The sequence below is a fragment of the Rosa rugosa genome, chromosome 5 (assembly GCF_958449725.1).
Source record: "Rosa rugosa chromosome 5, drRosRugo1.1, whole genome shotgun sequence".
Taxonomy (NCBI): Eukaryota; Viridiplantae; Streptophyta; class Magnoliopsida; order Rosales; family Rosaceae; genus Rosa; species Rosa rugosa.
Window position 1 is genome coordinate 38,965,133 of NC_084824.1, and position 72,089 is coordinate 39,037,221.

The window sequence follows — 72,089 nt, forward strand, 5'->3', positions numbered from 1 at the left end:
CTTCTTGCACCAGCTGTTGCCGCTGCCGGTGCTGTTCTCCAAATCACGGTGCTGTTAATTAATATTGTATCTCTAATGATGTAGGGGAAATCATGGAAGTCTTTAGGTATGGGTCCTGGGAATAGCTAGCTAGTATCCCTGCTCTTTTTGTTATCTATCTGTAATCCTTTCTGTTTGGTAATATCATGAAGTTCTATTACTAATCTGACTCTTCTGCATCAATCTCTTTTCTTTATGTGTTATCACATAAAATACCTGATACATGGTAATTCAAGCAGTGTAGGATTTCATTTATTATTATTTTTTTTTATAAAGAAACAATGTAGATTAATCTTCTATTCATAATGCGTTACAACTTTAAAAAAAAAAATGGAATCAAACAAACTAATTTCATCGCATAGAAGATGAGAAAGGGGTTATGAGACCGCAATTTGGTTACTCCTCAGTCCTTGTAACAGTCTACTTTTACTGCGAACCGTTTATTCACACGAAGTTGTAAAAACAGTTGTTGAATATTGGCCTTACCGTGTACATCATGGGATGTGATTAAGCCACGTAAAGATATTTAACACCTACGTGTTCGTCCTTTACGTACCATTGTAAAAATTTTGTAAACAACACGTGTGTGGCATGCACTATCATTCCTGGTAGAACTTACCACGTTCTAAATTACGTGCCGATTTATTTTCTGTACGTTAGCTTGATGGATTAATAGGTAATTAATTAATTGAAAAAGATAGAATGGGAGAATTGGAAAAGCAACCTTCCGTTCTTACCTGAAGAACTGGAAAGTTAGATGGTCGGTCTCTTTCTAATTGCTAAGCACTAATGACAATTATCACTTAATTAATAGGAGTTATCAAAACCAACGGATTAAAAGCCTCTTCACATCCCACATTCTTACTTGTTGCCCTATAAATACATAATCCTCTCTGCATCAAATCACAGCCCGCATCTTCATAGTTTTCATACATACCAAACATATTGTAGAATGACGAAAAAGGCTTATTGCGGCGTCATAACTGTTGCTCCGGCGAGCGAAATCAATGTCTCTGACGAAGTGCAAAGCCAGGTCAAGTCTTCGTACAACGATAAGTACTGTGGGGCATCAAGTAACTTCACCAAAAGTTTCAAGGAAGGAGAGTTCGTGGACAAGCGCAGTGGGCAGTGCGGCTACAAGCAAGAGGCCAAGTACACCTCGACGGACAAGTATGTCGACAAGACTCAGGGGTATACCACCGAGTACAAGACTCAGCTCAAGGTCACCAAGTCTGTGTACACCAAGAAGAGTGCTAATTTAGGAACCAAGTCCAGCTACAAACGTTTCAACTATTATTGATGAACCATGTTCTGATGTATATATATGTTTAGGTTCTATGTTTATCTAGGTAGCACCTTTGTTTTATGTTTTATCAACTATCATTTAAGTTTATGCATGTCTACGTTTTATATCATTCGACCGTCTTGTTTCATGTTTTATGTTCTATATTTACTGTTCTTTTTTTGTTTTTTTTTAAAGGATATTTACTGTTCTTATCATCATATGCTTGGTTGTGTGATGATTTCTAGTCTAAAAAAGTATCAATAAATTTATCTCTTTAGTATTGTACGATCTGAAAATTTGGTATGACATGTTGATGAGATGGGATCATTTCTATTGTTATCAGAAATTCAGAATGGGATTTAATAGTTTAATTTTCAAATGCATAGTTTGCAATGGTAAAATGGGTTGCTAGGGAAACCACGTAAGGAGAGACGGCCCCCGAAAGGAAAAGTGTAGAGTCCCCCAACTGTAATACAATACAAATTGTTGCATGTCTCTTATCACCTTTTATATCTGCTTCAAGAAGATCATACTTCGATCACTTTTTTTTTCTTTCAGAATAAATACTTCGATCACTTTGCGTTGAGATTGTTACGTGGTATTAATGACGTACCCATAAGTATCAAACTTGGCACTTCAAACCTGCGGTTAGACTGATATTACCTCCTGAACAATTCTTAGGTTCGCCCCTAGGGTGAACAAGCATATTCACCCCCATTGTCGATTAACTCAAATTTACTTAATGTACCTACATGTACGTTGCAAAGCATAATTAGCTATAATCAGACACACTTATCGTACCGCCAGAGATGCCAACTACCGTCAAAGGAGTAACCCACAGATAGGCAGCCAGGCGGGCCACGGCCTGAGCACAAGCGTTCCCCGGGATCAACGCTGACGCGCCGCCACGCACTCTGCCAAGACGGCATCAGAAGCTACTGGAAACTGGGGACTGAAATGCTTCAGTCCCACATCGAAAACAGAGAGAAGATCAGACCTCTCCTCACCTATAAAAGGTCCTCTCTTCTCTCTTCATTATTACGCATTAACTCTCATTTATTACTGTGCTGCCTATATATCAACTGACTTAGGCATCGGAGAAGTGAAGACCGCCCAACGCGGTCTCCCTCTGACGCCCTGTCTTTCATTTGGCAGCTAGCAGGAATTACCAAGTATACAGAGTAGCGGTCCGCCCGCCGGACCCGCGTTAAACGAAGGTTTGGCTACCGCCAGACTTTGAGCATTAACATTGGCGCCGTCTGTGGGAATCCTTGAACAAGAGGTCATCCCATCACAACTACCATGACTAGCGGTAGCGGGGGAAACGCCGATGAGCAGGCAGACCAGTCCGCCATCCCCCAACCATCCAATCCAGCGGTAGGTGTTAACCGCGCACTATTCAACACCCCAACTAACCCTGGCGGTGAAACGGATCCAGGCAGCAGCCGCCCACCAGGCCAGGACCTCGCCGCCATGTACGAGTTGGCACTGGCAGACCTTCACAAGGCAAACAGAGAACGTGAAGAGGAGCGCAGAGAGAAGACCGAGGCCCAAAAGCAGGTGGCTGCGCTGATGTCACGTTTTGATGACCTAAAAAGGACGTTGGAAAGAACCGCCAACCCGGTACAGAGCGAGCATTCGCATAGTGCAAGGCGTAGTCATCCCAACGCTGGTACATTAGGACCAGAACCAATCGTACAGATGCAGGTCCCGCTGGACCCCCCTGAATTACTAGGGATGGGACCACCGCCCATTCCCCAACTCATGCTGGAGCAGGAGGCAGAGTCGGTACCACGCACCAACCGCTCGGAAATTAGGGCAAGAACTGAGGGTGATCCGCCTGCGCCAAGGCATAGGCAGACCCAGCGGAGTACATACGCCGGACCCGCCGGCGACGCAACAGCCCAAATCCTGGAGAGGATGCTGCAGTTGGAACAAAGGTTGGTCCGGGCGGAGTCGGGCGCCGCGCCGTCAACTCAAAGTCCACTTTTCACGTCCAGACCAGGGCCCTTCACCGCTGCAATCCTGCAAGCTATCAGGCCTGCGTACGCAAAAACTCCGAAGATGTCGCATTACAACGGTACAACCGACCCCTTCGTCCACATGGACACCTTCAAGAAGGTCACCAACAACAAGGGATTTGACGACCCCACTCTGTGCCACTTGTTCAGCGAAACACTGGACGGAGAGGCAATGAATTGGTTCTTCGAGTGTCCGCCGGGATCCATTGACTCATTCAAGGCACTGTCACATACCTTCCTCTCCCGGTTCATCTTATTGTCCGCCGGACATCATAACACGAGTCAGCTGTTCAGCGTCAAACAGGGAGAGAATGAGTCACTCAAGGCATTCGTCACAAGGTGGCGAGCGGCGGCATCTCAGTGCCGCGATCTGGACAAATCGATGGCATCGGCGGCCTTCAAGCAAGGACTCCTCAAGGGGCCGTTCCTCTATCACCTCAACTACAATCACCCAAATGCAGCATATGACCATATCATGAGTGAGGCAGTCATTCACGCCCAGGCGGAATTCATTACATATGGAGAAATCCCACCGCCACCAGTAACGCCAGCAAAGGCCACACAGCCCACCTCAAGTCATCATGAGACCGTTAACAAAGCACCCGCCGCATCGCCAACTGACAAGAAAAGGGAATGGCCACAGGGCCACTACCAGAACAAGCGGCAGAAGGATCAATACCACAAGGGCAACCGCCCAACACAGGAAGATAACCGCAACAGACAAACGGAGTCTTCTCAGCGGTATGCAGTGTTCACAGTCCTCACAACCTCGTACGAGGAAATATACAATCAGTGCAATGACCAAATCCTGCCACCTCCTCCAGCAAAATACCCAAAGACGGGCAAACCCAAAAACACCGGCAGATGGTGCAAATACCATGAAGACAGCGGCCACAATACCAACAGCTGCAACGCACTGAAGACGGCAATTGAGACTTTGTAAAGTGAAGGCAAGATGGAACAGTTCAAGGTGCGCCAACCGCCACCCGTGATTGCCAACGTAGAGACGTTAGGCCGCATTAACACAATCGACGGCGGTGCTCCAATCACGGGCTTGTCTCACAGAGCCAGGAAGCGTTATGCACGCATTAATCACCCAAAGGAGGTCTGCCATATTCGTTACGAGAGATCCGCCAAGGTCCCAAAAGTGGGTTGGGAACCTATTACATTCTCTGAGGAGGAGGAGCGCGGGGTACACCTACCCCATGATGACCCCTTCTTGGTCGACGCCATTCTTGGTAGGTTCTCGGTGGGGAGGATATTAGTAGATAGCGGGTCCGCTGTCAACGTCATCTTTAACGGTTGCTATAGCCATCTCAAGCGGAATAACAAATTGCTCCAAGACCATGAGCCGCTGCTCAGCTTCTCTGGTGACATCACACAGCCGCTCGGTTCTGATTATATGCGGCTGACTATTGGCGCTAGTCCATGTATGGCGGAGGTACATACAGAATTCATAATCGTTGATTGTCTCAGCTCATATAATGCCATCCTCGGACGACCGGCGGTCAACAAGCTTAAGTGCATTATCGCCGGATACATGCTTCTCATGAAATTCCCCACACCTAACGGCACGGGCAGTGTGCGGGGAAGCCAGCAATTGGCACGCTAGTGTTATTCAACGACTGTGGCACGGTCAACACGCCGCCATGATGTCCTAACAGTGGGAAACCAGGCACCGCCACCAAATATCTTCGAGGACCCTAGGGATGAGGAGCAGAAGTATGTAAGGAAGGAGCCGGTCAACCCGGACACATCCTTGAAAGTTGTCTGCATCTCAGATGAGCACCCTGAGCGGACAGTCCGCATAGGCGCCCAACTAGATCCAGAAGTAGAGGCAGAACTCATTCAATTCCTACGTCATAACGCCTCCGTCTTTGCATGGTCCTACGCGGACATGCCAGGTATCTCCCCTGAGATTATCACTCATAAACTGACCATCAAACCCTCTTTTTATCCCATCAAGCAGAAGCGGAGGGCCTTCGATGAAGAAAAATATCGGGCAATCGGAGAAGAGGTCGCCAAACTCCAGGACATTGGATTCATCCGCCAAGTCGTCTATCCCCAGTGGATCTCAAATTTGGTGATGGTCAAAAAGCCCAGCGGCAAGTGGCGGATGTGTGTTGACTTCAAAAACCTCAACAAGGCATGCCCAAAGGACAGTTTCCCGCTACCCCGTATCGATCAGCTGGTCGATTCCACCGCCGGACATGAGCTCCTCAGCATGATGGACGCTTTCTCCGGATACAATCAGATCAAAATGCACCCCAGCGACCAAGAATGCACAACCTTCACGACCGACAAAGGCCTCTACTGCTACAATGTCATGCCTTTCGGTCTGAAGAACGCCGGTGCCACCTACCAGCGGTTGATGAACGCCATGTTCGCGGAGCATCTGGGAAAAATCATCGAGGTCTACGTGGACGACATGCTGGTTAAGAGCGTAAAGGCCGGCGGACATGTGGCAAACCTCAAGATCATAGTAACCATTCTCCTGGCCTATGGTATGCGCCTCAACCCGGAAAAATGTTTCTTTGCAGTCACCGCTAGCAAATTCCTGGGATACATTGTCAGCGAGCCGGGCATCGAGGCTAACCCAGACAAGGTCCAGGCCATCCTTGACCTGGCGGACCCAGAGTACAAGAAGCACGTCCAATGCCTCCAGGGCAAGTTAACCGCCCTTTCTCGATTCATCTCTCGACTCACTGACAAGTGTGCCCCATTCTTCAAACTCCTCAAAACAACGCACAAGAAAGTCATCGACTGGAATCCGGAATGTCAGGCGGCGTTCCAGGGCCTGAAGGAATATATGGCGACAGTCCCTCTCCTCTCCGTCCCTGTCCAAGGAGAAACCCTATTCATATATCTAGCGGTATCTGCATCAGCGGTAAGTTGCGCAATTGTTAGAAGGGAAGGCCAGGATGAGCTCCCTGTAACGTCCCGAACCCAAATTCACCCGTTTACTAGTCATTTGGACGGTAAACGACCTTTACTTTCACTTTTACTTTCGGTTTAGTACCTTTAGTGGCCCTAAAAGTTGATTTTTTGTTCGGGTCAAAATTTGGGAAAATGTTCTTCATGGAAGTTGTAGAGGACGTTAAACCGAGCGCGTGCATATGTGGTTCGTAAAAATCAGAGCTCGTATGCGATAGTTATAAGCGAAATAGTAAAGTTACTGTTTACGGTTACTGTTCATGGTAAGTTTCTATAAATAGCCAAGTTACTGTGGTAAGTTTCCATTTTTGGAAACTTACCCGGCCTTTTCTCTCTCTTCTCCCCCGACATTTTCTTCCTCTTCGGCCCGATTTCTTCTCCCTCCGGTTTCTTCCTTCTCCGGCCGACCCACGACGGAATCCGGGCACCGGCAGGTTCGCCTCCTCCTCCTTGTCACGCCTGGGGTGGTGTTTGGCGGTGGCTCGACCGGTGGAGCTCGGAATTGAGCTGTGAAGGTTACTGTAGCCGATCGGAACTTTCATCGATTTCCGGCGATTCCGGCCGTTTCCGGCCACGAAATTGGCATCGAAGGTTCGGTTTTCATCACTGATCATTTCCCCTATGGCCTTGTGTCACGATTTGTTGTGTAGAAGTTGAATTGATGAATTGAAATTTTAGGGTTCTTGAGAAATTTTTGGGCTTGTGTTCATCGGCCGAATTGGAGCTCTTTTAGGTAAAATTGGAACTTGTTGTAGTTGAATGAATGGTTGGGTGTGTTGAGTAGATGCTACTGTCCAAATTTGGTGGCCATCGGAGGTGGTGGCCGCCGGCGCGTGGGGCCCACGCGCCGCCACTGTTGGTGGCGCGTGGAGGCGTGTAGGGCAGTGTTTTAATTCCAGTTTTTAGCCCATTAAATTCTATAAATGTTGTAGAGCTTGTATGTGAAGTTTGGTGATTTTTGGAGAAACTTGGAATTAATTATGAATTTTTGAAGTTTAGGGTTTCGATTATCGAATTACGAGAATCCGACCGTCGGATATCTCTCGGTTCTGCTTTGGAACCTTTAAATTAACGAATTGGTATTAGTGGTATAATTTGGGCTGAATCCGAGGAGAATGGGAGATGTAAATTATGAGGAATTGAGCTTAGGAATTATATTAAATTGTTGAATAATTATTCACGGAATATAATCGTGTACAGGATGTCGTACCGAGCCCTGGCTCGATGAAGGAACTCGTATACGTGATCGTCGGAATAGTACTGTGAGTGGACTTCTGTTTTAAATAATGATGCATGCGTTTATTTCTTGAATTAATTCTTTATTTAATTATCGTATTACTTTTCAAGCGTATTATTTGTTTCCGGAATTTGATTATTGGTTTATCTCATGGATTGGCTTTCAATAATGATTTTCTGAGATGGATTATGATTTACCTCGGTCATGAATTTCGGATATTAATTCGTTATGCTCGGATTCGAGTTTGTGATTTATGTTGATTTCCGGAGTTTCATATTTAATTTCATTCATTGATTTGAGATTTCTGAAAGATTTTCGAAATGGGATTTCGATGGAATTATTTCTTATTTATTTTTTGAATATGAGTTTATTTTTGGTGTGGGACACGCCGTTAATTTATTGATCTTTCTTATTTATTTATCGACTTTCGGATTTTGGCATTGGGAATGCCTTGATGATGATTTTGGAATTGGTTTTGTTTCGAATTATGGAGATTATGATTTATTATTATTTCTCGCATTTTTGCTATTGATTTGAGATATTCTTGGCGTGTGGGACACGTCGTTGGAAATTCATTTGCGAGAGTTGGGGGAAGCCTTATGTATTTTGGATTTACTGGATTTTCGGTTATGTTTCCCTGTGCCATACTGAGGGGTGATTTTATCATGCTAGCATTGATTTTCCGCCTTTGTGGCGCGGTGATGGGATCACCGTAGCCCTTCCGCCTTTGTGGCGCAGGTTACTGTCTCTGTGACAGTAATTCTGTAGCCCAGTATCCTATCGCTACACTTAGTGGCGTAAGGGTATATTACGGGAGTTATGGGAGTTCTTTAGCCTGGGAGGCTATCACCCAACCAAGCCTGAGTGGCTTATTCGTATGGCTATCATCTTCCCCTACTTATACTATTTTTGACTAGCGGGGACTAGTCTGAGTTTTCTTAACCAGCGGGGCTGGACTTTTATTTTCGAGTATTGAAATTTCAATCTTTTACTCTGTCGTTGTGACTAGCGAGGCTAGTCGGTTTTCTGGAGTTCAACGTTTTTCGGATTATTTTCTTAAGTGTTCTATAAATGTTGCATGCATCCGGATTTTATATCTCGAAAAATGTGGGAAAGTATGAAGTTTTATTTTGTTTTATTCATATTAAATTATTTATTTTTGTCCACTCACGCTAACGTTTTTATGTACTTTCCCCTGGGCCCTTCGGTTTCAAATGCCCAGTTTGCAGGCGAATTAGTGGAGGTCGGGCGTACATGACATTTGAGGCATAATTGTCACCACTTCCGCATTGTAGGATCCCTTGATCATTTACTCTACTTTTTTATTTCCTTGTGAATTAGTATTGCTCTGATAACCTTTGGGATTTGTATTGTTAAGTTGAGTTTTGTGTTTTGCGAGTTGGGGAATGTTGATTTGGGGAGCAGGGTGGCTCCAGGAGCATAAGGATGGGTGATTTAGAAGTGTGAATTCTCTTTCTACAGGTTTTGGGTTGTCCATTTTAGGGGAAGTTCCGCCAAATTTTTGGTAGAATTTCTTTTAAGGTGGGCCCCGCAGGGCCACTTCGGATTTCAGGGTGAAATTCGGGGCGGGTCTTGTCAGTTGGTATCAGAGCATTAGGTTGTCAGATTCTGTAGACTCATTTCTATCTTGTTACCTTATACGCTTGATGTTACACAGTACCTCCCGAGTGATGGCCCGACTGCAGCGGTTCCCCATCGTTTACTCTTCGGTGCTGATGTACTCATTAAGTGTGTAAGGTACATGTTTAGATGGTGTTCCTTTAGGTGTTATGCCTCTTGTACGCCGACCTCCTAGGGTTTTTGTTGCGTAGCAGATTATTCGCATGTTTTGCACATTTCCCTACTGATGGTAGAGTAAGACTACTCTACAATTTCGAGTTGTGCTACGATGTATGATTCGAGGAAATGTTGGGGTTGTTTCTCCTTGATGACAATAAGTTTGTTGGGCAGGATTTAAGGTGCGTGAACGGAGTTCGATTATGTGTTTGAGTGACCGTGATGAGCGACTATAGCTTTGGGTCGTCTCCGAATACCTAGAATCAAAATGGTTTTTGAAGTGGGACTAATAGTAATAGTGGTTCTGACTTTGAACCGAGTTTCGAGGAATGTGTCACGTATACGTGGTTGATGTTGCGAGCATCATTTTGGAATGATACCTTGCAATTTACAAGGAAAACCGGATTGGAATTTTCCTCTTTGGACACCTTGGTCTGTTGACCTGACCATGACTGGTGGACATAGTTTTGTTCAAGTAAAGGAAATTGATTTTTGGCTCTTTGAGTTATGAATATGTCTTCTTAAGTTTTGGATCGTATTGAGTATGGAGATGGACTTAAGTGAGTTTTGAAGCCGTTTTGTGTTTTAAGTTTAAGCAGACGGACACTTAAAGTTTTGCAATAGAGTTTGATCTTGGTCAGTTAATAATGGAGAGGATTTGAACCAACTCTTTGTAAAGAATACTGTACGTGAGTGTGTGTCTTTGTGGGGCTGTGCTACTTGACAGTTTGATATATTTCATGGCAGAGAGTTCCCTTAGTTTACTCAGAAGTTATTTTAAGGCTTTATCAGAGTTCTAAATTTTGAGATCGGGTTGAATATATTTAACGGATTGTTTTGGAGGAATTTAGTTAATCTTTTTACCTTGGTGCCATTACTGGTGATATAGGGTTAAGCTGTTTGAGATATAATTCTCACTTTGATCGATCTTTCTACCGTATGGTAACCCTTGATTGGAAAGAATAGAAAGTTGTGGGTATGATTGAGTTTCGGTCACCATCACAGATTTATAGGTACGATGACTTGGCAAGATGTTGGAGTTGAGTTTGGAAATTATTTGTCTGAACTTGGAATTTGATTGTTGGGTGGTGGGACCACTTTCGGATCTTGGTATCGCTGGAGGTGATACGTGATGTTGGACGGGTGTCCTTCATCTTAAAAACTAGTGTTTTTGTCAGCGGAGGATGAACTATGTAGCGAAAGTTGGAAGTTGGAACCGATTAAAAGCACGAAAAGAAAGTATTGAGGTATTGAAAGGTTTCAGAAATCAAGGGCATTCGGATCGTCTTACGACGGCTGCGATCGTTTTGTCGCGCATGAGGGTACTATTAAGTGTCATTGGATATCCATTTGGGCGAGATTGTTGAACTTGGGATCAGGAAATGGTCGTAGGGACCCCACGGGGTGTCCATAGTAATTCAAGTGGAAGTACTATACGATATGGTTATGATCTTAGTTTAAATCTATAAGTTATGGTGAAGGTTGGTAGTAGTTTTCCTCGCGGGGCGACGCTAGTCAACAAGTTTAGGGATTCTGGTAGCATTCATTGACGGATTCCTCGATAAGTCCTTTGGGGACTACGGAAGAATCTCTTTCCTACTTGTGGATTTCGTTATTGCTTCGATATCTTTTTCCTTATTTCGTAAGTCGATTTTCTTTTTTTACAGTATTTGGGGTGCCTTACACTCACGTAATCGACTTTAGTTTACCCTTGAGCCTTCTACTCTCGAAATTTTGCTTTATGTTCTGGTTGCACATTTGAGATAATTGCAGATTGCTTTGAACATAGGGTTTTTCTATCACGAGCGGAGGTGAACCTTTCTTTTGGAATATTGAGTTCGGCGGGGTTGCTATGGAATCGATCAAATTAAAATGTCTGGCAAGGTTTCAGTTTGAGAATCGTTAATTTTAAGAATTGAATCTCTTTTATAGTTGGTCAACTCTTGTATCGGATTTGGAACATTTATAAGTGTTGTTGGTTACAGTGTAGTCCAGTAAAGGGGTTGATACATACAGGGTTAAGAAAACTTTCCACAATGTTGTATCTGTAATAAAGTTGTCATGAGGTTTTGTCAGCTGGTTTGAGATGTTGCTATTTGGGTTGGTGAAGTAGTTATAAGAGAGAGTTTTCCCTAACTAATTAAGAAGCTATTCTATTTTGGATTGATCAAGATTCGAGTCTAACATCTAGTAATTCAGATTGAGGTGCTCTCGGTAGTGAGAATTACTAAGGTATATGAATTAAGAATATCATTTGGGGCAATAGAGATCAACGATACTGACATAGATTCAACCAGATTTCCGGCCTATGACTATTATAGAAGTGTAGCCTCAGCTAAGAACAGTGTTAGTGCGATGCATCTCCTCCTGAATTCGAATCTTGGGTTAGAATAGATTGTGAAGTGACGGTTATTGCTTTGCACGAGGTTTCGAACGACGCGGTACTCATTGCGTGCCATTAAATAAACACTTTCATGTGAGGAATCTTAACAGTTTGGATTGAGAACGTTGACAATTAGTAGATTCCTTGAAACATATGTGATTTGGAAGAGTTTTCCACTACATTACAATTATAGGAAGTTTGTGAGGAACAACGCTAGTTAGCTAGTATAAGATACTATAGGTGTAGCTAGCAAGGTAGATATCAAATGAGTTTTCTTAGTTGACTCAGAACGTCATCTTATGGCTTGACCAATGATTTTAGTCAGGTATCAGAGTAGCGCAGCGGAAGTTTAGTGGCCCCTTAACCTACTTGATTAAGAACTTATAGGTTCATTCGAGGCTGACCTTTATTATGCTTGACAACTAAGGGACCTTTACGTGAACGATCTTCTATTAGGAATTTAAGCACAAACAAACAAGGAAGGAAGTGCTGTCCTTGTAGTTGCTAAGGAAGTTGTTGTTTTAGAATTGTCGATTAGCAACGACCATCTTGTGATTATCACAATATTGATGGTGAATGGGTTGGATTGTCACTAAGCGACTTTTGTGAGGAACTTATGAATGATATACTTTTAACAGGTGGTTTGTGACGTCATTACCAGGTATCATCTGAGCCAACCGTTGAAATGAATTTTCTTTTACACCGGAATTTATGTATGTGTGAGGTTATGGTGCTATAGGGTTCAGCAAGACAAGGGATTTGACTTCGGACGTGGATGATTTTGGATTATTAGCATGTTTTCATTGCTTTTGTAGTGGGGGATCATCAGAGTTTTGTTAGTTAGATTTGAGGTTGAAAGGGAAGTTTAATCTAAGGAAGAGTTGTTAAGTTTTAAGATTGTTGTATATTGAACCAGTTGAAGTTAACGATTTCATTCCTCACTTAATGAAGACTCTCTGTGATGTTTGGAAATAAGTCTACTCCTTAGACGGTGGAAATCAATCAGATTACAATGACTGGCCATATTTCAGCTTGAGGACTGTTCCTTTTGTGTGTTGATTCCTTTATCTTATTTAGCCAACTCTTGGACTAGATCTAAAGTTAATTTCTACATGATTTGAACAGGCTTGCACAGTTTTTTTTCATACGCTATGATCGTCATTTTTGTTTAGTCGACGAACTATCTTCTTGAAGAATGCTGTATTTCAGATTGTTATATGCGTCCTACTTCTATTTCGGCGATATGAAATTTCGAGGACGAAATTTTTATAAGGAGGGGAGATTGTAACGTCCCGAACCCAAATTCACCCGTTTACTAGTCATTTGGACGGTAAACGACCTTTACTTTCACTTTTACTTTCGGTTTAGTACCTTTAGTGGACCTAAAAGTTGATTTTTTGTTCGGGTCAAAATTTGGGAAAATGTTCTTCATGGAAGTTGTAGAGGACGTTAAACCGAGCGCGTGCATATGTGGTTCGTAAAAATCGGAGCTCGTATGCGATAGTTATAAGCGAAATAGTAAAGTTACTGTTTACAGTTACTGTTCATGGTAAGTTTCTATAAATAGCCAAGTTACTGTGGTAAGTTTCCATTTTTGGAAACTTACCCGGCCTTTTCTCTCTCTTCTCCCCCGACATTTTCTTCCTCTTCGGCCCGATTTCTTCTCCCTCCGGTTTCTTCCTTCTCCGGCCGACCCACGACGGAATCCGGGCACCGGCAGGTTCGCCTCCTCCTCCTTGTCACGCCTGGGGTGGTGTTTGGCGGTGGCTCGACCGGTGGAGCTCGGAATTGAGCTGTGAAGGTTACTGTAGCCGATCGGAACTTTCATCGATTTCCGGCGATTCCGGCCGTTTCCGGCCACGAAATTGGCATCGAAGGTTCGGTTTTCATCACTGATCATTTCCCCTATGGCCTTGTGTCACGATTTGTTGTGTAGAAGTTGAATTGATGAATTGAAATTTTAGGGTTCTTGAGAAATTTTTGGGCTTGTGTTCATCGGCCGAATTGGAGCTCTTTTAGGTAAAATTGGAACTTGTTGTAGTTGAATGAATGGTTGGGTGTGTTGAGTAGATGCTACTGTCCAAATTTGGTGGCCATCGGAGGTGGTGGCCGCCGGCGCGTGGGGCCCACGCGCCGCCACTGTTGGTGGCGCGTGGAGGCGTGTAGGGCAGTGTTTTAATTCCAGTTTTTAGCCCATTAAATTCTATAAATGTTGTAGAGCTTGTATGTGAAGTTTGGTGATTTTTGGAGAAACTTGGAATTAATTATGAATTTTTGAAGTTTAGGGTTTCGATTATCGAATTACGAGAATCCGACCGTCGGATATCTCTCGGTTCTGCTTTGGAACCTTTAAATTAACGAATTGGTATTAGTGGTATAATTTGGGCTGAATCCGAGGAGAATGGGAGATGTAAATTATGAGGAATTGAGTTTAGGAATTATATTAAATTGTTGAATAATTATTCACGGAATATAATCGTGTACAGGATGTCGTACCGAGCCCTGGCTCGATGAAGGAACTCGTATACGTGATCGTCGGAATAGTACTGTGAGTGGACTTTTGTTTTAAATAATGATGCATGCGTTTATTTCTTGAATTAATTCTTTATTTAATTATCGTATTACTTTTCAAGCGTATTATTTGTTTCCGGAATTTGATTATTGGTTTATCTCATGGATTGGCTTTCAATAATGATTTTCTGAGATGGATTATGATTTACCTCGGTCATGAATTTCGGATATTAATTCGTTATGCTCGGATTCGAGTTTGTGATTTATGTTGATTTCCGGAGTTTCATATTTAATTTCATTCATCGATTTGAGATTTCTGAAAGATTTTCGAAATGGGATTTCGATGGAATTATTTCTTATTTATTTTTTGAATATGAGTTTATTTTTGGTGTGGGACACGCCGTTAATTTATTGATCTTTCTTATTTATTTATCGACTTTCGGATTTTGGCATTGGGAATGCCTTGATGATGATTTTGGAATTGGTTTTGTTTCGAATTATGGAGATTATGATTTATTATTATTTCTCGCATTTTTGCTATTGATTTGAGATATTCTTGGCGTGTGGGACACGTCGTTGGAAATTCATTTGCGAGAGTTGGGGGAAGCCTTATGTATTTTGGATTTACTGGATTTTCGGTTATGTTTCCCTGTGCCATACTGAGGGGTGATTTTATCATGCTAGCATTGATTTTCCGCCTTTGTGGCGCGGTGATGGGATCACCGTAGCCCTTCCGCCTTTGTGGCGCAGGTTACTGTCTCTGTGACAGTAATTCTGTAGCCCAGTATCCTATCGCTACACTTAGTGGCGTAAGGGTATATTACGGGAGTTATGGGAGTTCTTTAGCCTGGGAGGCTATCACCCAACCAAGCCTGAGTGGCTTATTCGTATGGCTATCATCTTCCCCTACTTATACTATTTTTGACTAGCGGGGACTAGTCTGAGTTTTCTTAACCAGCGGGGCTGGACTTTTATTTTCGAGTATTGAAATTTCAATCTTTTACTCTGTCGTTGTGACTAGCGAGGCTAGTCGGTTTTCTGGAGTTCAACGTTTTTCGGATTATTTTCTTAAGTGTTCTATAAATGTTGCATGCATCCGGATTTTATATCTCGAAAAATGTGGGAAAGTATGAAGTTTTATTTTGTTTTATTCATATTAAATTATTTATTTTTGTCCACTCACGCTAACGTTTTTATGTACTTTCCCCTGGGCCCTTCGGTTTCAAATGCCCAGTTTGCAGGCGAATTAGTGGAGGTCGGGCGTACATGACATTTGAGGCATAATTGTCACCACTTCCGCATTGTAGGATCCCTTGATCATTTACTCTACTTTTTTATTTCCTTGTGAATTAGTATTGCTCTGATAACCTTTGGGATTTGTATTGTTAAGTTGAGTTTTGTGTTTTGCGAGTTGGGGAATGTTGATTTGGGGAGCAGGGTGGCTCCAGGAGCATAAGGATGGGTGATTTAGAAGTGTGAATTCTCTTTCTACAGGTTTTGGGTTGTCCATTTTAGGGGAAGTTCCGCCAAATTTTTGGTAGAATTTCTTTTAAGGTGGGCCCCGCAGGGCCACTTCGGATTTCAGGGTGAAATTCGGGGCGGGTCTTGTCACTCCCGGTTTTCTACGCCGGCAGAGGCATGAACGGAGCAGAAACAAGGTATCCTCCCTTGGAGCAACTGGCCCTCGCACTTATCGTTGCCGCCAGGCACCTCCGCCAGTACTTCCAGGCCCACACGATCCATGTGTTAACCAATCAACCGCTGAGGCAAGTCATGCAGAACCCTGAACACTCGGGGCGCCTCAGCAAGTGGGCCATCGAGCTCAGCGAGTTCGACATAGAATACAAACCAAGAACCGCCATGAAGGGCCAGGCAGTGGCGGACTTCATCGCTGAACTCACCGAACGCCAACCTGAACCCGGTGTAGAGATGGTACCCGGAGCGGAAGTGGTAACCGTCGGGGAGGCAAGTCCCCTCCAGTCGGATTGGAACCTACATGTGGACGGATCCGCCAGCGCCAAGGCCAGCAGCGCCGGAATCATCCTAACAGGATCGGGGGGACTGAACGCGGAGTACGCGTTGAAATTCAACTTCAAAGCTTCAAACAATGTGGCGGAGTACGAGGCCCTTATCGCCGGTTTACTCCTCGCCATTGACTCAGGGGCTGACTGCGTCAACATATTCAACGACTCTCAGTTAGTCGTTAACCAGGTCAACGACAGCTTCCAGGCCAAGGACCAACAGTTAGCAGCATACTTGGGATATGTCAAAACGTTGCTAAAAAAGTTCAACTTCCACACCATCACACAAATCCCCAGGGAAAAGAACGCCAAGGCTGATTCCCTGGCGAGACTAGCAACCGCCCAGCCACATCAAAGTCCAGCGGACACAAAGGTGGAATGCCTTGACAAGCCAAGCATCACAAAGACCCTAGTAGAGATCTTCAACATTGAAATCAACCCCAGCTGGATGGACGAAATCACGGCATACAAGCGCAGCGGTACACTACCAGAGGATAAGGTCAAGGCACGCCAAATTCAGCGGAGAGCAACCCGCTACAATATCCAGAATGGCAAGCTTTACCGCCAGGGGTTCACTCACCCCAACCTCCGCTGTTTAACCTCGGAGGAAGGAAAGCTCGTGCTGGCAGGAATTCACGGCGGGGAGTGCGGAAACCACTCGGGCGCCAGATCCCTGGCCAATCGTACAATGCGACAGGGCTACTTTTGGCCTACGCTTGGTGAGGACGCCCGGCAAGTGTCAAGATCTTGCCACAAATGCCAGCAGTTCGCCGATCTCCCACATGCGCCGGCGGAACCACTTTCAGTCATCATCGGTCCATGGGTCCACTCTACATGGGGCCTCGACTTGATGTGAAAATTCCCAACCGCCAAGGGACAGTTCAAGTACATCATTGTCGCTATCGACTACAACAGCAAGTGGATAGAGGCCGAGCCACTGACGGCCATCACTACCGCCAAAGTCATTCACTTCCTCTGGAAAAACATTTACTGCCGCTATGGTGTCCCACACACAATCATTACAGACAACGGCACACAGTTCAACAATGAGGAGCTCATTTCATTCACCGCCAATCTGGGCACCAAGATGAGCTTTGCCTCTGTCGCCCACCCCCAAACTAACTGCCAGGTCGAGGCGGCAAACAAGATCATCAAGAAGCTGCTAAAAAAGAAACTCGACACTGCCAAGGGCTTGTGGGCGGAAAAGCTTCCAGAAGTACTCTGGGCCATCAGGACGACTCCATCCTCCGCCACTGGTGAAACCCCCTTTTGTATGACGTTCGGAACTGAGGCCGTTCTGCCTGTCGAGGTAGCTCAACCCACCGCTCGGGTCGAGTGCTACCACCCAGAGACCAACGGCGATGGCATCAACCTGGACTTGGACCTCCTAGAGGAAAAACGACACAAGGCCCATTTGCAAAACCTGCAAAACAAACAACGAGTTTCGCGTTTCTACAACGCCAGAGTCAAGGCCCGGAACCTCCAACTGGGGGACTGGGTAATGAAGGAAGTCATTCCAGCACCAACAAAACTCCGCCCAACTTGGGAAGGTCCGTATAAAATAGTAGAAGTCGTTAGCCCAGGCACCTTCTACTTAATGGACAAGGATGGCGTCACTACGACCCACCCTTGGAATACCGAACACCTTCGGTATTACTACAAATAGTCGTCACTACCCAGGAGCATCTTGACTTAGCTAAATTTTTGTTCAATATTTAGCTAAGGGAAGCTACCCAACGGGTACATCCCCACTTTTGTTAACACTGACCAGTCAGTTATCAATGAAATGAGGAATTATTCAAACCATTGTTACCAAGTCTAGCACTGAGGGCAGCTGGCAATGCCAGCAATCGTCAGCGGACCTCGTCCGCTACGTTGTGCACTTGGACCAATCTTAATTCCTTTAATTTTTCATTGATTGCAAAAGAAACTCCTAAGTCAAACTCTAGCGGTATAGACATATCATCACACAACGTCAAAAATTCCATACTTCATATATTCAGGGCTGGGACTCCCCACCCAAAAATTGTTCCTTACATTAAAAAAAAAAAAAAAAACAAAAATACATATGTTTTCAGCCTCAGCGGCTACAGTCAAAACGGAGCACGTCCGGCATGTCAGGGGTTGGCCGCATCGCCTACTTCGGACTGCGACGGCTGTCCGCAGCTTCCTTGGTCAGTCCCTCGAGCGGTGGGACTTGGCGTCTCTATGGTCCCATCCGCCCGAGTCTGGTACCCGCTACCTGAGCTGCCGCCACCTGCTGGGGGACTGGGCACTGGCGGGGGTTTCTTCGTCGGCGCTGCATTTTTCGCTTGCGGCGCCTTGGGCAGGGACGCCTTGGCCCAATCAATGGCACCCTTCGCTCGCAACATCTCGACATTCGCCAGGGCGCCGGCCTTCGCCGCTTCATTCAGCGCGTTTTTATATTCCACCGACTGCTTGAAATTCTCCACAGCGGCGGCGGCGGCTCGGCTTCCATCATCCCTCAGCCGGGTCAACTCACCCTCCAATCTCTTCACTTCCCCTTGCCTGGCGGCAGACTCCCGCTGCAGGATGTCAATTTTCTTCTCCTTGGCGGTCACACGCTCTTGCAGCAAGGCCTTGTCTTGCTCCAGCTGGGAGACTTGATCATTTCGTTCTATGTCCCGCTGGATGGCGACGTCTAGCTTGCCTCGAGCGTCCGCCGCGTCACAGTCTGCCTTCATCAGGCGTCGCTCCACATCCGCCAGCCTGTCCTTGGCCTCCGCCAGCTCCCTCTCCAGCCTCTTAACCTCCTCCCGGAGCTGTCCCTCAATTCGGGGTTGCTTGGAGGCCGCCAAGAACATTTCATTCAGCCCAACCGCCAGGTGCCCAAAGGCTGAGCTAAAGGGCGACTGCTCGATCGCCGTAGGCCGCGTCATCCCTGCCAGACCGCCGAACCCTAACCGCTCGCACAAATGATAGAGAAACTCCCGCTCACTGTCGGTCATGAACTCGGTGAAGGCAGCGAACGAGTCCAGATCGCTCACGGGCATCTCTCTCTCGGCCGTCACAGGAGCCTTCGACGGGTCTTGTCAGCTCCTCTTCTACCTGTGGACCTCGAGGGTCTCGTCATCATCCTCCTCCCCGTCCGAATCACACTGGCGCCGCCTCCGCAGGATCGACCGGGTATCTCCAGTGGGCGCAGCCCTGGTCCCCTTCGGCGGTTGTCTCCCCACCGCAGTGGCGGCAGCCCCCACTGGAGCCACGACCTTTTCCCTCTGTGGCCCGCGTCGAGTGGCAACCACTCTTTCCTTCTGCGGCCCGGAAGAGGATCCCTTTTTCCCCCCGCCCGCTTGTCCATCCGCCTGCACGCTGGGCAGACCGTCGGCCCCTAGATGCGAGTGGTGCGGCATGGGCAGCGTCACCGGAACCTTGGATGCGCTCACCTCCAGCGTCTCCGGGTTCACAACTGTCATCTGGGCCGCCTCGCCTGAAGCATACATTGTCTCCAGGAAGTTGTCTATCTCCGCACGGTCCATGGCTTTGTCAAAGGCGTCACGGCTCGCTTTGTTGCCTGGCGGAGTCTCTTAGAACATGCAAACGCCCGTTAGCTTTAACCAAGTTACCAAGAGATACAATGTGGCGGAGATCTCTTACCGATAGCGCGCGTCAGCTGCTGATCGACCAACAGCTCCCAGTCGGTGAGGAGACGGAAGTCCAACAAATTGCGATTCTTCCAACAACCTTTGATGCGCGCAACCCGGCACTCTTCCTCTCGAGTCAGATTGTAGCGCAGTCCCGCTGAAAAACAACAGAAGGTGTCAGTCAAACGATTGCAACATATATACATTAAACCGCCAACTATGTTCAGCGGAGATCGACGGACAACCTCGGATTGGCTGAAACTCCGACTTAATCCTAAACGTCGGCTCCCCCTGGTTGGACTCCGCTTGATACTCCCACCCCGTCGTCGCCACGCAAAACGTCCACCGCCAGTAGGACATCGAATCCCTCAAATTTTCTATCAGCTTGGGCGCTCCCTGCCGGCGGCTCAAATTTACTTGCCCCCTACAACCTTGGCGCTTAACGTACACCAGTTCGTAGAAATGCAAAACCTCCGCCACCGTCGGCCCCTCGCACCCGGATAACCGCCACAAGGAGTTCATCGCCAGCATCAACCGCCACATGTTGGGACAGATCTGCCCAAACGCGACGCCGAACTCACACACCAGGATCTGAAGGTTGGGCACTAGCGGCAACGTCACCCCCTGGCGGAATATTGCCTCATGAACGGCGGCGAACCCCGCTGGAAGGATTGAGGCCTTCTCGTCCGCCGTCGGTTGACGAAGTTTCACCACTCCCGGCAGCCGGTATGTCCGCTTCAGCCGGTTGACCGCGGCGGCAGTCATCCGCCCTCCCGCCTCGTCGACGGGGGTCCCATCTTGGAGAACCCACGCCGACTCTGTCTCCTCCCCCGTCACGTTTCCCCCGCCAGCGGAACCACTGGCGGCACTATTACTTGCTAGCCGCTCCTCACTCCTCTCCCGCGCAGCTGCTTCCTCACCCGCCCTAGAACCCTCCGGTCGCGACGTACAGCCCATGACAACTTCCCAGGGTATGGTTTGCAGCGGCTCGATGTCTAACGGCTCTGGCAGTGAGGTTCCTGCACGGGCAGACGGACGCAACGAGTCAATAAAAACCCTATCCGCCGCACTGATTGACACGTCAGACCCGGAGTCCTCACTGCTCGAGATCTCTACGACGTTGGCCATCCCAAACCCTAAAACCCAAATCAGTTAGCCCACAGAAGGATCTAACCTATCCCTATATCAGGTATAGCACAGAAACACCACGAACACCTACCCAGAAATTACCAAAATATGAACAATCCCCCCTCAACCCAGATTCAACCATCTAGCAAAACCCTAACTGACAACTCTCTGTTAAACACCGTCACCTACCCTCAAATTTCATCTTACACCCCCGACGAACATCAAGAAACCCAGTTCAAACACCAATCCCAGACAAACACCAAACCCATAAATCGACAAAAACGCGAAACCAAAGAGAAGGATAACCAGAACACTCACCTCAGTCGTGAACTCTCTGGCATGCTGTTACTAACTGTGCCCCGACGACGGAACTTTTCGTCTCTCCGACCACGAGAACTCCACCACCGCACGGCACTCTCTCTGCAAATCTCGGCTGGACAGAGCTTGAAGACGACAAACAGTTCGAATGGATTTTCTGATCTCCCTTCTCAATACGTTCCCCCCCTTTTATGTCAACGTCAGAGGCTTTTGGGCGGTCCGCTAGAAAACGACATCACACCCCAGCCGTACACGTGTCCCCTGTCCGCACTAACCCTCCGGGTTAACCGAGGCGTCGCCTCGGTTACGAAATCCATCATTACTCGCATTAATGACGAGAAGACGGCCGGACGGAGGAGACGCGTCTCCACACGCTAACCCTCTTGTTATTTGCCACGTGTCAAGGCGTATCACGGAAGCAATCCCTGGTATGCCCTTCTCCAAGTGACGGTCTCCGCTGAGCGAAACTCCGCCAGCGGAACTTCTCACTTGTCTTCTCCAAGTGACGGTCTCCGCTGAGCGAAACTCCGTCAGCGGAACTTCTCACTTGCCCTTCTCCAAGTGACGGTCTCCGCTGAGCGAAACTCCGCCAGCGAAACTTCTCACTTGTCCTCTCCTAGCGACGTTCTCCGCTGGGCGGAACCCCGCCAGCAGAACTTTTCACTAGCTGTTATTCACGAAGTCTCCTAAAAGCGGCACTTCTCCCTTGTCATCATACAAACGGGGCACCTTCCGCTACGCACCTCTAGCGGAAACCTCTTTTATCTGGCAAGTCGCGTACTTTATTCAGCGCGGTTCCGCTCAATAAAGTAACGCCAAGCACGTCCACTGGACGCTGTTTACTGCTATGAACCAGCGGGGGGACTCCCGCCAGCGGCGGATCCCGAGGCCACGCCTCATTCTGACAAATGACCGCCACGCGGCATTACAGTCAGATTGTCCCTACGGGACACGGGGACTAGTCAACAGTCTACGACGACCCTGATCAGGTACGTTGACCCCCGTCACTCGGGTCCTAAAGATTGGGTTCGCTACCCAACACCCTCTGCTCCGTGCAGCTCCCCCTCACCAAACAAATTTTGCGACCATCCGGAGGTCCATCTTAGCCGTGGAGTGGGGGACTCCCTGGGGGGCCTAGCAGGGGCCCACCCGAAAGGGTATAAAGCGTTTGCTCAGTAATATCCATGGTTGACAACGCACTGACGCTAATTATGCTTTTGCAAAAGTCTAGCGGAAGAGAACGCTTCACACCGCCAATCAACTCCCCAACCAAGATTGCCCTCCTTGACTGGGGACTTGGGGGACTTGTACCTACATGTACGTTGCAAAGCATAATTAGCTATAATCAGACACACTCATCGTACCGCCAGAGATGCCAACTACCGTCAAAGGAGTAACCCACAGATAGGCAGCCAGGCGGGCCACGGCCTGAGCACAAGCGTTCCCCGGGATCAACGCTGACGCGCCGCCACGCACTCTGCCAAGACGGCATCAGAAGCTACTGGAAACTGGGGACTGAAGCATATCAGTCCCACATCGAAAACAGAGAGAAGATCAGACCTCTCCTCACCTATAAAAGGTCCTCTCTTCTCTCTTCATTATTACGCATTAACTCTCATTTATTACTGTGCTGCCTATATATCAACTGACTTAGGCATCGGAGAAGTGAAGACCGCCCAACGCGGTCTCCCTCTGACGCCCTGTCTTTCATTTGGCAGCTAGCAGGAATTACCAAGTATACAGAGTAGCGGTCCGCCCGCCGGACCCGCGTTAAACGAAGGTTTGGCTACCGCCAGACTTTGAGCATTAACACTTAATAAATTTATAATCCAACGATCTATATATATTTTTAAAGATCATCTCTGTAAAAAATCAATTGAATCGGAAATCATTTAATTATCTAATTGAATCAAACAAATGGACGGTTCTAACAACACTTACTGTTATGATGAACCGTTCATGTATTTCATAGAAATGAATAACTAAAAGGCCTTCAATTTGATTGATTTTTTACATAGCTAATCTTTGTATTACATTATACAACATGAATGGTTGGATTAGAAAATTATAATGTTATTATGCGTTAACCACAAAAGAGGGTGAATATGCTAATTCACCCAGGGGTGAACCTGAGAATTGTTCTTATCTCCTTTAATGAAAAGATCGATGCCTTTGGCACGTAGTATTGGGAAATTGTAACATGGTCCCGAACCATAGTACACGTGGTGGTCCAGTTGATGTTATTGGTGCATAGTACACGTGGTGGTCCGGTTGATATTATTGGCACATGTGACCCGTTTTGATTTCTGATTGGTTTCTTAAATTAATTTTTCTTTTCGATCTTTTTTCACCTTCCTGCATGATCCTCACCACATTCGAGTAATATTATTGATTGGAATCACCACATCACACAGTACTACTGGGACCATAGAATAATTCCTCCACATAATATTGGAATAATTCCTCCACATATTATTGATTGCTCTAATCTACCTTTACCAATTCCTTCGTCGCCACACTATACATTTGAATTTTGACCCTAAATCAGTTTTACCAATCAAAGAAAACTAGAAAGCTAAATAAAGGGGAGATGAAAATTGCCAAAAAGAAGAAATTCTTTGTGAAGCAAAGAAGAAATTCTTTGTGAAGCAAAGAAGAAATTCTTTGTGAAGCAAAGAATTGCCAAACCAAAATGTCTGAACCTTCTCTCTTCTCGATTGTGCTATTGCGTTGCCATTCTCTTAATTATTCATAGAGCTTATCCAATGTACGATGAACAAATGAATTATGCTATAAGATTTATCTTAATCTGCCCAAAAAAAAAGAGGAAAATAGAATTTTTGGGGATCAAGTTCATTGGTGTGATGTAATAAGAAATTGATACGTGAAAATATATAATAGCATCTAAGCAATGGGTGGAATTAATAAGATACAATCAGGTTTCTTGCCTTAGAATAAGGGTTGGGTTCAATGGCCACAAAATATGACACAAGTTTTTACCCTATTATTATGGTGGTGACATACTTCTTGTGATTGCTGGAGGCCGAAATTTTATATTAGTTTGATAGATGAACTTCTATTTCCTACAGTGAAATTTATCATAAAAATGCTTGCAAGAATGTTTCTGACATGGTAGCTAGAAGTACATGAGAGAAGTTTTCTAGGTCAGCTTTCAGGCGGTAGATATTACTGTAAACCTGTAGTTGAGAAAGACTGGAATTTTATGGCTATTGATTGGTTTAAGAACAATAAACCTTGGAACCGATTTTGGATAGGGAGTTGGAATTTTTTGGTTTGCTTGAATTTTTCTTATGGAATGATTGTTTAGAGGTTCTTTGATCCCTTTAAAAGCAACAAAAAGCCTCAATTTATAAGCTAAAGGAAGTAGAGAAAAATACTAGGTTTAGGATAAACCTATTGCACATGAAGGAGAACTGCAATACTAGATTTGAAAGCTACAAAAATAAGAACGGAAACACATTGCTGAGGGTAGTGTTTTTCATCTATATGAAGTGTGAAATTGGATTTTTTTTTTTTTTTTTGAGAAAGGAATAACTTCATTACTCAAGGCCAGAAGGCACATACATCAAATGCTGTCTCATACCTAAAACTAGATGGCACAAGCTGCCAAGCAAAAGACAAGTACCGTCACTGTTAACACATAAGCTCACTTATTGAGCCTAAAGACTAGAAACCAAAATTCTCACTACTAACCCCCTTTGAAAAGAAAACCTAGTCGCCTAGAGACCTCAATTGGTGTACAACTAAGTAGACTAAGGAGAAAATAATAGAAAACTCAGTCTCTAATCATAGGCAAGGGACCGAGAAAGCCTAAAGCTTTCCTTTGCCCTTATCTTTAGGGCTAGGATCAGCAGGACCTACTGCCGAGTAGGTGAGTTGCAGAGGGGCAGGTCCCAACTTTAGATTAGAACGTTTGCTCCTATTCTTGCTGCCAAGCGGCCTACCCAGCTTCTTCTTTAGAGTGACAAGAGGAGTATCATTGTCATCCTCAATCAGTCCCAAAGCATCAGCCTGCAGAGTTGGGATTTTACCACCTAAAATGGTCTTGAACTTCTTTGGAGAAGGGTCGCAGGCACCAATCCGATCCTGTTTCTTCGAAACTGGTTGCACAACCTGCAGTGTGTCCGCAACTTCATTTGTGTCAAGTCCATTCACAGCAACTGAGGCCAAACCAGAAGACAAGTTCGGCTCCAAAGCACACTCCGTCGCTGAAGCAGGATTCACACCATTAGCATCCGGGTCTGAACCCGTAGGCGACTCCGAAAGAGAAGAAGATGGGGAATTTGGGCGCTCAAAGCGACGAATAGTGGGCTTCTTCTTCTGCTTAGGAATAGACGAGACCACCGGGAAGGACTCGTGTTTGTTCTGAGCCGAGAAGGAGAACAAACCGCCTGAGGTTGCCGGGCCTGGAAAGTTCAAAACCCTAGGTTTCGAAATTAACGTATTTGGCTCCTCACAGGGAATCCCAGCATGCGTGACGAGTCCACACTGTGAACACCTCCCTTTCAGATGCTCAAACTGGAAGTGCAGCACCGGTTCAACGCCGACATCCAAGAAAACTTTCCGCTCAAGTAAGAACGGTTTGGAGATATCATGGATAAAGAAAATCCGAATCCCACCCTTCTTAAACTCCTTCTTGTCATAGGCTAAGAAGCCTCCCAAGAGATTGCCAATAAGGGTAAAATTCTCAGGTTCTTCATACAGGGGAGGAATCCCTGAAACCCTAACCCACACTCGGAGATGCTTGAACTGGACTTCATGCAAAGGCTTGACGCCATCATATTCTTCAAAGCACACAGGAGCACGATCAAAGGACCAAGCCCCTCCCCGGAGTATCTTGTTGCGATCACGAATCGATTCAAAGGAGAACAGGAAAACATCTCCAGCCTTTTCCTGAACCCTAAAATCCTTTTCCACCATCCAGGTGCGATGGAAAAAAGCCTTGAAAGCTTTGGGATCCACTGGTTTGCGGGTCAATTGTTTGCCAAGTAGAAAGGATTGAGATGACTTGCGCACCGGGCCACCACCGATCTTGCCCAGATCCGGAGCGTTACCACCCGTAGCAAGAGCCAGAGAAGCAGCAAAACTTGCTGTGACAGCATCAATAGAGGCCATGGAGGGAATGGAGAGAACAAGAGGAAGAAACAGTAGCGAGACGAGAAAAAGGAGGCTAGCCGCCGTAGAGAAGAGACTAGGGTGAGAGGAAAACTCTCCTAGGGTTTTAGGTGCGTGAAGGGTGATGATTCTTGATCTGTTTTGTCCCGTATCTTTTAGGTGACTCATGTATGTATAAAGACTAGAAAAGGTGAAATTGGATTAGCAGAACTTATGTAGACTTCACTACAGTGGTGCAAACCCTAGTTGCTAAGATGTCAGTTTCAAGGCCAGATGATGGAAGGAAATTTAAGTGTGTCTTATAGAGAAAAGATGCAACCCCTTTTGGATGAGTGCTTCTATTCATACCTCATAAATTGGAATGTTGACCTCCCTATTTTTTGACAACTTTTTTAAATACAATTTTTCCCTTTGAAAAAAAAGAATTAAAATCACTCCGGTCCTCTTTATATCTGCTTCTTCTTCTATTTGCAGATACAGGTGTTGGCTTGTAATGTTTGTCCAAGGTGAGAGAGATTCCAATGTTAATTATACAAGATTAAAAAATACTGATCCCAATCTCTATTTTCCTTTATCTATGATATGTCTGCCATCCACGAGGGCTTATGAGATGATGTCCAAGTTAATCAAAATGGAATAGAACGGCTTCTGCCTGTAAACTTTTAAATTTCTATTCATAAAATTTGATAAATGAAATCATTAATAGATTGTAAGTATGATAGAAGAAGAAAAAAAATCTGAAAATCATTTAAAACACTGGCGTGCAGTGTGTGTATGAGTATTATATATACTATGAGCGGCAAGATAAATGTACCATAGCCAATACGATTGCAAGGGGTTTGGCCATGCTGTTGAATATTCTAGACCATGTGACTTTTGGGTTCTCCCATGGAGATAGTTATTGTCTCTACACATTCCTATGCAAGTTTCTTGAAGGATTCATGAATATGGAAGATTCATGAAGGAGTATTCATTGGAAGAGTTGAATGGAGCATTAATGAAGACATCTAGAGGGTTCCTCCTTAGCCCATATAAGGAGAGGTCATTTTCTCATTCTAATCATCCAATCCAATCCAATCTCATCTTCATCCAAGTAGAGAGTGAAAAGTGTCCACTTCAAGTTGAGAGTGTTGTAGTTGTTAGGTAGCAAAACAAGTGAGAGAGAGAGTTTCCTTCAAGTAGTGTTATTGAAGTTGTGTATCTCTTGTACCCATCTTATCATAGTGGAAGTTCTTGTTGTTGCTGCCCCGTGGACGTAGGCACCTTGCCGAACCACGTTATATCCGGTGTTCTCTTTCCATTACTTTTTTTATTTATTTCTTTGCACATTATCCTTTTGTGGTTGGAGTTATTATTTCCATTCTATTCATTTTCCCAACAGTGGTATCAGAGCCATTGGTTCGTGGGGGGCGTTAGAATGGAAGGTTCAAGGAGTACCATGATCCGACTCAACCACTCTAATTGGATTACATGGAAGCCTAGAATGGAGGATATTCTCTATTGCAAATATTTGCATGAGCCAATCGAAGGAGAGGAGGCCAAGCCGGAAGAGACCTCGGATGCGAATTGGACGAAGATAAACCGCAAAGCCATTGGTCATATCCGCGAATGGGTGGATGATAGTGTATTCCACCATGTACGTGTCCAATGAAACCAACGCACATGAATTGTGGTTGAAGTTCGAGTCCTTGTTTGAGAAGAAGACCGCTGCCAAGAAAGCATTTCTAATCAAGGAGCTTGTAAACATGAAGTACAAAGATGGTGTTAGAGTGACTGAGCACCTCAACAACTTCCAAAGTACAATCAATCAATTGGTCACGATGGACATGAAGATTGATGATGAGTTGCAAGCCTTATAGCTATTGGGATCGTTGCCGGACAATTGGAAAACCTTCGTTGTAACTGTAAGTAATTCTGCTCCAAATGGTGTATTATCTATGGATAATGTTAAAGGTAACATGTTGAATGAAGAAACTAGAAGAAAATCTTCAAGCTCCGACAATAGCCAAGTCTTTGTGGCAGATTATAGAGGAAGGAGCAAAAGCAGAGGTCCCAAAGGCCATGGAAGGAGTGTAAGCAGATCAAGGACAAGATTCAATGGAAAGTGTCATCATTGTGGTATTTTTGGCCACATGAAGAAGAATTGCAACAGGTTGAAGAAAGATCCAAAGGAGGGTCGAGATGGCAATACTTATCAACCAAAGGATGACACAAAAAACACTGCAGCTTCCGTGTCTCATGATGAATGTGAGTTCCTTTGTCTTGAAGGTGAATGTCTACATGTTGATGATTGTCCCGGTGTTACATGGGTGGTTGATTCTGGAGCCTCTTTCCATGCTACTCCATACTTGGAGTACTTCACTACATACAAAGGTGGTGACTTTGGGATTGTGAAGATGGGCAACGATGGCTACTCCAAGATTTCAGGAATTGGAGATATTTATTTTGAGACCGAGTTGGGCAACAAGCTTATGTTAAAAGATGTTAGACATGTTCTAGGTCTACGTCTCAATTTGATGTCAACCGGTGTGCTTGATCAAGAAGGGTTTCATCATCATGGAGGTGATAAAAAATGGAGGCTTACCAAGGGATCACTAGTAGTTGCTAGAGGGAAGATGTGTTGTACCCTCTACAAGACATATGGCAAGATATGCAAAGGAGAGTTGAATGTTGTAGACGATTCTTCTCCAAGTTTATGGCACAAGCGGCTAGGCCACATAAGTGAGAAGGGATTGCAAGTTTTGGCAAAGAAGTCTCTAATTCCCTTTGCCAAAGGTACCTCACTTGACCCTTGTGATTATTGTTTATTTGGTAAGCAACATAAAGTTAGTTTCACAAGAACATTTACAAGGAAAGAAAATATATTAGACCTAGTACACTCAGATGTATGTGGCCCCATGGAAGTTGAATCACTAGGTCATAATAAATATTTTGTCACTTATATTGATGATGCTTCACGAAAGGTTTGGATTTATTTGTTGAAATCAAAAGACCAGGTGTTCCAAACTTTTAAGGAGTTCCATGCCATGGTGGAGAGGGAGACGGGAAGAACCCTCAAAAGTATCCGTAGTGACAATGGCGGAGAGTACACTTCGAACGAGTTCAAAGATTATTGTTCGAAGCATGCCATCAAACACAAGAAGACAATTCCTGGCACCCCACAACATAATGGTGTAGCAGAGAGGATGAACCGCACCATTCTAGAAAAAGTGAGAAGCATGCTGAAGACGGCCAGCCTAGCAAAGGATTTTTGGGGTGAAGCAGTGACAACCGCGTGTTACCTTATCAATCGAACACCATGTGTACCGTTGGGCTTGGAGACTCCCGAAGACGTGTGGACCGGTAAAAGCGCTTCATATTCCCACTTGAGGGTGTTTGGGTGCAAAGCATTTTCACATGTGCCAAATGAGCAAAGGTCAAAGCTAGATGACAAGGCCATGCCATGCATCTTTCTTGGGTATGGCAATGAAGAGATGGGCTATCGGTTGTGGAATCCAAAGACCAAGAAATTATTCAGAAGCAGAGATGTGGTGTTCCATGAAGGTCAAACCATTGCGGATTTTGACAAAAAGGAAGTAGAACATGCAGACCACCTCACCTACGATTCATCACCGCTTCAAGAAGAACCTAGTGACAAAGCTCAAGATATAGTAAATGAAAATGTTCCTGATATGGCAGAAGCAGAAGCAGCAGAACCTGAAGATAATGATCAGGAGGATCATGATCAGGGGGAGCCTAATCAGGGGGAGCAGCCAGAAAATGCCCAAGTACCAGTTCGAAGATCCAACAGAATGCCAAAGCCAAGTACCAAGTATCCTTCTTCACATTATATTTTGGTCACTATTGATGGAGATGATCCATATTCCAGATACATTCTATTGACAAATGATGGAGAGCCTGAATGCTTTGAGGAGGCAAAGACTCATGCAGACAGTGATAAGTGGATGTTGGCAATAAAGTCTGAGATGGAGTCCTTATTGAAGAATGGCACCTATGAGTTGGTGGAGCTTCCTAAAGGTAGAAAAGCACTCAAAAATAAATGGGTGTTTAAGTTGAAGAGAGATGAGAATGAACAGTTGACAAAGTTCAAGGCTCGCTTGGTTGTGAAAGGTTTTGGGCAGAAGGAAGGAGTAGATTTTGACGAGATCTTCTCACCAGTTGTCAAGATGACTTCTATTAGAGTTATTTTGGGCATGGCAGCTAGCATGGATCTTGAGATGGAGTAGTTAGATGTGAAAACGGCATTTCTTCATGGTGATTTGGAAGAAGAAATATACATGGAGCAACCGAAAGGTTTCGAAGTTGAGGGAAAGGAGAACATGGTTTGCAAGTTAAAGAAAAGTTTATACGGGCTTAAGCAAGCGCCAAGGCAATGGTACAAGAAATTTGACTCATTCATGATGGGTCATGGGTACAAGAGAAATGATGCAGATCCATGTGTGTATATTCAACAGTTTACTGGAGGTAACTTCATAATTTTGTTGCTCTATGTTGATAATATGCTTGAAAGGTTCAACATGAAAGAAGCTAAGCCAGTAAGCTCACCTCTAGGCAATCATTTCAAGTTAAGAAGATTATTATGCCCAACTACACAAGTGGAGAAGGACAAGATGACAGGTATCCCTTTTTCATCAGCTGTTGGTAGTCTTATGTATGCCATGGTATGCACTCGCCCAGATATTGCACATGCAGTTGGTGTTGTTAGTAGATATCTTTCTAACCCTGGCAGAGAGCATTGGGAAGCTGTTAAGTGGATACTTAAATATTTGAGGGGCACCTCAAAGTTGTGTTTGTGTTTTGGTGGATCAGGACGGATCTTGGAAGGTTTCACAGATGCAGATTTGGCAGGAGACCTTGATAATAGAAAATCCACTTCTGGATACTTATTTACATTTTCTGGGGGAGCTGTGTCATGGCAGTCCAAGTTACAGAAGTGTGTTGCCTTATCCACCACAGAATCTGAGTACATAGCAGCAAATGAAGCAGGCAAGGAAATGTTATGGCTGCAAAGGTTCGTTCAAGAGTTGGGTGTGAAGCAAGAAAATTATGTGGTGCATTGTGATAGTCAGAGTGCTATTCACTTGAGCAAAAATTCAGTGTATCACCCTCGCACTAAGCACATTGATCATCGTTATCATTGGATTCGAGATGCAGTGTCAAAGAAGTTTTTCCAGTTGAGAAAAATTCACACCAACAAGAATATTTCAGATATGTTGACTAAAGTTGTTCCCAAGCAGAAGCTGGAGTTTTGCATTAAGGCTGCTGGGATGGACTTCCATTGAGAAGTCATGGTACCCATGGTCTAGAGGGGGAGATTGTTGAATATTCTAGACCATGTGACTTTTGGGTTCTCCCATAGAGATAGTTATTGTCTCTACACATTCCTATGCAAGTTTCTTGAAGGATTCATGAATATGGAAGATTCATGAAGGAGTATTCATTGGAAGAGTTGAATGGAGCATTAATGAAGACATCTAGAGGGTTCCTCCTTAGCCTATATAAGGAGAGGTCATTTGCTCATTCTAATCATCCAATCCAATCCAATCTCATCTTCATCCAAGTAGAGAGTGAAGAGTGTCCACTTCAAGTTGAGAGCGTTGTAGTTGTTAGGTAGCAAAACAAGTGAGAGAGAGAGTTTCCTTCAAGTAGTGTTCTTGAAGTTGTGTATCTCTTGTACCCATCTTATCATAGTGGAAGTTCTTGTTGTTGCTGCCCCGTGGACGTAGGCACCTTGCCGAACCACGTTATATCCAGTGTTCTCTTTCCATTACTTTTTTTTTTTTTCTTTGCATATTATCCTTTTGTGGTTGGATTTATTATTTCCATTCTATTCATTTTCCCAACACATGCATGGTTGGCTCTGGCCTGATCCTAACAACAAATATGAAAATTTTCTTAGGTGGAAGAGAGTTGTGCTGATGAGGTAAAGTGAGAAAAACTAAGAGGGACAATATTGGAAGATTTGGGGAAAAATAAGGAGTAGAGGTCTAAATACTAATTCGGGAGGTATGAATAGAAGCTCCCCTTTTGGATTAGCTTATTTCAAGCTAGACTAGTAAAATACATGCATAAAAGGAAAATTTTGATTGATGCATTATATTTGGCGTAGAAAACTATAGATGCTGCGAGAGAAGAATATATTGTTTTATTGGAACTTGTGCTGCTGGATAACTATTTGGGTTTAGGCCTCGTTCGGTTCACGGAAAGAAAAATAATTATTTGTCTTTCCCTTGAAAAGGGAAATGAAATTTCCTAAAAACTTTCCATTCTCATGTTTGGTAACATACGGAAAGTTATCAGAAAAGTTGTTAAAAAATATGTAATTAATGCAATAAAATAATGTGTTGTGAGTAATAACCGGAAGGAAACAATGAGAGGGGAAGTGATTTCTTTGGTACATTACTTTATTATTTTATTATTTTAATTTCTATACTTCAAAATTATAAATGTTTTTAGTTACATTACTAATTTATTTTAATGAATGAAGGAATTTCAAATTTTTTTTTTTTTTGGATTGCATGCCATTTTGGGATAAGGAATAAAAACTCTAGCATGTATGCGAGTGAAATGAGGAAGAAAAGAAGTAGGAGAAGGTGAAGAAAGTGAGAAATTATGAAGAGGTGAAGGTGAGAGTTTATAAGAAAAAATTAGGGAAATGGGTGTTACAAATAGAGGTGGCAAACGGGCCGGGTTGGCCTTGCTCGGCAAGCTGGTCTATTCGTGTTTCGTGCCGTGCTCGGGCCAGCCCATTTATTATCGTCCCGGGCTCGTGCCGACCCATTTACTTAAACATTAAGCCTGGTCTGGCGCATGGCCTGAGCTCATATCGTGCCGGGCAGTGCTCGTGCCAGCCGATTATAAGGCACGATTTTAAAATTTTAATTTGAGTAAATAAAAATTGATTTTACTTAACTATTTAAAAAATTAAAATAAATAAAGTTCTATAATATTTTTCTTAATCTTAGTTTTTAAGATTAGTCTTATAATAATTTTTAATATTCCGCCATAAGAAAGAGAGAAAAAAAAAAGTAACTCAAAAATATATTGTTTTTTAGTATTTTTTTTTTTTTTGAATCACACCCAAATCGGATGCCAATATATTGCATCACAAGGCAGAATAAGCCGTTAAATACCCTTCCGCAGTAGACAAGAAGACACACTCATTACATAGTTAAAGACATAGACAGAGCGGGACTCCTCCTTTGGTACTACTCCAGAGGCGCTAGAGACATATCAAAGTGCTTAGATCCTTAAAAACTTGGGGAATTATTGAAAGTAAAAAGCTACTAACATAGGATCCCGAAGAAAAAAAATGAGAATTATTATGGGCCTAGGGCACAAACCCCAGCCCAAATCACCAAGTCCAAGAAACAGCCCAAAGAAAACAGTGGGCTCAAAGCCCAGCAAACCGGCTTAACAGGCCTGACCCATTCCTTCATACATGCAGCAGCCATACGTGCAGAACCAGCGCCGCTGCCGCCGAACTAGCTCCGCTAGAACCCAGTCGCACCGCCAGAACCACGTCGATGCTGATCTCGGATGCCGTCAACGGAGCATCTCCAACCAGCAGGAACTCCAAAACTAGAAACCAAGCAAAACCCGACAAGAGTCGCCTAAAAAGCTAGATTGAAGCATCCAAGCGAAGTCGGCGACACTGCTTGGAAGGAAAAAAGATCAGGATCCAGCCGCATTCCACCCCAATCCATCGCCCACATCACAGAAATTGAATAACCGGCCACTGTGTTTGAAAGAGAATGGCACTGAAAAACCGCCGAACTGTCTGCCAAAGCTTCAAGTAGACACAGTCCCTAGAAAGCTGCCCTGAGCCTTAGCCTTCATCACCCGTCCGGCAACAGACCACAGACGGTAGGAAGGCCAGAGGCCAGTTCAGCCTCCGCGCGCCGCCGGACAAGCACGATCGAACAAAAACGAAACTTCTGTATTTAGGGGCACGTGTAGCGCGCTGCAATTTCAATATATGAAATTGAAATGGAGCAGTCGCATTTTAATTCTCATTATCTTGTTTATATTATTTTTTAGTATATTATTGTGAGATTAATTTTTATTAATAAAGTGAAGATTTAGTATCATATTTTTTTTCTTATTCTATAATTGTATTATTGTGAGATTAGTCTTTATTAATAAAAATATATTTAATATTTAGAAAAAATACTTATGTCAAAACAAGGATATAATGTTTTATTTCACTATTTTGACAACATTAATGAATTAACATTGGTGGAATTGTCACGTGGTTTTGAATAAAGATGTCTAGTGTTCAAATCTCATCATTGTAATTTTTTAATATTTTTAAAAACAAAATGAAATTTTTGTGTTTGTAATGGGCCGGCCCATAATATATCGTGCTTGGGCCAAACCGGGCCAATGGGCCAATATTCCTCAGCCCAGCTCGACCGGTTAGAATAACGTGTTAGGGTCCTATCGAGCCACTAACTGGCTTGGGCTGAGCTGGGCCACTTTTAAACTTGTCGTGCTCGTGCCTAGCGGCCTGTTTGCCACCTCTAGTTACAAACGTAAGAAATAGGAACTGAAATTTCAAGTTTGCATTTTCAACATTTTCAATCATCCATGCATGTTGGCCTATTGGGTAGCTCTTGCTTTCAACTGTCTAAACAACGGTCTATATGTTGGTCTCTTGCTTTCAGTCCAACATATAGACCTCCAAACTTTATTTTTGGTATAGCCGTATAGGCCCAACCTACCATTGGAGATGAATTTTGGCCAACAAAGGTCTATAATTTAGACTATGAACCTCCATTGGAGATGGATTTTGCAAAACGTACAAAGGTCTATAATTTTTAACTATTTCCAATTTGGTTAAAAATTTGCATAACTTATCTACACATAAAAATTTACAAACTGAACGATCGATTTTTTAAGATATATATGATCAAAAGTGGTTTTCCATAAGCAATCCTTTAAAATGGCCAAAGAAAATAGATCTCTGACTAGCTAGAAGGATTATATATAGAGGATCTCCTTACTTTTAGAATTTGAGGATTTTTACTACTTTTCACTAGAATATGACCTAATTTAACAATTTCAATGGTTGATCCTTAATTTAAATTCTCATGCAAAAATTGTGTCTACAAAAAATTAACTAAATTCATTATCATTTCGTCATTGAAAATATGTAAACAAATGTAGTTCGTTCAATAAAATTAGAATAAACATGATGCTAATCAAATGGTTAAACGTTTTTCGATTTGGCTAGTTTTTTATAAAATTCATATGTGTATATGTAACTAAAAAATGAGTGTTTAGATTATTATTTTTGTAATTTGTTTTACAAAACTAATTCTTAGTTTTGTAATTTGTTTCATCAAAACCAAAATTGTACAACTCTTGTTGACTAAATAACTAGTTAGCTAGCTATGTAAATAGAAGTACTGTGATGCATTATTATGTGATTATTTTAGGATTTGAATCCAAAAGAAAAGCAAAAATATTAACAAACCTTTGGGAGAAACTTGGAGCCAGAATTTCTCCAACTGCAATTTAGACTGAAAACTAAGCAACATTTTCATAATTATGAAGATTTAGTTTTGGGGAGAAGATAATAACATTATTATAATTCACACAATTTACAAAATATGGAGCTAATATCAATTAATTTTCCGTCTTGCCATAATCCTCTTATGACCTAACTAGAAAATTCTTACCTCACTTAATCCCTATTCGATAAAATCCACTATTTTGATCACATTCATGTACCACATTGTAGACCATGATATCTCTAATAGAGGTGGGACCCACATGTATATGTGGGTACCTCCTCTATTAGTCGATGATGAGCTCTACAATTTGATCCATAAATGTGTTCTAGGTAGCATTACTTGATAACTACAGGTTATAACCTAATTCGTAATCTTGAAACATCCCTTGGGACTGAAGAACAGAAGTAGAATCCCAGGAGTTTGATGATGCAGATTTGTTGTCGAAGTCATTAGCCCACCACATTAAGCTGTCCTTGGAGACATTCATTTCCTTGAAACAATCAAATTCAGCCATCTGATCATCTTGCTGCTGTGATGTGAAACCGACAGAGTTGTTAATGCCATCGAGTTGAGCTTGGAAGCTCGAATTAACCTGCTGCTCGATCATATCGGCTTTCGCGACTACAATAGTTGAGTCCACCGGATTGCTTGTAGATATGAAGGAGGATGACATGCCACTCAATGCGTTCTCCAACTCATCCATCTTGGGATTGATGCATAATTTTGCGTATTGCTCTTGAATTGCCAAAGCACCAGTAGTTTGCTCGTAGAAATGGTCGTTAACCTTGTGGCCTTGCACTGTCTGATCATGACTGGGGACAGAAAACTGCTGCATCATCAGAGGGTTGACAGAGTTTTGATCATTCATGGATTGGACGGTCTGGATCATCTTTTCTTGGAAGGGATGCAACTTGGGCCACAGTGCAGGGTTGTTGTAGAAAGAGAAAGGGTTCTGAAGGTTTTGTAGTTGCATATGAAGTTGAAGTCGCTCGAGGGCCGAGCTGCTTAAAGCCTGATGTGCGTCATCGGAGGCGTCCTTGAGGTCCTGACTTCCCCGATTAGCCCCAGACTGTTTGCGCCTTCCAAGCAACTTCTTCTTCAGCCGGGTGTTCCAGTAGTTCTTGATATCATTATCTGTTCTTCCGGGCAATTGGGCTGCAATTATAGACCACCTGGAAAGCAATGGAATAACAACACATGATCAGACTCCAACAAGAAACAAGAGACAAAGGGATAACGATCGAGCACAAAGAACTAAGGAAACCCTAGGAAATTGGATCCATTGATCTGTATTCATTATTATTAATTATTTATTGGGGAAAGTATCATGGACAAGGGATAAGTGACAACCATAGTGAGGATCAATTTTTTCTTGCTGAAATCCAGGTGAGTAGGCAAAGGGAAAGAGAGATAATTACCTGCTGCCAATACTTATATAGAGGTTGCAGATGATGTTGTCTTCTTCTTCTGAGAATCCACCATGCTTGATGTTGGGTCTCAGGTAGTTTAGCCATCTCAGTCTGCAGCTTTTTCCACATCTTTTGAGCCCTGCAATTAAGTTCATCATTAATAATTCGACGAAAAAATTAAGGTTAACTAATTAACCCACACAGCTAATTAACTGAAAAAATTAATTAAATCCCTAATCAATCAAGAACAAATCAAAGAGATATATCGACAAATTTATATATATATATACCAATTTTCTGAGGAAGGGCAATCCAGTTGCCTCCAGTTCCATGCTCTTCAATATAGGCCTTCAGTGTAGCATCCTCTTCAGGTGACCATGGTCCCTTCTTCACGTTCGCCTTATCGCAGCAGGGAGCTCGACCCATCTCAATCGATCTTGTTCTTTTTTGTTTTCCTTTCTATGATCTTGAAGCAAGTGAATGTTTTTCTACAGAAGGCTGTCTGAGATTGTTGGGAAAAAAATGAGCGAAGGAAGACAGATTTATAGGTAGGAAGAGTGGATGTGATGTGATGCTTATTATGAAGACAAAAAAGTCCTACTATCCCTCTCCTCGATCACTATTCAACACCAATTTTATTAATTTCATCTCTAGGGTTTGTTCAGGGTCTCTTTCTCTGTCTGTCTCTCTCTTACTTTTTTGGATTAGTTCGTCATATATAGTTAACAATGCATGCAACTGGACAAAGTACTACACAAATTTCTTCTTTTGGCAATATTAAATTGAACTACTTTTTGAAGGATTTAGTAGATTATTATTTGAATTCTGATACAGGGTATTGATCAGAAGAAGCCTCCATCCTCTGCGTTTGTACTTATTATCCTTGAAATGTTCCATTCTAATTTAGCCACCCTAGCTGCCTATATAGTCTTAAAATGCTGTCACTGGCTGCAATTTTCAATTTAATCGAGTCATCTACGTTAACATTTTTAATCAAAAGGACGCATGAAAACTGTAATAAGGTGTGCGATTAAGGCACATAATCAGTGTGATTGAGCCGGATAATATGACCCTAATTCATTGTAACTTCGTAGAACTATACCATAACTTCTGTTGATTTTTCTTCCTATAAAACACGAAACCTGACGACTGAAACGCGTTGGTCGATCAAATGGTAAAGTCAGAAACTTAAAGTACCAAACGACAAGTTTAGCAATGGTAAAGGTACGCAGTTCTTGTGATAACAGAAAATTACTCGGAAATTACTGCAAGCACTGACATTATAGTAGGTGGAAGGTTCTAGAAAATTTACTAATTAAGACATATTTGCAGCAAATAAAATCTATTCGATCAGGTCTTTTAAGGAGTTGATCGATCAAATCATCAATCTTGATCCGTATCCTTTACATTCTTCTTTATAGGAAGCCTTTGAGACTAGCTTTAGATAACACAAAGTAATAATCATAACAAACTGATTGGAATTCAAACTCTTGTCGAGAAAAAATGTAAGCCACTTTTTCATAGTAAGAGAATATCCATCTCCTCTGATTAAGACACAAGGTTCTCCTTCCACAGTACTCTTTTGACTTATAAGTGACAAGGGTCCTCTAAGTAGGTGAAGCAAAGTCCATGCTTGGACTAAAATATAAGGGTCTTATTACTCATTAGCTAAATAGATCTAAGGTTTCAAATGCCTTATGTCATCTCCACCCAAACCTCTACATGAATTCAAGCTAGACAGACTGTACTTGCATAAAGCTTAACTTAATCATATCAACTGTTGAACAGAAGAAGACCTTAATAACTTGATGTACTTGTGGTTGACTATACAAGTTCTATTTTGAAAAATGTAAGAACTAAATATGAAGGATTAAAAAGATAAAGATGAAATCCAGAGTAGTGAGCCAGCAATGGTGAAAAAATAAGTAAATATTAATGCAGGTCAAAGTTCGATCACGTTCATCCTAACAAATGTAAGAGTTACACTAATAGCCTCCACAGGTTAAACTATTAAGTGAATTATTGAAATATTGTTTATTTTATTGTCAAAAAAGGAAAAAAAAATTAACAAAATACTCACAAGCCCTAAAAGTCCTCCTTGCTACAGAAAATACCCAAGGCTAAGGTACAAGTTTTTTGAGTTGGATAGGGGTAAAGTATTCATCTATTAAAGAATGTTATTAGAAGGCAAAATAAACAAACAAAAAGGCATAGGGATTTCAACCCTTTATATAATATACACCACTGATTGACCTTGGCTTCCTACTTTAATGTATTAGACTTTCTTAATCGATGAGGAGGTCCAGAACCCTAACCACGTAGAAATAACAAGAGGAAACTATCAAAATTTCAAAAGCAGTCTCCTAAAATACTAATTTCTTAATCAACAAATGGACTCAGATCTTTGAGAGAAAGAAAACAAGCTTCTGCTTGTCTTTCTCTCCACTTGGGAATCTCTGCATTGACACTGCAATTTTCATCTCCTACCCAAACACAAAAGAGTGAGGAAGAAGAAAAAGGTTGCTTGTTTCATCATCAACAAGACCAAGCTTATAATTAACTAATAATTAAGACCATATATAAAATGTAATAGAGCTGGTAATAAATTATAAAGTTGTGGTCCTTGTGATAACAAGATAAACATGGACTCCCACTGCTTAAAGCCTCAAATTAAATACTTATAGAATACATGGTATTATTGGTGTGATACCGCTAGCTTAATTGATATGTCAATTAAACAAATCCAAATCAACTTCACTAGCTGTGCTCTATTGCTTTAACAGACTATCAATTATGCAAACAAAGCACAAAAACACATTCTAATTGACTTTTTGTTTTGTAATGAGACTCTTCTAAAGGGGTTTAGTTACCAATGCTGTGTAATGGCCTTAAAACAAATCCAAGTTTATCCCTTGTTCTCTGCCAAAATCGAATCATGGTTCTGTATCCAAAATGCATACTTCTCTAGATATTTTGTTTCCCTTAGAAAGAGTCTCGTCGTGTTCGAGAATGTTAACCAACCTGAAAAATCCCAAGTTTTGTGACGAAGTGAGATGATCGACGTGATAAAGGATTAGATAAAACGACAGAACCTTAGTACGATAACATAGATGGAGTACTCTCTACTAGCAAAGTTAGCGATCAACCGATTGAAGATCACTAATTTTTGGTTTTTAATTGATAAACTGAACCGGAACTTATGATCTTTTAGGGAATGTAGTGCTTTCATATAGTACGAACCCTAACTAGAATTAATATGTCATTGAAGCTAAATGTCTTAATGCCCACTACTTAAGATCGAGATCATGGGTTCGAGTCACCATAGGAGTAGGAGTGAAATCCTTTCATCCTCTTTAAAAAAAAAAAAAAAAAAAAAAAAACTAAATGTCTTAATTAAATTGGATTTGGACTCAAGTAACCTAAATATATATATCCAAAACCACACTTGCATCTGTCTTTCCTCCAAGAAATGATACGTGAACTTCTAGTCCTCTAGTCAGCTTTTTTTTTTTTTCTCCCTAAACTGATCGACACTGTTTCTTTTTTTTTATTAATTCTGTTCTCCTATATCATCACGTTAGATTGTAACGGCATGCATAGAATGATCTAATGATATGGTGCCAAATCCTACCATTGTCGAGTGAAAAATACGCAATTAAGACATTCTTCTGGTTTAATATCATTATTATCCTAATTAGTTTCTAATTACTAAACCTTACCTATTAGGTAACACATGTCACCTAGCTAGCCTATCCTTTTCGGTTTGTTAAGATCAGGAATTAATTAAGATAAGACTGACATGAAGTTAGCGAATAGAATTAAACATCAGAAACTTCGTAGCTACGTATATGTATAATGTATATGTCGTCATAGGGGTTGACAAAGGTGCTAAGGTGGACTTGCATAACATAACATCAAATTATTCTGTATAATCAACAATGAGACAGAGAAGACGGATTGATTAACCTAGACAACTGTCTGTTAACAATAAATTATTGGAAGCTGTTGTAATCTCTGAGTCCTCCATGCACTTTATGTAAAGTAATTGGTAAAGACGCTACAAATGGACGCAGTTGCTGAGCTCATTGCACCAAGTCTCTCTGCCCCCTTCTTCAAGCCATCAACAATTGATTGTCAAACTGTCTTTGTTATTGTTCCTTCTAATTTGATAGCAAGAACTAGTTTTAGGACCTTAGCACCGAACTCTTGACTTTTCCCTACCACAGACTCATAGAGGAGCTAGGTCTAGGGTCTGGAGTGTGTCGGTAAAGACTAGAGTCGAACTCTTATTAGTAAAGTTGTGATAAAAGCCTTGGCAATTTACGTTATAGTTTCCAATACTGTTTCGAAAAAGGAAATGGGGATTCCGAGAATTGAACTCGGGACCTTTCGCTCCCTAAGCGAGCATCCTACCACTGGACTAAATCCCCTATGTTGCTAGCTGGTATGTTGGACAGAATGCTTCAAGTTCTGTGAACTGTGGTCCTCCTGCATTTCGGCAATTAGTACCTTCATAGTCTGAGCTACAATCCAAAATTTATAAGCAGAAGCTAGAAGTAGCAGCAGCATGTGTAGTGGTTACTGTAATGACATGTTACTGAGCTTTTCTATTTTTTTTCACTGCTAGTTTTGACTATTGAGATATGTAACTGCCCTAGCTGGTGCCGTTCTATCTTTTGTTAAAAATTCATTAAGGTAGCTTTTGAGCTATTGTCCTGTGTTACTCGTTTATTCTAGCTGGTACTGATTCAATATTTCTCACTAAAGTTTAAACTCCTAATTCCGGAAGTTTTTGTTGTTAGATATATAAGTCCAAATTTCAAGCTTCTTGATTTAGGAGCTAATTACTTGATGAAGAGATTTGACTCCTGGAACTGACCGCAATCAATTCAAATTCTCTTAATTGTGTTTGGGGTTTGAAAAATTATTTTCTTACATTGATGGTTACGTACCCTAACACATTGAACCACTAGCCCCAAAAAGGAATTGTCGACTGCAACCCCAACCTAAATGGGAGAGGTGCAGTTATTTTTCGACCAAAGAAATGGGTATATAGTGGTTTGAACATAGTATATCTCTTGGAAACGAGACTCTATGTTAGCTAGATAAATTATTAGCCCCGATCTCAAGGTTAAAGAAAATTAATAGGCCAACAATGTATACCAAAAGAATCCAAATTTGCTAAGGATCAGCCTATATTTTCAAATGAAAATGTAAGTCATACGATCAGCCACGTCGTTGAGTGACAATTTTCTGTACAGATATTTTGTTGGTTTTGCATTATTACTGCCCAGCCTTGTTAGCTAGGTGCTTGAAATTAGAACATGTAAGACTCACTTATACTTTAATCAAGCACTTAAGCATGGAATCAAAAACTTCACATGAAGTTCACAGCTAGATGTAATACATACATATGTCGTCATAGCTAGGGGTTGACTATGTGCTAAGTTGGACAGTAATTTATATTGGACAGTAATTTATACCATAATATCCAAATCTATTTTTCAATATTATTCCATCTTGAGCCAGAAATGACCAATTAATTATATCCTTGGCAAGTGCCCCTCAACGTACAATAAATTATTGAAAGCTGTTATAATCTTTGATTCCTCCATGCGCTTACGCAAAGACGCTAGAAATGAATGCAGTTGCTGAGCTCATTGCACTCATCATCAACAATTGTCAAACTGCCATTGTTATTCTTCTTTCAAAATTCACAACCTAGAAAAAGTTAAGAAAAAGAAAAAATTAACCAGCTAAGTTATAGGCTTGCATGAGCAGAGCATGACCCAGCGTATCATGACCTGTGTCTATTTGCGTGAGCTAAATGTTCTCTACCATTAGAACTACAGAAGCCAACTTACCCTACTCTTTTGGTTTTTCGACATTTTCGATCTTTAGCAGAAAAAGAGGATGGGGATTCCGAGAATTGAACTCGGGACCTTTCGCTCCCTAAGCGAGCATCCTACCACTGGACTAAATCCCCCAAGTTACATGTTTGTTGTACAGTGTTCTCCAAATTTGATGGTAGGATCAATGTGGTCCTCTCCCCTTCTGGCAGTGAGCTACAATCCAAACTTTATCAGCAGAAGCCAGAAGTAGGTGTTAAACTTACTTACTGTAATTCCATGTAATAACTCCATTATTGTGTGTTTTTGACCTAGCAGGTGCTGTTGTACAGATTTGGTAACCTTCTATATATGTGGAGAAAACTTAATATATTTATGGAAGACCTAGGTGTTGATATATATATATATAGCCGGAAGTCAACTGGAAAATGGCAAGTTTGACTTTGCAAACAAAAGGTCTTTGGCGTGAGTTAGGTGCATGTCAACAGGGCCAAGGAGTTGGAGGATGATGGTGTCACAGAATTTGACCTCCGATTTTTGAATACCGGATCGAGAGAATATATAGAGTTGGTAATATATGCCAAGCCAATTTTCCATAGAACCTAGCAGCTAGACTTGATTGTTTAATCCATCACCCAGAACTGATATCAATGTCATTTCTCAAACACGAATATTGGATAGATCCAAATCAACCACGTTTTCAAAATTATTATCTCCCTGTTATGCACCGGGTATATTAGTTGGTGCATGGCGGCAGAAACAAGTCACAATAAGTTATTGTGAATAGAAGATTTTACACAATCGTTAGGATAAGATTTCTCTAACTTCTCTAATATATGGTAAAAGATTTGAAGTCATCCCGCATTCCCGCCATGGATCATTCAACAAAACCAATAAATTAATACTCAGATTTTTTAATTTCTTGACGCATAGAAACATATTATTGCATTAAAGTTTCTAACCAAATGTTATTACAATAGTAAAACATAAGTTCTAGAAGCAAGCAAAACAAGCTAATGGTAGACGACTACTCATTACATGAATGCTGAAGTTCACCATGTCTACAACAAACAAAAACATATCGTCTTTTAATAAAATTTTATTTATTAACTATCATCGCCTCGGCACAAACAACTGCATGTAGTATGAGAAATAATTGATACTTTTAAAAAGGGTCATATAAGATCCTAGTATACTAGACAATGTACTACATAGTACCAAGATTTGGATTCCTATTGCAAGATATGGTGGGTATCACTAAGGGATATATACTTCATATTAGTATTCTTGTATGGCAATATACTCCACATTAATTAGATGAGGTGCAAGGTTCTTTGCGATGTCAAAATAAATCCACACTAAAAATGAAATAAAATAATAAAATTTGACAATTTGTCACTCAATACATATTTCTCATACATGTCTTATTTTATGTAATATTTACCACTTTGAAGACTCATATTACCACTTTGAGAACTTATGTGGTAGCAAGAAAAAAGTCATCGTTAAGGTAAATAAGGTCCTTATTAGAGCAAAATAGATAACTAAAAAAAATTTCGATGATTAAGGTAAAGTAGGCTCTCATTTAAGTAATTAAGTCTTAAAAGTAGTAATTGTAGTAGGTTCTCATTTGAGTTATTAATATTTAAAAGTGGTAATGGTATGAAACCGGCCTTATTGCTAGCATTCCTCTCAGTACTAGAGTGGTGAGTGATAAATGGGTTTGGCATTTCGACAAAAATGGCATGTATTCTGTTCGGAGTGGCTATCACACTTTTCGTTCAACTGAGAACCTAACTGAGCATGCTTCTACGTCAAATAGTTCAGGAAGAGGTGGACTTGATAAGTGGATGATTGCATGGCATGCATGTGTGCCACCAAAGGTACGTTCTTTTACTTGGAGGCTCCTAAAAGGCATATTGCCCACTAAAGGGGCCCTAGCTAAAAGGTGCAAGATAGATGATTTGAATTGTGTGTTTTGTCACCAAGCTTTGGAGGATGATCTGCATGTTATTCGCAATTGCAAAAGGGTGGAGGAATATTGGTTTTTTGGACCACTTAGCTTGAAGACAAGGATGGTGCATGTTGACAACCTTGCTGCATGGGTACTTGATGTTGCTGAAACACTAACCCAACAACAGCGTGATGTTTTCTACTTTTCTTGATGTTACTATGGGCATTATGGTCCGAAAGAAACAGAGTTCTTTGGAAGGGTGGCTCCTTTAATCCTTTGAATACTGCATGCTGGGCTTCCAAACTCTTATCTGACTATCAACAGGTCCACAAGACTACAGTGCTGAAGAAGAATCGACCCATGACTCGCTGGAAACACCCACCGAGTGCTAGGCTGAAATTGAATGTTGATAGAGCTTTTCATGCGGACAGTGGGCAGGGAGGAATTTGAGCAGTTATTCGAGACGAAAATGGTACGTTCTTAGCTACTATGGCACGCCCCTTTTCTTTTGTACGTTCTGCCTTACACATGAAAATTGAAGCCATGAGAGCTGGTCTCTTGCTTGCTATTCACCAAGGTATGATCAATATTGATATTGAAACTGATTGTACTATGGCTGTCACTGCTCTTAATAGAGACACGGAAGACCTCTCTGAAGTGGGCTGTATTGTGGAGGATTGCAAGACCTACTTGAGTGCTATTCCTGGCGCTAAGGTACAGTCTATATATTGTGAAGCGAATGGTCCGGTGTTGCACATAGATTGGCACATCTCTCTAGTTTTTCTCACTTAGACGAGTATTGGTTAGAGGAGGCTCCTGCTATTATTCAGGATGCACTCTATGAGGATTCTTGTACTACTACTTGAGGTGAAGGTTATATGTTTCCCTCGTTGTACAATTGTTCTCTTGCTATTAATAATATTCGGGCGTGGGGCTGAGCCTCCCAGTTAGGCTGGGTTCCAAACCCCTTTCAAAAAAAAAAAAAAAAACATGTTATAGAATTTCCCTAAAAGCAATAGTTTTTATTTTATATAATTTTTAGCAACGGTCTTTGTTCTAAGTTTCTAATATTGCAAATTGTTGCACCTCATCTCATTCATGGTAAAATATTGTTGTCCACACCAAGAATATTAATATGATGAAGTATGAACGTCTACTTACTCTTAGAGCAAGTCCACCCGTTGGGGGTAAATGTCAAGGTCGAAAAGTCAAGAAACTGTTCACTGCCACTGGACATGAGTTTCCACCCGTTCTGTTTCTTGACCAGTCAATTACTGTTCATTGAATTTTTTTTAATTGAAAAATTGAAATATATTTGATGTAAATAGATGGTAATAATGAAGATTTATGGATAATTAATGTCATAATTGTGATTGCTATAGCTTTTCAGAAAGGGAACGACGCTAGGAAGAGAACTCGTCGCTTCGCCACAACGTGTGGAGTTTTTCGGGCTTTCGGGATCGTTTTGGGCCTCAAAACTGCAATTTACTATTTTTCTAATATTTTCGGTGAACAAATTATGAGCCACCTACAGTTACTGACAATTTTTCTTGAAATGAGTGAAGCCACCACCGACAATTTTTTTGAAACGCTTGAAACAACCACCGACATCTTTGAACGGACCAGATCATTTACATACTATTCAATCTAACAGTTATTGTTGATGTAATCTTATCTAAGATTTTGGATCAGATTACGTAGAACCAGGAGTCGACACGTGTCCTTATCATCTGATCACGTTTTATGTGAAAATTGTAAATAAATAGAGAAAGAGGCAGCACTCCATTCACATACAATCTGATATTGGCAAATCTCCTTTTTCATATCTCCAGATCCAACACATTTCCTCTCCTTCCCTCATTTCAATGAAGTGATTGTGGGATAAGTATCGACAGTCTCGAGATGAAGAATATGAAGAGATGTGTACGACTAATGCCCTTGTGATCGCAGCAGTTGCTGAAGCTGAATCTTCTAATCAAACACGACGAGGGGGTTCTCGACCGGGGCGTGCACCGAATGAGGAGTGATTTAGGGAATCAAGAGGAAAAAACATGATGGAAGATTACTTTGTTCAGCGTCCAGTTTTCAGTGATGAGGAATTCTGGACATGCTACAGGATGAGTCACAATGTTTTCAACCGCATCTTCAGTGACCTTTGTCGCTATGACCGGTACTTTGTCCAGAAATCAGATGCTGCTAAAAAAGTCGGACTACTTCCCGAGCAGAAGCTGACATGTTCCTTAAGAATGCTTGCTTACGATGCTGGGGCAGATCAATGAGCTGAGTATTGTCGGATGGAAAAATCTACCTCCATCGAGGCTCTTAAACGATTTACAAGAGGAATCGTTAATCTGTACTCAGCAGAATACCTCCGGGCTCCTACTCCGGCCGACCTCAGAAGACTGCTCGCCAAAGCTGAGAGAAAAGGTTTTCCTGAGATGATTGGAAGCATCGATTGCATGCACTGACAATGGAAGAATTGCCCAATAGGTTGGGCTGGAGAATACAGCGGTCAAAAACATATCCCCACTATCATCCTCGAAGCCGTCGCATCTTATGACACATAGATATGGCATGTCTTCTTTGGAATGCCTGGATCATGCAACGACCTCAACGTGCTTGCTAAGTCCCTGTTGTTTGACGAGCTCACTGCTGGTCGAGCCCCTCAGATCCAATTTCAAGTGAATAACAAAATTCACAATTTAGGCTACTATCTCGCTGATGATATCTATCCTAGATGGGCGACTTTCGTGAAATCAATTCCAAGGCCTACACGACCCAAGGATCTGAAGTTTTCCCAGGCTCAAGAGATGTACAGGAAGGATGTGGAAAGATGTTTGGGCATTTTACAGTCGCGCTTTAGTATTGTTCGAGGAGCGGCTCGTGGGTGGGATAGAGAAGACATTCGATACATCATTATGACTTGTATTATATTACACAACATGATAATCGAGGATGAAAAACCAGATGACAACGATGAGGATTTGGAGTCTGATGAAGAAGACGATAACAATATGAGGCCCAGGTTGGCTACGGTTTGGGAATGACCGACCGGTTATTATTTCAACGGATTCATATTATCCTTACGATGCCATTAGATATGCAAACAGTCACTCAAACCTTCAAGAAGATCTGATAGAGCATTTCTGGAACATTCAAGGCAACATGGAGATCTAGATCTGGTATAGGTTTTTAGGAATAATTGGCTAATGTCTATGTTTTTTATGTTTGTGTGCTTTTAATTTGGCTAATGTCTATGTTTTTTTATGTCAGTGTGATTTTAATTTGGTGGTATTATGTTTTTTATGTGCTATGATTTTTAATATAAGGTGTGTGCTTTAATAAGAGCAATTTTCAAATACAACTTTTATTTCATAAAATTTATGCTTACATAAATGAAAAACTAGGAATAAGTACAATATAATTACACAACATGCATAATCACCTAATTATTCTCATCGTAATCCTCATCCTCTCTAGGAATCCAATTTGTGTTTGAAGGGTCATCATTATGGTTAGGGTTGGTAGAATCACCCATAGAGAAAGGTGAAAAGTGTGGTTGTGTAGGATATCCCCTGGGGTAAGGTGGTTGCGAATAGTATCCACCGGGGTAAGGGGGTTGTGGGAAACCACCGGTGAAGGGAGGTGGTGGGAATCCACCAGTGAAGGGAGGTTGTGGGAATCCACCAGTGAAGGGAGGTTGTGGGAATCCACAGCTGAAGGGAGGTTGTGGGAATCCATCGGGGTAAGGTGGTTGTGGGTATGCACCGAGGTAAGGAGGTTGTGAAAATGTACCACCAAAATTTGGTTGTGGGAATGCACCACTAAAATTAGGTTGCGGATAGTATCCACCCATAGAAGGTGGCGTCTGCTCGCCAAGATCTTCTCTCTCCGCAATCTTCTTTTGCTTTCTTGACCAATAACGCTTTTTAGTTGGCGTCATCTGGCTTGTATCCATCTCCATAATTCTCTCTTCCCTTTCCTTAATTCGCTCTTCCATCTCTTGTACTCGGAATGCCTCTTTTCGCATATCTATTTGCAATCAGATACAAGCTCGTTGATTTTCCTCTTGAAGACTTCAAGCAAATTCCTCATCGATTTTTTTCTTGCCAGCGGTTGCCTCTTTTTGGTTGTTCGCTATACTCTCAACAGTGGTTGACAAATGACTTTGATCCTTCACTGCCTTCTTTCCTTTCCGAATTGCTTCTTTCGCAGTCTTCCTTCATTGAGGCCTCACATTAGGATCTGCAGTTTCATCGACAATTACCTCATCTACATCCATGTCCAAGTTGATGGGAGAATTTTCAGCAATTGGTTGTGTGTGCGTTTGTTGACTTCCTTCATTTGATGTTCCTGCGGATGTATGGCTAGGGATGTCTTTAAATTGTTGAAAACCCTCCACAATAGCATAACAATCAAAACTCTGAAAATTGTATCTTTTGGTCCCCTCTTTTCTCTTCATCCCGACATGCCACAATTTATGTGCTTCATCAAGCAATGTTATTTAAAAAGGAATAAAAAATTCAATTAGTACAAATATAAACGCGATTATGAAAGGTCATCTATTATAAAGTAATAATTTTAATAACAAAGTACAAATATAAACACCGTTATAATTACATCATTATTTATAAAGTGATTATTTTAATTATAACGAAAAGAAATTACTACAATTATAACAATATTATAATTACTACATGTTCAAGTAAATCCAGAATATGTGTCTGGTCCAAACTCGAGGTTACTTGCTTTAGTTGAAATAGGGTTTATATTAGAGATATTCTCAGAGAATCTTAGGAGATATCCAATCAATGTACGATTATGTTTTCATGCTTGTAATTCTCTATATAAAGAGGCCCCTATTATCAATGAAAGTACAACTCAATTCTCTCCTAATTCAGTTTTCCTTAAACACGTTATCAGCACGAAGCCCTATCCCTGAAACAAATAGCCAAACCCTGATTCAAGAAGCTAAAAACCTTGAATCCGAATACAAAACCTTGAAGCCTTTTCTGCCTCCACCTCACACCTTGAAGCATTCGATCCCAGGAGTCCAGAACCGGCGGCGCCACCCCAAGAACCGGCCGGAAACCTACCGAACCGGCCACCGGAAGCTCCATCCAACCAGCAGAAAATATTCCATCAGTTCACCATCTTCCGGGCACCCAATTTCAACAAAATTTTGTCAGTAGACACCACTCAATCTGAAAATTCAGGAACCGGAAGAAAAAGCACAAAAACCGGCCTAAAAGTGTGTGAACCGGCCAACTGAAAATTCCGTAGAAAACCGGCAGAAAAGATAAGAAAAAAAAAAAGAAAAGGAGGGGAGAGACTAACGCAGCCCATCCACTGAGCCCAAAAGCCTTCGGCCCAGAAGAAGAAAGCACTCGGCCCAGAGGCCCACTAACCCAAGCCCAGAAGTTCGCTGACGTCAGCCCAGCAGAACCTGACACTAGGGCTGTCAATTCCGACACGACCCGATAACACGACTCGAAACCCGCACGAAATAAAGCGGGTTGAACCCCGCACGATTAAAAAGCGGGTCGGTGGTGGGTCAACCCGCCATGACGCATTTAATAAATGGGTCGGCCACGAGTCAACCTGCCAACACGAAGCGAACCCGTCTAACCCGATTGTGCTATGTTTCTTCTTGAAATTTTGGATGTTCGAAGTATTTGATCATAATATTAGACAATTTGAAATATTTCGTTTTTTAATTATTGGATTTAATTATTTATGAATTAAATATAATTATTTATATTCTTCGTTTTGTGGAGTTTTTAGTGAATTTAATTAATTTATGCATTTTTTTAGTTAAATGGGTCCCATTGTTAAAGCTTAAATGGATCATTTTGTCTAACAAGGCACGACTTATTTATTAAATGAGTTAAGCCGGTTGAAAACGGGTAACCCGTTTAATAAACAGGTTGGGTTTGGGTTTAAATTTTTGACACAATTATTAAATGGGTTGGGTTTAAGTTTATATCTTGCGACACGACAAATACCTTGACCCGACACGAACCCAACCCAACACGACCCATTGACAGCCCTACCTGACACGTCATCATCCACGGCAGCAACGGACCCAGCGCCACGTCATCCCCGGACCAGCGCCACGTCAGCACGGTCAACGCCCGTTGACCGTTTTCGGTCAACTTCCGGCCACTATTCCGGCTACCGGCGGTGACTTTTCCGACCATTTCTAGCTAAATTTTCCAGCAACCTATTTTAAGGTATTTTTTACTAAATGTTCCCGTTTTTTTTAGAGTTTTTAATTTAATTTCCCTTCTTTTTCGAGGACTTGCAAACTCCCTTCTTCTACCCCCCTTTCTTCATCATAGGGGAGACCTAATTAAGCCGAACTGTGGGGGTTCGTGCTCACTCCAAGCTTGGAGCTTGTTGAGATCTCCAAACTTAGAGTTTGTAGAGAATTTATGATCGACCACTTACGTCATTGTTTCGATCTAATCCAATACCTCTTGGAATTTAATTTCTTGGAAGCGATTATGCTCAGAAATTCCTAATTTCTTGGAAGCGATTACGCTAAGGAATTTTATATGTTTTCGTGCTAGCCTTTTACGCTCCGAAACTAACCCTTTTTCTTGTTCTCTTTCAGGATGAGTAACCTGAACAAATTGGACTTTGCTCCATTGGGAGCAACTGGCTCTAGATATCACAGATGGGTTTGTGATGTCCGCCAGCATCTCAAGGTCGATGGAATCCTGGATATGATTCTCGAGCCTAGCCAGGACGTGCTAACTGTTGAGCAAGCTCAAACTTTGGAAGCAAATAGAGCAGCCTTAGAGGCAAATAAGGCGAAAGCCATCATCCTAATGACTCGTCATATAGATGATTCGCTCCAGTACGAGTGTATGAATGAAGAAGACCCCAGAAGGCTGTGGGTCTCACTTGAAGAAATATTTGGCAACGTCCGTGACTCCCTGCTTCCTGACCTAGAAGTGAGATGGCATAGCATCCGCTTCTGTGATTTCAAGTCAGTTCTTGACTACAATTCGTAAGCACTTCGCATTAAATCCTTAATGGAATTCTGTGGTAAAGAGATCACAAATGCGATGTTGATTGAGAAGACTCTCTCTACCTTCCCCGCTTCTGCATTGATGGTTGCTAAGAACTATCGAATCGATGTTACTGCAAGACGGATCACAAGGTTTCATGAGCTCATTGGAGCTATGAATGTCGCTGAAAAGCATGACAACATCCTTGTGAAGAACTATAATTCGAGATCCGTGGGAACAGAGCATATTCCGGAATCCAATTATAGTTATGCCCCAAAGAAAGGGCGCCAAGAGCGAAACCCTAATCTTAGGGATACATTTGGACGTTCTGGTCCATATAATCGATCTACTTGGGAAGGTAACCGCCAAAATAGGCGAATACGGAACCAAAGAGGTCAACGTGGAAAGAGAGAGGGAGGCAACGCCTCTGGTCATGTTGGTGGCGCCACCAACACTAAGAGCCATCTAAATGACACTTTCAAAGCGCCTCAATCAATGGAGTTCGAGCAAAGAGATGTATGTTCTCTATGTGGAGTGTTTGATCATTGGGCACACATTTGTAGAGCTCGTGAAGAACTTATCACCGCCTACAAAGCATATTGTGAAGCAAGAGAAGCTCACTATGTGAAATAAGAAGATCAAGAAGATGATCTAGAGTGAAGGGTTGAAGACTACAAATCTGGCTGGGATCAATAGATCGTCAATTCTGTTTAAGTCTTTATTTTTCCAAGAGATGTAATAGGCAATTGCCATATATTTTTGTAGTAAATGTCAATGGTTTGGTCTTTCTTCAAAGTAGGCTCACCCAAAGTAAGTGTGATGTCTAGGAAGGTTATGAGATTAGTGGTACTTAAGCGAGCCTTGCTCCACCGACATCTCTCTACTCACATGGTCACATTTATTTTGGAATTATCGAAAGAAGTTAGACGACTACCATTGTTTTGCATTAGCTAGCATTTTGGATTAGATTTTCTTTGGTCAAAGAGACAATGATGTAACTCCGTTGGCTTATGAATAAAATTTCGAGTTCTTTTCATTATGACTCCATTTTGATTCTGAGCATATGACTTTGTGACTACGATGGCTGGGCCATCAATATTAATTCGAGGACATGGAATAGCCCAAGTTCCCCTTGCCAAAAGGCACCTTGATTACTGTCGCAAAAACTCTCTACGCTCCTAGGGCAAATCGCACCTATGAGTAGCCAACGGATTTCATGCGAAAACGCATTTAGAGAACGGAAATGAGTTCCTTTGCAATACCTCTAATGATTGCGAACAAAGTAACATCTTAGAGAAGTTTATGTGTCTCTCTAGTGGACTCTATGTCACTATTCTAGCTATTAATCCAATAAAAGTTATGAGAGAAGATCTCTTGGATTTAGACACATATTGGCTTTGTCACGACAAGATAGATCATCCTAGTCATGATATGATGATCTGTCTACTAAAGACTTCACATGGACATCATTTCCTTCGAGCGAAATGAAGCATGAATCAAAAGTTGATTTCTGGACTAAGTGTGACTGACGCAGCTGCCTAGGGCACCGCCTCCGTCCACCACCAGCCTAGGGCTGTCGCAGTCCCTATCCATGACGCCATAGATGGCATCCATCGTGGTGATGGCGCCCTAGGTGATGCTGCAATCACCAACTTGCTTCAAATAGCATTTCAAACGCTCAAGCCTAACCAAAATTCTCATTGGTTGCTTCTAAAGCCTCTCGCTCGTTTTACAAAGCCCGTTCCTTAGGGAAATTAGGACTGAGACCGTCCTATACAAAGGATATGAAAATACTCATTTTGTTCTTACATAGAACCCATGGGGATTCTATGGACTGATTCAACCAACTTGCGGACGTTTAAATATCTCATGATATTGGTTGACACGCAAACACGCTGGTCACGTGTTGTGCCATTGTCCACTTGTAATGCTGCTTATGCTACACTCCTAACACATATCATATGACAATGGGCTCACTCCCCGAATCATCATATTCAGTCAATTGAATTTGACTATGCTAGAGAGTTTACATCGAAAATTTTCGATGGTTATTGCATTGGGACTGATGTTGGACATCATATTCCCATGAACACACCCAAATGGTCTCGCAGAAATGACTCTGATGGTAGCCCGGACATTGGCAATGCGCACCAATCTCCTTACATCCGCTTGGGGTGATGTACATCCGCTTGGGGTGATGCAATATCACATGCAGCTATGCTCATTCGTCTATGACCTACCGCCACTCAATCTACCTCTGCGTTACAGCTAGTGACTGGGTACAAGTATCGTACTTACGCATATTTGAGTGTGCCATTTATGTGCCAATTGCGCCGCCACAGCGCTCTATGATGGGTCCTCACAGACGAATGGGCAACTACATTGGATTTAAGACTCCAACAATCGTCCGCCACTTCATGCCCTTACCGCTAGCTTTGCGGATGTCACTTTGATGAGACAGTCTTTCCGTCGTTAGGGGGAGATAAGAACACAGATGTTCAGCAGGAACGACAGGAATTGTCGTGGCCTGTCCCCACTATGTCTCATCTCGATCCCTGTTAAAGTGGCGAGATCACACAAATATGCTGCAAACATCCCTGCAAGGAAGTACGTCCCTACGAGAGGACGTAGCGCCACCATACACGGAGGTAGGCATGGTGCCAACGCCAAAGAGAGTGGCACTCTGGCGTTACAGGCCATGACCCCAGCTAGGATGCGTGGGAGGCCCGTGGGTTCGAAGGACACTTTGGCACATTCCAATCCTTTGATCATCAAGACTCAAAATCCATCTCATGAGAATCTTCCGGGTTAGGGTAATCATTGGGGGACGCCTCAACGTTAGAACATATTCCTAAGAATATAGAGCTCTATGAAAATTACACTAGTGTACATGAGATGTGGGATAGAAACTCCATCATAATTGATGATGTAGTTGCGCATGAGATTGTTGAGTCAGATGAAATCGAACCACGCTCCGTTGATGAATGAATGCCAACGTAGAGAGATTTGGCCTAAATGGAAATATGCGATCCAGGCTAAGTTGGATTCTCTAACGAAGAGAAAGGTTTTCGAGCCAGTGATGCCAACACCTCCTAACATAAAACATATTAACTAATGGGTCTTCGTTAGAAAGCGTGATGAGAAAAAGAGATGGCAATCTCGCCTTATGGCGCAAGGCTTCTCGCAAAATGCCCTGGAATCGACTACGATGAGACATATTCTCTCGTAATGGATGTCATTGCACTCCACTACCCTGTCAGTTTGGTAGTTTCCGAATAACTGATCATGCAGCTTACGAATGTGGTCATTACGTATCTCTATGGGGATCTAGATACGGAATGTACATGAAGGTTCATGGTGAACTTCATTTACCCAAGTCAAGTGGCTCTAGACCACGGAGCGCGTTTACAATAAGGTTAAAACGCTCACTAAGATGACTACTTGATTGGGAAGGGATATGCCGCGCGTTTCCATAACAAGTTTCGGATTCTATCACGGTTCATGTTGGACATGATCTTCATTAGAAGCCCTTAAAGAGTTAAGGGAAATCGATGAACACTTGAAATCCGAGTTTGAGATGAAGGATTTTGGGAGAACACGATTATGTCTCGGTTTGGAACTTGAGCATCGTGTTGATAGATGCTTACGCATTTTGACAAGGTCAAACCTTCAAGCACCCCCATGATCGTTCGTAGTCTTGATCCTGAAAAGGATCCTCTTCGTTCGAAGGATGATAATGAAGATGTGCTAGAGGCAGGAGTGCCTTACTTGAGTACAATAGGCGCATTATTGTACTTAGCTCAATGCACAAGACCGGACATCTCATTTTCCATGAACTTGTTAGCTAGATATAGCTCTGCGCCAACGCGACGCCATTGGATTGGTGTACAAGATATCTTTCAATACTTGAGATGTATGATTAATATGGGCTTGTTTTATCCCTACAGAAAGATGATGGATTCGGACCCATCACACACCAGGAACGCCGCCAACACTGGCCTGCGTCCATTATCCCCATCCCAAAACGACATGTGTTTTGGAAAGTTTTGCTGATATTGGGTATCTCTCTGACCCATACAAAGGTCATTCCCAAACTGGTTAAGTGTTCACCATGGGTAAAGACCATGATATCTTGGAGGTCTACAGAATAGACCCTAATCGCTATATCTTCGAACAATGCAGAGATCATTGCTCTTCATGAAGTGGTTCGTGAATGTATATGGATTGGATCCATAATTACGCATGTTCGAAAAATTGTGGTTTGAAGTCTACCACAGATGAGCCTACGAGCATTTAGGATAATGCTGCTTGTTTTGAACAAATGAAGCAATGCTACGTCAAAAGCGACAACACCAAGCATAAGCAGCAACAACAGACTCTCCTCAAGATCAAAGTGAATTAGGTTTGATCTGAGGACAGTGTGGCAGACTTGCTCACTAAGTCATTGCCTAAATTCCACTTTCGAGAAACATGTTGGTACCATCGTTTGCGGAAGTTATCCGAACTCCCATGACCGTAGTCATCAGGGGGAGATGCAGACATCAGGGGGAGATGTCTACATGTATGGTCTCGAAACGTGAAGGGTGTGTTGTGCTCTTTTTCCCCTTCGACTAAGGTTATTTTTGTCCCACTGGGTTTTTGTTACTCGGCAAGGTTTTTAATGGGCAACGAGAGGAGCACCACGTTTGGGTGACACAATGGGGATTGTTCAAGTAAATCCAGAATATTTGTCTGGCCCAAACTCGAGGTTACTTGCTCTAGTTGAAATAGGGTTTATATTAGAGATATTCTCGGAGAATCTTAGGAGATATCCAATCAATGTACGATTATGTTTCCATGTACAACTCTATCTCTATGCTTGTAATCCTCTATATAAAGAGGCCCCTATTATCAATGAAAGTACAACTCAATTCTCTCCCAATTCAGTTTTCCTTAAACACTACATTATTTATCAAGTAATATTTAACTTTAATTTATCAACAAATTAAATGATTTATCAACAAATACATACCTCATTAACTGCATTCGAACCTCTCTTGTACCAATTACAAGCTTGCCTTAATGCACAATGCCACTCAAAGACTTCAACTTCAAAATTTTCCACCTTCCCTGCAAAGAGGAAGATGATTGGCCCTTTCCACTCCAATTTGCGGCAAAGTGTCGCTTCACGCCCCTCCATAGGTCGATTTTTTTCTGATTTGTGCCCACAGCCGGATTTTGGCTTACAGCTTTCCAAGACTTGCACAATTGAATATCTTCCTCATTCGTCCATCTCCCGGATTCTGTATTTTCATCTTCACTTTGATCTTCCCCTTGTCCGGCCACTGGACGTGTATTTCCCCTTTGTTCGGCCATATTGGATATAAACAAATTTGGAAGATAAGAGCTATATGAAGAGGAGGAAGGTGTAACTATGAAATATAATTTTTTGGGTGTGAGATGTAAAAAAAATGGTAGGTATTTATAGGAAAAATTTTAGAATTTTTTAGAATTTTTTTAGTTACCGTTTCTTACCGTTAGCTATATTATCATACATATTAATTACATACCGTCGATCTGCACATATCAATTGCAACCAACGGCTAAGATTAATTGACCGTTAGTTTCAAAAATCAAAACACACCAACAGCTAGCTATATGCCACATCACCAGCATCTGTTTCTCCACTGACGCTACCCGACAAAATCGCGTCTTCCGCACGCAGCAGGATGCAATTATCGGCGCTACGCGACAAATTTTCGGCCTTCACGCGTGTCTTCATCGCGTCTCCCTCTCCTTGATTCCGCTGACGTCAGCCACGTTCCTTCTTGGGCCGAGCTGGTAGACTCCTTCGACTGGGTCAAGAAATTTGTCAAGCCATTGCCCATATTCTTTGACTGGGTCAAGAAAATCCATCTTTTGCCCGGTCAAGCTTGGCCTGGTGCAAGAGAGATTTTGGTGTGCACCAGTCACCACCTCACCAAATCTATGTGGAGGCCGGTCAAGGAGAGACCGGTGAAAATGCTCTTACGATGTCTTATAACCTTCGTGTCTTATTTCTAAGACTTCAAAATAAGTCGTCGGCATTATTTTATGCCTTATATTGTTTTGAATACTAAAAATTTGACAGTTTTTCACGCAATATATTTTAAGAAGCATTAGTTTTTATTTTATCTAATTTTTAGCAATGGTTTTTGCTTTGACATTGCAAAGATGTTGCACCTCATCTCATTCATGGGGAGAATATTGTTGTCCAGAACAAGAATATTAATATGATGAAGTATGAACGTCTACTTACTTTTACGATGTCTTATAACCTTCGTGTCTTATTTCCAAGACTTCAAAATAAATCGTGGACATTATTCATGCCTTATATTGTTTTAAATATTTTGGATTATGTGCTGATCTATACAAAGTATGACTCTGCACTTCCATCTAAATCTTCAAGTGCTATTTGTTGAAAACCATGAAAGATGTATCATTTTCATATTGACAAATTAGTATTATTTTTAGGGAAAATTTGAAGAACAGTACATGAAGTATCGCCTGTTCTAACCTTTCGTATCTCAAGTTTTGTTAAAATCAAAACGGTACATGACTTTTAAATCTCGGCCCAATTTTAGTGTATGCCGTCAACAATATCGTTAACTTTTTGTAATTATTATTTTGTTGAAGGGTAATATGGTATTTTTACAGCTTCCTCTCTCTCGATCTCGATCTCGACACTCTGACTCTGGCTCTTTCCCTCTCTCTCCCACAGACCCAACCCCTCTCTCCCCTTTGCTGGCTCCCAAGAGACATTATCTCTCCTCTTCTCTTACAATTTCAACCCTAAAGTCAGAGTTGGATCATCTCACAATCTGAATTTTGGGGGCCTTGTTCTGATCTGAAAAGAGTTTTTTTTTTTTTTTTTTTTCTTTCCCTTTGTATGAAATCTGAGAGTTGACAATGGAAGTGGAGAGGAGGATATCGGCAAGTCATCAGCCGTGCTCCAGCCAGCGAGTGGTGGCGAGGAAGAAGAGGACCGCAGGAGATGGATTCGTCAATAGGGTCAAGAAGCTTTAGGTACCGGCGAACGAAGGGGTGAGGGCGGGTTTGGAGTCAAAGAAGGATCAGGTCCGTGCGACTACGATGATGAACATGGGCAGCGATGATGGGGTTGATTAGACGGGGGATGAGGTGGAGGCGGCAGCTGGGAGACTTTATCCAGGCACTATTGGGTGAGTTTGGTTAAAATTTCTATGGTTTTAGAGTTCAGTGAGTTTTGGTGTTGATTGAATTGGATTGTATGAGCATGATTTTAGGGGTTTGATTCAGCTTCTAGTTGCTAATTGTGTGGAAATTGGGGTTTGATTATGGATTGTAGATGATCAGGGGAGCGAATTGTAGTGTTAATTGAGTTTGACTGTTGTTGTTGGAGAGTTAATTGATCGGAATTTGCTCGATGCTACCATAGACCCAACCCTTTCTCTTCCTCCATCCCACAACCAGAGACTTGGAAAGTGTGGTGGTCGACTGTGGTGGTCAAAGTACGGTGGTCGACTGCGATTAGTACGAGAAAGGCTGGGTTTTGGATCGAAGGAGAGATTGAGGGAGAGAGGCAGATCAGATTTCGGTGAGAGAGAGAGAGAGAGAGCTGGGTGTCCAGCTTTGTTTTGCTTTTTTTTTCAATCATCTTTGATTAACAGTTTAGGTCTTGCTTTTTCCCAGTTGGTTACTTTGGTTTTTGGTTTGATTACAAGTTTGGGTCTTGCTTTTGTCCCATTTGGTTACAATATGGCAGTTTTCCCACTATTCATAGTCCTGCTATTGAAGTTTAGGTCAATAGTTGTTGTTGAACATTGGTTTTTTAGAGGGAAAACTCTTCACTTTTTACTATTTAGGAGGTTAGAACGGGTGATACTTCATGTACTATTCTTGAAATTTTCCCTTATTTTTAATAATAGAATTCTTATGACCTATATGGAATTACTTTCAAGCTTTATCGTACAATGCTTTGTGAGGATTAAGACTGCTTATATAGATTTTATATCATAAAGTATGTGTATTATATATATATATATATATATATATATATATATATATATATATATATATACAGCAACGTTCAGAAGAGGACGTCCGTGAAAAACTAATCTGCGGACGAAGGCTTCTCAGCCATTGATTGATGTAAATGAAAAGCAATGGCTCAGATCGAATGCTTCCAAAAACACTTTGAACTTTCAACCCAACTCAGTCTCACTCTCAACGACAAAACTAGTTCTCTCTCTCTCAAGCCCCTCTACTCACAACCACAAGATTTTCCGGCTAACCCAATTTCACAAGGCTTCGATTCAACCCAAACCCAAACTGTTGAACACTCTCCTGCGCCAAAATTACCGGCAAGACCAAGGGCTACAGCTTCTTCCTCTTCATGACGCACCGCGGAGTCCTCAAGGTCCTGAAGGAATCGAAGAAGAGCATCGGTAATCAGAGCACTTCATGCTAGCTGGCCTCAGTGGGCTTGGGGAACAATACGGGCTGTCTTCATCGTTGAATGGCTAGTCGGACTCGACGGGGAGGAAAATTCAAGTCAGCAGCATGCTGCGTGAGGCTGTGACCGAGAAATTGAGGGCTTTGTTTGGGAAAATTGGGAAAAATGATATCGGGGCAATGGGTTTTGATTCTCAGACCGGAAAATCGACTGGTGTTTAATTCTTCAGATTTTGGATGCACATCAAGACAATTTTAGCTTGGGTATTAGCTTTACTGATATAGCTTATGTATGCTAGTTTCTACATTGTTGAGTTATTATTGCTGGGAGTGGTGATAGAATATGTCAATGTGCATTTTCTCAGAGCACAGAGCTTTGCTCGTGCTATTCTAGAGAAAGTTTCATTTTGTTTTGTATTTTATTGTATTATAGAATGAATGAAATCTCTACACGAATGTTTGTTTATATCTCACTGAGAAAGGTTCAGCAGTTGGGTTTGGGTTGAATCGAAGTCTTGTGAAATTGGGTTTGTCGGAAAATATATTTCCGACAGTTGGGTTTGGGTTGAATCGAAGCCTTGTGAAATTGGGTTTGCCGGAAAATATGTTTCCGGCAGCGGTGGTTGTTGTGAGCAGAGGGGCTTGAGAGAGAGAGAGAACTAGTTTTGTCGTTGAGAGTGAGACCGAGTCGGGTTGAAAGTTCAAAGTGTTTTTGGAAGCATTCGATCTGAGCCATTGCTTTTCATTTACATCAATCAATGGCTGAGAAGCCTTCGTCTGCAATTTAGTTTTTCACGGACGTCCTCTTCTGATCGTTGCTGTATATATATATATATATATTATACATTATTGTGTGTTATTTTGATCCTCACCAATCTATTGTCAGAATTACTTTTTCGTATTTAAAATTTTGAAATTAGTGATTCTATTGTGAAAATATAATGAGAAGCTTTAAAATGAGAATTCTTAAATCAGTGATTGGATGAGTAGTATGGTAGAAATCAGACTAAAAAAAAAAATTGTATAGTAAAAAATAATATTTCAACTAAAAACTAAAATTTGAACTACTCATCAATTCAATTGTAAATACTTATCAAATTATTGATTTTAGAATCCTCCAAGATAGAGGTGTCAATTCTGACACAATCCGATAACACAACTCGAAACACGCAATAAATAAAACTCGTTGAACCCGCATGATTAAAAAGCGGGTCAGCCACGGATCAACCCACGATGACTAATTTAATAAACGGATCGACCGCGGATCAACCCACTAACACAAAGTGAACTCGTATATAAATGAGTCAGGTTATATATCATATATAATCTAAGCAGACGACCCATTAAAAAAAAAAAAGTAATATTATATGTATATAAAGGTCGAATAAGTCTTTTTCTCACTTTAAACTAGTGGTGAGGGTTGAATTTAGTTAATTTATGCATTTTTTTAGTTAAATTGATCGCAATGTTAACTCTTATTTTTTCCAACACGAAACGATCTATTTATTTAAATGGGTTGAAAACAGATAATCCATTTAATAAATAGGTTGAGTTTGAATTTAAACTTTCGACACGATTATTAATTAACATTGGATTTTTATTTGTACTTGTGATCCCACACCAATCCGACCCAACACGAATCCGACCCGACACGACTCATCCCTACTCCTAAAATCTTAATTTTAAAAGTCCGCATTTACATGTTATTTTTAAATATAGAAATTAAAATGAGAGAATCCAGAACTACAATTATTAGTTTGTCATGGAACATCTGATCAGAGTGGCTTGCCACACGTTAGAATTCAGTGGCATCAAAATTTTATATTATTAGTTCCATACTCTCATTGGTACACAATCAAATTTTCAATCCACTGAAGAAATAACAGTTTAATTAACCTGTACATCCATCCTTTATTTTTATTTATTTCAGCGAAAAACATCCTTATATTTCATTAAAAAGCAAAAATTACACAACCAAAGAGAGAAGAGTTTTTTTATTGGAACCTCCAAATTTACTCACTTGACCTCCTTGCTTTTTACACCTCTTATTAAATTTTCAAATACTAAATTTACTCACTAAACCTCACTCAAGTTCCTGAAATAACCTCACTCATATAATTTGCAAACAAACCATCATTAATTACATACTCATTCCTTAACTAGATTATATAAATCTCTTATCCAATAAAAAAGAAAAACACAAGGTATTGGGCTTTATTCAAAAAAAAAAAATTAATAATAATATTTTTTAATAAAAAAAGAATTGTTTTTTTTTTACTTTTTTTTTTCTCTTGTAGATGTGCAAAAAAAAAAATGAAGAATAATTTTTCTTAATGTTTAATTATTTTCTCTATTTTTTGTACCTCATGATTAATTATTTAATAGTTTTTTAGATTTTCTTTTCACTGCTAGCTCTTTTTTCTTCTTTTTTTTTTCAAATATAATAGATAGACTAGGATTTAGGTCATAATATGATTTCTTTTGTTATCCCTCACCAATATGCGTTCAACCTATATGATGATGGGAACTTTTATGTCACATGATCTTGATTATAGTTTTAATTCTTATTAAATATATATAAATGCATTAATGAGTATGTAGTGAAATTGGAAAATAAAAATAGATAAGGAAAATAATAAAGAATGTAATATAATATTATTGAATTGGAAAGTATAGACAAATTAAATATAATTTTTTTTGGTATAATTATTGTCCTTAATAGTCATTTTATAAGAGGTTATATATGTCATTTAATAATTCATAATAAGTCAACTGAGCAGATTTGGAAGTCTCAAATAGAAACACTCAAGAGAGAATCACTACTTATAAAACATCATCTGCTCATTCAATAAGACAACGTCCGTCCCTGAACGAAGAGACTTAGCTGAAGCAAATCCTGATGTCATATAAGATATAAACAATAACACCAGGTCAATTATGAGGTTTATTAGGCTACTGTGCTTTACATAGCCAAAATTAATGACGAAGATGTTCTTATAGATAATCAATCACTTTTTACATTCGACCAGAGCATAGGCCAGTGATGTCCCTGGCTGTAACATCTGACATAAAAAAGCATATGCTGAAAATGGAAAACAACAAAAATTGGTGCAGTAGTCTTATTTGGAAGCATAAAGCTATATCTCATGACATAGCTTTCACCATGGTACTCACGATTAATTTATATACACGTCTTCAAAAGGAAAGCTGGGCTTCGATATCAGAGTACCATAGTCCCCAACCAAAATAAGCAAAACCTGCAAAGGAAGCCAAAGTCAGTTCAACACTACAGACAGTTGTGAAAGACAAAACAGTGATATAATTAAGTTCCGTTGAGTAAATAGCTAAACTCACATTGCGGTCGTGCCTTCATAGCTCCCATTGGGTATCATGAAGCATTCCAGGTAAGAGCCACATATTTGGCATTCATAAAGATAATTACCATTTTACAGCAATACTACAAAAGGTAGGTAACCTTAGAGATGAATCAGGGCATAATATTACACTATTGGCCTTCATATACTTGGAAACCAGGTGGCCTTAAACAGTAAATACCGTGCATAAATTATTGTCCTCTTTTGCTAAGTCTCGGATGCTACCGTAATGGAATAAGTAAATCAACTGCATCAAGACTGGAGCTATTTCACATTCATTGCAGCAGCCATATTCCTCAGCTTCTGAGAGATCTCAGAAAATGATGGCCTCTGAGCAGGCTCAGAGCCCCAACAACTTTCCATCAAAGACTTCCATTCAGGATCACACCATGTTGGAATTTGAGGACGTAAAGTGTTGTTCACAATTCCTCCTTCAGACAAAACAAACAAACCGGATCATATTAAACACTATAATATTCTTGACTGGCATTGTGAAATCTTGTATGTACATACTGAAATTAAACCTAAAAAGATGCGTTCCTCACAAGCACTTCAAAAAAAAAAACCTAAGCAGGTTATTCCAGAAATTGAATGCCAAGCTAGTTCATAATATGACAACATCTACACACACGCGCACAAAAATATGAAGTAGATGATAGTAACAGACAATTCCAAGCAATAAATGAAATTCAAATCAAATTTGTATCTGCACATAAGGTAAAGCTTCTCTAAGATTGGAGTGCATTTATTAAAAAATGATAACAGTAACCTATAGAAATAACCTACCAAATGTAAAATGGAAGGAATCATTCACAATACATAAACAGATCATAAGCCTCCAAAACATTGTTTCTTACCAATTATAGAAGCACAATGCATATCTGTATAGGGTTCATCGCCAGTAAGCAGTTCCCACATAACAATCCCAAATGAGTAAACATCAATCTACAAGATCAAAATAACAACACATGACAACTCGGAAGCTAGTCACCAATTTGAAGAGTCAATAATCACAAGGGCCTGAAACTTCAACATATGTATAAAGGTGGCATCAGTATTACCTTCTCTGTCACCATATGACTTTTCCCACTAAGAAGCTCAGGTGCCATCCAGGGCAAAGTTCCACGAACACCTCCAGACACTAATGTCTGTTGTTTCACTTTTGACAATCCCAAATCACCAATCTAAAGAATGCACATATGATGCGAGTCCCAACACATACATGGTTAGAGAAACTGTAGGTGAAAAGACACTACAAGTGAAAAGAAGGTAATTAAACTAGCCAACCTTGCATACAGGACGCTGTGGATCTCTCATATTTACCAACAGATTTTCACACTTCAAATCAAAATGTACTATATTTTTTCCATGCAGATACTCCATCCCGAATGCAGCATCCATAGCTATAATCAATCGTTTACGACGATCAATTGTTCTAATAAAAGAATAGAGAATAGATTCATCATACACTTGAGCAAAGATTAAGAGCCATTAAATATAAAAATTTAGAAGAGAACAACAGAAAACTTTAGCAATATATCATGCCAAACAACAAAACTATACCTGTCTTTTTTCTGCAAAAACTGTTTCAGAGATCCATTAACCATGAATTCAGTAACAGTTGCTAAAGAGCCATCAGGACCATCACGCACAATACCATAGAAAGAAACAACATTTGGATGATGCAATGAACTAAGTATCAAAGCCTCCTTCCAGAAATCAGCAATCTGCGACAGCAATAAGGAAAAAATTAAGTATTCCATAATCAAACGTAATTACATACAGACTGACATACCCATTTCAGGCACTACTTGCCCTTGAAAAAATTTACTTCAATGATTAAATGCCAGAAAGTTAATGCCATGCAAATAAAATCCATTAAAAAGAATGTAATGATGGTGATCGTGTCGGCTAGCATACAATAACATTTCCGCAGCACTAATATGCAACAGCCAGGAAGTCACATACAATGCCACAATTAACAAAATATCATGCATACCACAAACTGGACAAATAGGTCAGTATACATGTTCAATAATCATGTAGAAAATAGGTCAGTAATCATGTAGAAATGAGTGATCAGATTTTACCAAACGCTCTCTTTCAGAAGGTCGGCCAGCAAAACAGCTGGCTTTTATTCTCTTTATTGCTACATCTGAACCCTTCCACTTTCCATGAAAAACAGCCCCATATGTTCCAGAACCTAATTCTCGGATCTCCTCAAGATCATCATTCTTTATTGTCTGTGCAAAGAATAAAAAAGACAGTTAAAAGAAAATGACATGAAGGGCCAAGAAACATAGTATAGCTAAATATGAAGAGGTCAATGTAGATTTAAAAATGACACAGAGATGGCAGCAGACAGGAACCTGCAATCCCTTGGAAATAGCTTCTGCCTCGGCCTTTGTTGGCTCAATTTTGGAATTATTCAGATTCTCACTATCAGAATCCACTTCGCCATCTCCAGGAGTGTTCTATAAGACAACAGGACATTAAGAAGAGACATGGAAAATCTATTTAACAATATATCAACTTTTTTGAGTTCTCACCACTGGTTCCAAACTGTTTGTTGCAGCTTCATTGGCAATCGGATTACTCTTCTGAGAATCAGTACTTTCCTCAACTTTTGCTTTTACCTCCTCTACCCCATATATGGCCACCTTTTTTACCGAAGCAATCAACTCAGGCACAAAACTCAAATTGTTAGCTGAAAGCTTTGAAATTTCAGGAGTAGAATGATCCTTGTCACCACTTTCTTCTGCGAGTTTGGGACAATTTGAATTTACTAACTCGAGAGGCACCACTTCACTTATATCACCCAATTCTTTTTTATTTATAACCTGCATATCAGAGTTCTCAACCTTCTCTCCATCCATCACCTCCCTTCCTTCTCTAGGTAAACTCTCTGTATCCAACATAACTCTAGTGACGCCGTCCAAAGGGGTAGCAGAACTTACTATATCAGGTGTGGGTTGAATGAGTTCTGGAGGAAATTGACGATGATTTTCATGAGGAAGTGTGTTAGGGTTCAAGTTCAAAGCTTGGCCATAAGAATAGTCTGAAACAGATCTTCCGTCAAAACCTAACACCTTCTGCGATGATTCAACCCAAAGATTCTGATTGTCTGCTGCAATGCAAAATCTTGGACTACCCTCGTGTCTGAGATATCCTGGATTGACAGAACCATTAATTTGGGGAGCTGAATTGGATGCATCGTAAGGGGGCACAGGATGCAATGTGCTATGAACATTTCTCCATACTCCATGTCCCGGTGCATGTCCATGAGACACTGGGTAAACATTATCTCCTCCGTAAGCATAAGGAAGATTTCCATATGGAACGCCACGGTCTTCTACAGGAGGAATGTGTACGTGGGGTGGGCCAGCCACAGGTCGGTCATGAAACACGTCATTTCCCATCTCAGACCCAGCTCGTTGATGCACAAAATTGGTAGAGACGTGATGGACATCCACCATATTATTATGAACAAGAGGCAAATTCATGCCAGGACCATCTACAATGTAGTGATCGTTCAATTTTCCAGTTCCAGAGACATGTGATCTTGCTTCCTCAGCCCGGCTATTCAAACGGTGTGGAACCCATTGATTTTGATTCTCATTATATAGAGGTGAAGAATCGTTATTCTGCTCAGTTGTGTAACCATGGTGCAACTTTGGACGGCAATCAGCACATGTATTAGCAACCTGATGAAATCCATTGACCATGTTGGGTTGCTCGAATTGTGGTTGGTTTCTTTGGAAACATACCCGACAGTGTTCAGAGACACTGTTTCCTTCGAGAACATTGTTTCCATGAAAAATGTTACCTGGAAAGCCTGACTTCTCACCAGATATAGCTCCACTTGGAAGCCATACAGCATTATCAGAATACTGTGGTTGGTGTTCATATCCAGGCTGATGATTCAATGGCGGCCGTGCATATTCTTCAGGCATTCTATCTGAACATTTATCAGGTACATCTGCAAATGGCATACGGTACCGTGCAGAGGTAGGAGAAGTTGGAAACTCTGCCATTGGTCTTGGATCAAGGTGCCCATGATGCCTAGGAGAATAGTATGCAGGACTCCACGGAGCTTCCATGTCGTTATACCTTTGGCTAATGGGCTGATGGTGTTGCCCTGAACCTATATGAGGTATTTTGAGGCGATGCAGGTTATAATGAGACATGGATATCTCGTTTCTCTGGCTATGGAGGCCACCCTCGAGACTCATTGGACTAAAGAACTGTTCAACTCCATGGAGATCATCAACTGAAGTGATAACAGGGGACTCTAAATGCTGCTTCCTAAATTCGGAACCATCATTTAAGTTATTGAGAGCATCAACATACCTCCTCTCATGATCCCTTTCATCCCCGTCATAGTGTGAGGAACCACCATCTTGGTCGGGATACGAAAACAAAAAAATCCTGAGCCTGGTGAAACCATCACCCGACCCCAACTTATCATACTCTTCCATCATGTTGGTCACATCATCGTCATTCACAACCGAGACAAGGGCGTCAAGGTCCTCATCCGGTTGCTGGTACTTAAGCACCGCCGCCCCTTCATAAAGCTCCCTCATCTTGCTCATCAACTCCTCATACCTAATGTCTCGCGGAACACTAACAATCCGTGTCTCCCCACCGACATATCGGAGCCTCCCATCCTGCGGCCGAGGCAATATGCTACCGGAGAAACTACACAGAAATTTAACACGAGGGGGATTGTCCTCATTCAAAACAGGGCTGGAATTAGAGCCAAAGTGAGGGGTAGTGGAAGGGCTCTCCATCAAGTAGACAGCCTGTTGCTGCTGCTGATCAATTGGGTTATCCGACTCACTCAAGCATGCAATTCCTTTATTACACATGAGTGAATATCATTCAAGATTTTCAAATTTCGGAAATTTGAGCCGGCAATCATAAGCATGGTCTCCAACTTGAATAACCCAAATGAACAAATCTTCCATTTATAACAAACTAATCATATCTCCGAGTCCGGCATTGAAACAATCACCAAAACCACAAAGTCATATCAAAAACTAATGAATCAATTCACCATGCCCCAAAAATCAACAAATTCTGGCGTAAAAAAGAAGTGGGTACCTGAAAAGTAGGAGAAACTAGGCAATACCAAAAGATGGTATAAGGGAATCTTGGATATAAGGCCCAGCCCAGTTCGGCTGCTGTTGCGATCTAGCACAGCAGAAGAGAGAGAGAGAGCGGGAGATGCGTGGGAGTGAAGAGAGTGGTTTTTTATCTGTGAAAAATAATAATAATAAGGTGGAGACGAAGAAGAAGAAGAAGATGATGATGAAAAGGGAGGAGATGAAGGACCGCCATAGGCGTAGTGGCTTTTGGTTTTTGGTTCGCTTGGTTTTGGGTCTCGGGATGCGATGCCTGTTTGCCAGGTAGTGTCCCACGTGGCACTACCTGCTTTTCGCGTTTCTCCTCTTGCTAGCATCTGATTTATCTCCTCCGGAGGAATTTGGCATATGCCGTTTCGCACGTGCTTCTGCATACTTGGGATTACTAGCAAACATTTGCACGACTCACCCTCGTGGGCGGACAACAAAAGAGTCTTTACCTAATAAATTTGTGAAAGATTATTTTTCAACATACACGTACTAATATCATTTTCTAGCTAGCAGGTTTGAGAGGTCTTTGAGAACGTGAGTTTATGATGAAGGATTAGTCTGGTTTTGCTAGAATATCCTGGTGGATTTCGGTCCGAATACCGAATGGGTGGATGTGTTACTAACTCGTATAACGTAACCGAGGTGGCTTGTTACTTTACACCCGATAAAAAAAAAAACGTACAGATACTGAAAGCCAAATAAACATCTAGATCTTTGATGTGTGTGTAAAATAGTCTGCAATGAATGATGGCGATGACGGTTTTGAGATAATAATTTCAGGTCAGATTGGGATAAAACTTTTTCTTTGATTTTTAATATCCACTTACGGGAGAAGTATGTCCTAAATTTCTTGGTGTTTGGTGATTTGTATTAAATGGCCACGCGTTTAACATTCAGAATTATCTATTGGCCTTTTCTATTTAGTGTTTAGAATAAACTAGGTATTGCAGCCCGTGCGATGTTGCGAGTGTATTATCAATATGGTCAATACTGCATTTACAAACATTAAACACATTATATACCTACTTGCACGTGTGTTATCAATATGGTTCAGCTTAATAATACATGCATTTACAAACATTCGATACATTATATATCTACAAATGGTATTGTTTCACATTTTATCTGGAATCTTACTCATATATATATTTATATATATATATATTAACAAATTTTAAAATATGCTAACTATTTATGTACATAATGCAAAACACAGTTAGGTAGTTAGGCTAAGCCAAAATTGTCTACGTTTGCAATTAGAACCAACTAATTTACATAAGCTCCTCCCATGTGACCCGCAGTTGATTGTATCATGTCAGTTTCATCACTCAGAGTAGTTACCAGCTCCTTTGGAATCTCATTTGAGGTGTTGTCACTGGAAGTCAGAAATAATCATGTCAATATGAAAGTTGAGTGAAGGATGAGATTCCAAGATGGCTGTGCGTAGAGATGTAAATATAAACATGAAAATTTACAATTTCTGTAGCTCTTGTTATCTATAAAATTTCAGTCTAAACTTCAAATACTACTGGAAAACAAAAGAATCTATCTGGTAGAAAACCACTTTTGTTTGACTATCTTTCACGGCGGTTTCACCCCAAGAAAACTTTGGTGTAGATTGAATGCAGAGCTGACGTGATTTAAGGACTAACAACTTGAAATAGAAAACTTATTGTAAAATCCAACTCAGACCTGACATGGCTCAAATCTCATATTATTATGAACATCAAACATACAGCCTTATCAATTACTCAAATCCCTGGGAAATAGAAATGTTAGGGCAACTCCAACCATAGGCTCTATTTGGGGGTGCTATTCTCATTTTAGCACCCCCATGTTGCACTATTCATATAGGACTCAATTCTCATCTCCAACCATGAGGTGCTATATGGGGGTGCTATTTTCACTATTCTTGACTAAAATATAATATGAGTATAATTTTGATGAATATTATATTAAAAATATGTTAATTTAATTAAATAAGGTAAAAATAAATAATTTAACATTTTATCATAATATTTAAAAATTATTCTTATTAACCCCTTGTTGCACTGTTTCAACGGGTATATTTTTTCCCCTCAATTTTCTGGTAATTTTTTAATTTTTTTGGAACAAAAAAGAAATAATAACTCTTCAATTAATAAGAGCCGTTGATAAGTTTTTTCCCCTCAAATCTGAGCCATCAGATTGAAAATGGATCTGTTGAGTAAAAAAAAAAAAAAAAAAGGGGCACATCTAACCGTCTATATTTAAACCTGATCAATCAGGACCGCCAGTTTCATGACCGTTGGGGGTTCCAACGGTCAGCAGGGGACAGAAAATGCTCGCGGGCCCCACGTCTGCAGATGAAAAAGCCCTTCACCTTCTCTCTCCAGCTCCTTGGCGCGCGTGCTGACCTTCTTCCCTTCAAATGGCGCGCGCGTCTCCTTCCTTCTCCACCCCTGGCGCGTTCCTCCCTCTTTTGGGCTGAGACAGCCCACATGCTGGGCCCCATGAACAGTGCCAAGTCCTGGTCTTGGAAAATTCTCAAATATGAGACTTCAAATGGCTCCAAATCTTATATTTATAAGACCAGATCCACAAAAAAGCCTTGGTTGGAGATGGAAAGTCTTATAATTGGCCAATTTTGAGTTTGGCACTCCATGGTTGGAGTTGCCCTTACATGCTGGATATTTATAAGGAAATATAGGTCTCTGGGTTATGAAGAATTTATCGCTTCAAGGCATGTTGTAACAATGCTTTCTTTCAGACTATATTTGCCCCCACTATTGGTGTGCAAAGGGGTTGGTGCAAATAAGCCTTGTGGATACAATGAAGCCTAGCAATTCTGCTATTGTTGATCGGCATTTTGCACTTACGAAAATCAACCAAACACTCAATTGAAAGCTTCAAGAGGCTCAAGGTTGCTAGAAACTATATCTGCATTTTTATAGTTTCTAGATTTTATTTGTGTAAGTGGATCAAGTAC

At 41.5% G+C, this 72,089-nt stretch overlaps 3 protein-coding genes and 2 non-coding genes across 6 annotated transcripts; all 5 read right to left on the bottom strand.

Moving 5' to 3' along the window:
• Positions 1 to 35,972: 35,972 nt before the first annotated feature.
• LOC133712115 (transcription factor MYB36) lies at positions 35,973 to 37,844 on the bottom strand. The gene is made up of 3 exons (XM_062138193.1): positions 37,633 to 37,844; positions 37,352 to 37,481; positions 35,973 to 37,105 (listed from the first exon to the last, which is right to left on the bottom strand). Exons 1-3 carry the CDS (start codon positions 37,766 to 37,768, stop codon positions 36,280 to 36,282), a joined length of 1,092 nt encoding a protein of 363 aa, XP_061994177.1. The 5' UTR covers positions 37,769 to 37,844; the 3' UTR covers positions 35,973 to 36,279.
• A 3,856-nt stretch (positions 37,845 to 41,700) lies between these two features.
• On the bottom strand, positions 41,701 to 41,772 carry TRNAP-AGG (transfer RNA proline (anticodon AGG)). Its single transcript has one exon. It is a non-coding gene; the product is annotated as a tRNA-Pro (tRNA).
• A 1,484-nt stretch (positions 41,773 to 43,256) lies between these two features.
• Positions 43,257 to 43,328, bottom strand: TRNAP-AGG (transfer RNA proline (anticodon AGG)). The gene has a single exon. It is a non-coding gene; the product is annotated as a tRNA-Pro (tRNA).
• Positions 43,329 to 48,590: 5,262 nt separating this feature from the next.
• On the bottom strand, positions 48,591 to 49,175 carry LOC133711630 (multiple organellar RNA editing factor 8, chloroplastic/mitochondrial-like). The gene has a single exon (XM_062137738.1). The coding sequence runs from the start codon at positions 49,173 to 49,175 to the stop codon at positions 48,591 to 48,593; it is 585 nt and encodes a 194-aa protein (XP_061993722.1).
• A 14,322-nt stretch (positions 49,176 to 63,497) lies between these two features.
• On the bottom strand, positions 63,498 to 69,421 carry LOC133712085 (uncharacterized). 2 transcript variants are annotated; one of them, XM_062138162.1, is made up of 10 exons: positions 69,090 to 69,421; positions 66,536 to 68,963; positions 66,356 to 66,460; positions 66,077 to 66,229; positions 65,550 to 65,713; positions 65,274 to 65,421; positions 65,048 to 65,170; positions 64,844 to 64,931; positions 63,967 to 64,417; positions 63,498 to 63,869 (listed from the first exon to the last, which is right to left on the bottom strand). In XM_062138162.1, exons 2-9 carry the CDS (start codon positions 68,852 to 68,854, stop codon positions 64,251 to 64,253), a joined length of 3,267 nt encoding a protein of 1,088 aa, XP_061994146.1. In that variant the 5' UTR covers positions 68,855 to 68,963; positions 69,090 to 69,421; the 3' UTR covers positions 63,498 to 63,869; positions 63,967 to 64,250. The 2 variants fall into 2 exon arrangements, with proteins under 2 accessions (XP_061994146.1, XP_061994144.1); XM_062138160.1 differs by having other exon boundaries at positions 66,536 to 68,973.
• Positions 69,422 to 72,089: the final 2,668 nt, after the last annotated feature.

Excerpts from the sequence above, each read along its gene's own strand:
- LOC133712115 (XM_062138193.1), bottom strand. The coding sequence starts at position 37,768 with ATGGGTCGAGCTCCCTGCTGCGATAAGGCGAACGTGAAGAAGGGACCA. Across the intron at positions 37,482-37,632 it reads TGCCCTTCCTCAGAAAATTG|GGCTCAAAAGATGTGGAAAA; the intron begins GTATATATATAT and ends ACTTAATTGCAG. Across the intron at positions 37,106-37,351 it reads TATATAAGTATTGGCAGCAG|GTGGTCTATAATTGCAGCCC; the intron begins GTAATTATCTCT and ends ATTGCTTTCCAG.
- LOC133712085 (XM_062138162.1), bottom strand. The coding sequence starts at position 68,854 with ATGTGTAATAAAGGAATTGCATGCTTGAGTGAGTCGGATAACCCAATT. Across the intron at positions 65,171-65,273 it reads CACAGCGTCCTGTATGCAAG|ATTGGTGATTTGGGATTGTC; the intron begins GTTGGCTAGTTT and ends TGCATTCTTTAG. Across the intron at positions 64,932-65,047 it reads GTCATATGGTGACAGAGAAG|ATTGATGTTTACTCATTTGG; the intron begins GTAATACTGATG and ends TTGATCTTGTAG.
- LOC133711630 (XM_062137738.1), bottom strand. The coding sequence starts at position 49,175 with ATGCGAAAAGAGGCATTCCGAGTACAAGAGATGGAAGAGCGAATTAAG.